General features: G+C 42.2%; 1 non-coding gene and 1 pseudogene across 1 annotated transcript; both read right to left on the bottom strand.

Annotated features, from left to right (window-relative positions):
* Window positions 1-30,982: 30,982 nt before the first annotated feature.
* On the bottom strand, window positions 30,983-31,089 carry LOC127212105 (U6 spliceosomal RNA). The gene has a single exon (XR_007833489.1). It is a non-coding gene; the product is annotated as a U6 spliceosomal RNA (small nuclear RNA).
* A 10,181-nt stretch (window positions 31,090-41,270) lies between these two features.
* Window positions 41,271-63,452, bottom strand: LOC127211914 (MICOS complex subunit Mic26-like; annotated as a pseudogene).
* Window positions 63,453-72,089: the final 8,637 nt, after the last annotated feature.

The raw sequence follows: 72,089 nt of genomic DNA, 5'->3' as shown, positions 1-72,089 counted from the left end.
TTCATAATAGCCAGAAATTGGAAACAGCTTAAATGTCTATCAACAGATGAATGGATAAGAAGAAACCTACAAGAAGAACACTATGATGGGCAGATCTGGGCCCAGGGGTCCTGCTCAAACTATGGCACCAGCCAAGGACAATACGTGCAGGAAACTTCGGACCCCTACCCAGGTCTAGCCAATGGACAGGACATTCTTCACAGTTGAGCGGAAAGTGGGGGTCTAACTTTCACACGAACTCTGGTGCTCCATATTTGACCACGTCCCATGGATGGGGAGGTCTGGGGGCACTCAGAGGAAGGACAGCAGGTTACCAAGAAGAGACTTGATACTCTATGAGCATATACAGGGGGAAGAGGTCCCCCTAAGTCACAGTCATAGGGGAGGGGAGTAAGGGAAAAATGGGAGGGAGGGAGGAATGGGAGGATATAAGTGATGGGATAACAATTGAGATGTAATATGAATAAATTAATAAACTATATAAAAAAAGAAAAATGTGGTACATTTGCGCTATAAAATATTATTTGGCTGTTAAAAATGAAATCTTGAAATTCATAAGTAAATAGATGGATCTAGAAAAAAATTGAGTAAGATAACCTAGACCCAAAGAGACATATATGGTATGTATTCTCTTATATGTAGATATACGTGGATGTTAGCTTTTAAGCCTTCAGTAAGCATGATACAACCCTTATAACTACAGAGATTAGATGTAGAATAAAGGACTAGGGAGGGAGGATCGCCAAAGAGGGAGAAATAGAATATTAGTTATGGAGACACAGAGGGGAGACTGAAATGGGAGGGTTAGATGCAGAGGGTGAGAGAAGAGAGCATAAAGGAAGAAATATATCAAGGGACAGCTAAGGGCCATTTGCGGAGTCATATGAAAACCTACTATAGTAGAAGATAAATGCAGATATGAAAGAAGTATAAATGGAGCCACCAAATAACAGGAAGACAAAGCCCCAATTTGACATCTTTCACTACCAAGTGAAACTTCCAGAGCCAGGACTGGGCTACACCTCATTGAGTTGTTGGCCAAAGCAGCCCCATGGAAACCAACCTAATTACAAATCCTGCAATTTACAGTGATGATCTGTCTGCAGGACACACTGGTGCAATAGTGATGGTCTGCCTGCAGGACACACTGGAGCAATAGTGGTGACCTGTCTGCAGGACACACTGGAGCAATAGCGGTGACCTACCTGCAGGACACACTGGAGCAATAGTGGTGACCTGTCTGCAGGACACACTGGCACAATAGTGGTGACCTGTCTGCAGGACACACTGGCACAATAGTGATGGCCTGTCTGCAGGACACACTGGTGCAACAGTGGCACAAATGTTACATTGGTAAACAACCACTGTCTGATTTAAGGCAACTCTGTGAGATGGAATCCATGCCTGACACTGTCAAGGTGCCAAGAGCCTGAGACTAGATAGGCCACAGGACTATGGGAAAGCCAACTATTGTTACTTGGCTAAAGGAACATAGCAATAAGATGACTCCTAACGATGTTCTGCTATACCCATCTTAGCTTCCTCCTGCAGTAGATGGGAAGGAATACAGAAACCTACCACTGGGCAATGTGCAGAGAGGAGGAGACTTTGGACCACTTAGTACTAAATGGAATTTCTTCATCAAAGTCTTCCCATTGGGCCTTAGAAAACTATGTGGAAGAGGAGACAGAAAGCCGAATCAGAGGGGACAGATGCTACCAACGATACGATGCAGAGACAATGTGTATATTGCATATATGAACTCACAAAGCCTGTGGCAGCATGCACAGGGCCTGCATAAGTCCAAGCCAGACAGTGTCCCAGTGCTGAGAGGGGGAAGCGGAGATGAGCTCTCTCACCCCTAAGAGAAGCTGTCTGCAATTGAAAACTGCTTGCAAAAGAAATGGAAAAATTAATTTTCTCAATGAACCCTCATGAGTGATGAACTGCTGTTAAGGGTAGGCCCCATGCCCAGCAGTGGATGGGAGATTTTGTTTTGACTCATGTTTTGTCTGGGCATTTTTAAAAACCTCACTAGTCTTTTGATTGTATATTGTGGTTTCCTATTTTGTGACTTTATGCGTGTGTGTGTGTGTGTGTGTGTGTGTGAGTTTCTTGTGCTTTTTTGTTTGTTTTTGCCTGTTTTTTGTTTGTTCTCTGTCTGAGAAGTGGGGGTGGGGGTGAGGGGCTTGAAGTTGGAGATGTGGAGATGTGGGGAGGTAGGGAAGATCTGGCAAGACACGAGGAAGGGGAAGCTGTGATCAGAACATGCTGTGTGAAAAAAATGTTCTTAAAAAGGTGGGGGAAAAGCTGAGTGCAGTGATGCATACCTGTAATTCCAGCACTTAGGGAGGAAGAGGCAGGTGAATCATTTTAAGTTTGAGGCCAGCCTGGTCTACAGATGGGAGTCCAGGATAGCCAAGGCTATACAGAGAGACCCTATTGCCTCCAAAAGTGAAACCCTAAAACAAATAAGCAGACAGGCAGACAGACAGGCAGACAGACAGACAGACAGACAGACAGACAGTAAAAGTGCACTGCTGTGATGAAAAGCATACCGAGAACCAGAAAAATTTCATGTAAGTAGTCTACTATATTTATTAAACACTGTTGCTATAATCAATGATTTGGCATATCCTGCTCAGATTGAACACCAGTCAGTACAGTGTCAATGTGCTTAGAGCGTAGGCCCACAGTAGCATGGCTGCCACCACACTGAGGGGTGCTACTGCCCTGAATGACAGATGTGCCTTTAACAGTTCAAGCAGTGAAGCAAGAGAACAGTCTCAAAAATTCACTTTGTCAATTATGAATCATGACAAAATTGATAAAATTAGACCATAAACTTTTCTTGCTTATGGATACTGGTGGAAGATTTTTTAAAATAAAATATCAGCCAACATAACCCATAAAACACAACACAATAAGTATCACAACATTTTCAATTCTGTGAGTAATAAAAATAATTAAGCATTATCTACTAGTACGATTACCAACATTAAACTACTTGTCCTGGTTTCATTGTGCTGCTGTCGTACGTAAAGCATGCTATAAGGGAAGAAAGGGCTTGTTTGCCTTTGGAGTTCTGGTTACGGTCCACCATTGTGGGGCAGTCAGGCAGGAACTTAGAGCTGTACATCCATAGTCAGGAGTAGGGCAAGATCAAACGTATGAATCCTTGCTTGTTTGCTCTCAGCACGCTTTCCCCTCTCTTCAACTGTCCATCTCTCTGTCTCTCTGTCTCTCTGTCTCTGTCTCTGTCTCTCTCTCTCTCTCTCTCTCTCTCTCTCTCTCACACACACACACACACACACACACACACACACACGCACACTGCTTAAGGAATACTAAAGTCTACAGTGTGCTGAGTCTGCAAAGCTATTACCTAATTCTTCACTATGGCACTTATTAAATATATTAAAGCCTTAGCAAAAAAAAAAAAAAAAAAGATTTAAAAGCTTTCAGAGGATAATAGAATATACAAATCTTACATCTTCTTAAGTGAAGACAAAATAATTTATTTTTTATTATCAATAACCGAAGTCAAGAATAAGACTTCAGTGTCTTTTCTTATTATTATTTAAAATGTGATACTATTCTATGAATGCCAGCCAAAAGACAGGGATGAAAAAGAAATAAAACTTTGTCAGAGGCAGCATTTGCTCATCACAGTTTTCTCTGCCTGGGTGTATAGGAAGGCTTCACGTGCCTGTGGATGGAGTAGTGGGGCCATGTCACAGTGGACAGAATCTTCCAGATATGGATGTTGTAAGTATCTTGCAGAATCTCTATATTTTCCTCTGACTTCCAAAGACAGCCTGCTCTTGACTACAAGGAGGTTAACACATAGCTCTTCTTACCTTTGGACAGAGGCCTGTATGGTCTTTATTAGGCTGCAGATGCAAGTGAGCTAAGTGTTTATGGTGACTGTCTGTAGCCTGCATGGTTACATGTACGTTCCTGATGCCCAGGTAACTGTAACTGCTAAATAGCACAAGTTGAGTGGCTTATAAATAGACTTCTTGTCATTTTAAAGCCTGGAATTTTGGGGGGATCCAACATGGCGGCGAGCAGTGTGGACCGTATTTGGAGGCTCCAGTGAACAATTCAGGGAATTGCACAGATTTCTGAGCCAGGAACACAGAGGACCCCACACCACAGCAGCGGGAGTGCGCCACGGTTCGGAGGGACCAGGGTGCGGAGGACCTGCGTGCCCCTGCACACGGGAGGAGCACAGATTTTTCTCGGATCAGAGCAGCAGTGGCAGAGGCAGCAGCAGCAGCAGCAGCAGCAGCAGCAGCAGCAGCAGCAGTACCAGCGGCACCAGCATCAGCAGCGGCGGTGGCTGAGGTTTGCAGCTCAGAGCCTTCCTGTGGAGGGGATTGGTGTGGTGGCTGGTGGGAGTTGCTGCGGAAGAGGGGACTCTGGGCAGGATTTGGGTAGCATGGTGCCTTGGGACCCAGAGTGGACTTGGTGGACAGTTCGGCCCCAGTGTCACGCGTACAGCTCAGTGCTCAGTGCCGCCGAGACGCTGGCCCAGCTCAGCAAGCAATTCTGCCCGAGGCACTAACTCAGCGCAGCCACAGCTCCCCTGCTGTGACACAGGCTGGGTGGAGTGCTCAGTTCCACCCTAGGCACCAGCTCAGCTCAGCGGCAGCTCCCCTGCTATGGTGCAGGCTGGGCGGAGCATTAGGTTCCACCAGGGGTGCTAGCTCAGCGCAGTCGCAGTTCTCCTGCTGTGACGCAGGCTGGGCGGAGTGCTCAGTTCCACCAGCTCTAAGACTCTGGTTGGACACAGTGCGCAATTAGAATCCAGAATTCCTGGCTGAGCTTGGTGAACAGTTCGGGCTCTGAGTCAATAACTGACCACAGCATGCATTTTGGGCCAAAAGCCCCTAGCTGAGCTTGGTGTGCAGTCCCAGCCCAAAAATTCTGGCTGGACCCTGTGTGCATTTTGGAACCAGAATCCCTAGCTGAGCCCGGCAGACGGTTCAGGCCCTGAGAACCTAGCTGAGTTAGGCCTGTGGCTCAGGCACAGTGTTCCTGGCTGGACTTGGCAGGGGAAACAGAAGGCTGTGGATAACTTGGCCTGACCCAACGCGCATTCAGAGACCCAGAATGATTGCAGGACCCACAGCATAGGGGAGCTGAGGATCACTGGCTGCAAAAGTCCAAAACAACAGGGCTAACCTCCTAACATCCACACCAGTGAAGCATTAGAGCTTCCAGCCTAGCGAAATTGTGAGAAAACAGGTGAATCTATCATCACACTCCATCCATCCAATTCTGGAAGCTACCCAACAAAAACAAAGATGGCAAGATGTCTAAAGGACAGCGAAAAACATATGCAAATAACCCCAAAACAACATGGCGTCTCCAGTTTCCAGCTATCCGAAAGAAAACAACCCAGAGACCTCAAATACAACAGAAATTCAAGAAAATGACCTCAAATCCTTAGTAATCAGGATGATAATGGAGGAAACAAATAAAATTCGTAATCAAAAGCAGGAAGATGCAGCCAAACAGGTGAGAGACATAAAAGAAGCACATAGAGTGGAACTGGAAAAATTTCAGGAAAATGAAAACAACCAGATGAAAGAAATCAAGAAAACGGTTCAAACTCTGAAGACCTATAAAGAGGCAATGGAAGAAACTCAGGAATATACAAACAATCAGATGAAAGAAATCAAAACAACAGTTCAAGATCTGAAAATGAAAATGGAGTCAATGATAAACACACAGACAGAAGAAAAACGAGAACGTGAGATCTCAGAGAAGAAGGCGAGCAACACAGAGGTGAGCTTTTCTAACAGAATCCAAGAGATGGAAGAACAAATCTCAGGTCTAGAAGATACAATCACAGATCTTGAAGCAACCATTAAAGAAAATGCCAAATCTGGAAAACTCCTGACACAAAACATCCAATAAATTAAGGACACCATGAAAAGAAGAATTCTGAGGATAATAGGCATTGAAGAAAGAGAAGATATCAGACTCCAAGGCCCAGAAACTATTCTCAACAAAATCATAGAAGAAAATTTCCCCAATCTAAAGAAAGAGATCCCTATAAACATACAAGAGGCCTACAGAACACCAAATAAAATTGACCAGAAAAGAAAAACTGCCCGTCACATAGTAATCAAAACACAAAACATACAGAACAAAGAAAAATATAAAAGCTGCAAGGGAAAAGGGCCAAATAACATTAATGGCAAACCTATCAGAATTACACCCGACTTCTCAGCAGAGACCATAAAAGCCAGAAGGGCCTGAACAGAGATCCTGCAAACCCTAAGAGACCAAGATGCCAGCCAGACTACTTTACCCAGCAAAAACTATCAATAACCATTGATGGAGAAAACAAAACATTCCATGACAAAAACAAATTCAACAAGTACCTATCCACAAATCCAGCTTTACAGAAGGTACTAGAAGGAAAACTCCATCCCAAAGGGACAAGCTACAACCAAAACTACTCAGGAAATAGATAACTATCCCATGGCAAAAACACAACTACACAAATGCTCAACTGGAAACAACATCAAAATTAAGACTCTTAACAGTCACTGGTCATTAATATCTCTCAACATCAATGGTCTCAATTCTCCAATAAAAAGAACAAGACTAACTGAATGGGTGCATAAACAAGATCCAACATTCTTCTGCATTCAAGAAACACATCTCACCCATAATGATAGGCATTACCTCAGGGTAAAAGGTTGGAAAAAAATATTCCAAGCAAATGGTCACAAGAAGCAAGCAGGAGTAGCCATTTTAGTATGAACAAAATAGACTTTCAACCAAAATTAATCAAAAGGGATGAGGAAGGACACTTCATACTCATCAAAGGTAAAGTCAACCAAGATGGACATCACAATTCTGAAAATCTATGCTCCCATACAAGGGCACCCACATTTGTAAAAGATCTCTAAAAAAGCTTAAACCACACATCGATCCCCACACAATAATAGTGGGAGACTTCAACACCCCACTCTCACTGAAGGATAAGTCCTTGAAACAGAAACTAAGCCGAGAAATAACATCATTAACCAATGCCATGGGTCAAATGGATCTAACAGATACCTATAGAACCTTTCACCCAAACAAGAAAGAATATATGTTCTTCTCTGCACCCCATGGAACCTTCTTCAAAATTGATCACATCGTAGGTCACAAAGCAAGCCTCAATAGAGACAAGAGGATTGAAATAATACCTTGTGTCCTATCAGATCACCATGCTCTTAGGCTGCAATTCAACAACAACAGAAATAACAAAAAGCCTACACGTACGTGGAAACTAAACAGCTCTCTGCTAAATGACACCTGGGTCAGGGAAGAAATAAAGAAAGAAATCAAGGAGTTTCTGAAATTCAATGAAAATGAAGGAACAACATACCCAAATTTGTGGGACACATTGAAAGCAGTGCTAAGAGGAAAATTCATAGCACTAAGTACCTTTAAAAAGAAACTAGAAACATCGCCCATAAGCATCTTAACAACACAACTGGAAGCCCTAGAAAAAAAAGAAGCAGAAACACCCAAGAGGAGTAGACGCCTGGAAATAATCAAACTCAGGGCTGAAATTAACAAATTAGAAACTAAGAAAACAGTCCAAGAATCAACAAAACCAAGAGCTGGTTCTTTGAGAAAATCAACAAGATAGACAGACTGTTAGCCAAACTAACTAAAAAGCAGAGAGACAGTATTGAAATCAACAAAATCAGAAATGAAAAGGGAGACATAACAACAGACACTGAAGAAAATACAAAGAATCATAAGATCCTACTTTGAAGGCATATACACCACAAAATTTGAAAATCTAAGGGAAATGGATGATTTTCTTGATCAATTTCACTTGCCAACGTTGAATGAAGAGCACATAAACAAGCTAAATAGTCCCATTTCCCCTACAGAAATAGAAGCAATCATAGATAGTCTCCCAACCAAAAAAAGCCCAGGGCCAGATGGTTTCAGTGCAGAATTCTACCAGACCTTCAAGGGCGATCTAATACTGATACTCTTCAAGCTACTCCAAAAGATAAAAATGGATGGAAAATTACCAAATTCATTCTATGAGGCCATAGTCTCATTGATATCTAAGCCTCACAAAGACTCAACAAAAAAAGAGAATTTCAGACCAGTTTTTCTTATGAACATTGATAAAAAATACTAAATAAAATACTTGCAAAATGAATAAACAACACATCAAAGATATCATTCATCATGACCAAGTAGGCTTCATTCCAGGCATGCAGGGATGGTTTAATATACGGAAATCCATCAATGTAATCCACCATATAAACAAACTGAAAATAAAAAACCACATGATCATCTCTTTGGATGCAGAGAAAGCATTTGATAAAATTCAACACCCATTCATGTTTAAAGTTTTAGAGAGATCGGGGATACAAGACACTTTCCTCAACATAATAAAGGCTATATACAGCAAGCCAATAGCCAAAATCAAAGTAAATGGTGAGATACTCAAGGAAATTCCTCTAAAATTGGGAACAAGGCAAGGCTGCCCAGTCTCTCCATATCTCTTTCAATACAGTACTCGAAGTTCTAGCCAGAGCAATAAGACAACAAAAGGAGATCAAAGGTACCCAAATGGGAAAGGAGGAAGTCAAATTATCCCTATTTGCAGATGATATGATAGTGTACATAAGTGACCCTCAAAATTCCACCAGAGAACTCCTACAGCTGATAAACACCTTCAGCAATTAGCTGGATACAAAATTAACTCAAAAAGTCTTGTAGCCTTCCTATACACAAATGACAAGCTTGCAGAGGAAGAAATTAGGAAAACCACACCCTTCACATTAGCCACAAGCAGTATAAAATATTTAGGAGTTACTCTAACTAAGCAAATGAAGGGCTTGTTTGAAAAAAATTTCAAAACTCTGAAGAAAGAGATTGAAGATGACCTGAGAAGATGGAATGATCTTCCTTGCTCATGGATCGGGAGAATTAACATAGTAAAAATGGCCATCCTACCAAAAGCAATCTACAGATTTAATGCAATCTCTATCAAAATACCTACACAAATTTTAAAGACATTGAAAGTTCAATTCTGAACTTCATATGGAAAAAACAAAAAAACCCAGAATAGCTAAAACAATCTTGTACAATAAAAGGTGCTCCGGAGGAATCTCCATACCTGATCTCAAACTGTACTATAAAGCAATAGTAATTAAAACAGCATGATACTGGCACAGCAACAGGCTGGTTGATCAGTGGAAGACCCAGATATGAATCCACACACATATGGTCACTTGATTTTTGACAAAGAAGCCAAATCCATTCAATGGAAAAAGGATAGCATCTTCAACAAATGGTGCTGGTCTAACTGGAGGTCTATGTGTAAGAAAATGAAACTGGACCCATATTTGTCACCTTGCAGAAAACTCAAATCCAAGTGGATTAAAGATCTCAACATAAAACCAGAGACACTAAGTCACTTAGAAGAAAAAGTGGGGAGGAGCCTGGAACATATTGGCACAGGAGACAACTTCCTGAACAGAACACCAACGGCTCAGGCCTTAATGTCAACAAGTAATAAATGGGACCTCATGAGGCTGAGAAGCTTCTGTAAGGCAGGAGACACTGTCAAGAGAACAAAGCGACATCCTACAAACTGGGAGAAGATCTTCACCAACCCTACATCTGACAAAGGTCTAATATCCAAAATATATAAAGAACTCAAGAAATTAAACACCACCAAACCAAATAACCCAATTGAGAAATGGGGCTTGGAACTAAACAGAGAATTCTCAACAGAGGAATATCAAATGACTGAGAAACGCTTAAAGAAATGCTCAACCTCCTTAGTCATCAGGGAAATGCAAATCAAAACAACTCTGAGATTCCATCTTACACCATCAGAATGGCTAAGATCAAAAACTCAAGCGACACCACATGCTGGCGAGGATGTGGGGAGAGAGGAACACTCCTTCATTGCTGGTGGAATGCAAACTAGTACAGCCACTTTGGAAATCTATCTGGTGCTATCTCAGAAAAATGGGAATAGGGCTTCCTCAAGACCCAACTATTCCACTCCTTGGATTATACCCAGAAGATGCTCCAGCACACAACAAGAAAATTTGCTCAACCATGTTCATAACAGCCTTATTCATAATAGCCAGAACATGGAAACAGCCTAAGTGTCCCTCTGTAGAAGAGTGGATAAAGAAACTGTGGTACATATACACTATGGAATACTACTCAGCTATCAAAAACAAGGAATTCCCGAAATTTGTGGATAAATGGATTGAGCTAGAAATGATCATAGTGAGTGAATTAACCCAGAAGCAGAAAGACTCAAATGGTATATACTCACTTATATCTGCATACTAGCCCAAGGGGCATGTCCCATGAAAGCCTTCACTTACCAGGAAACTGGGACAGAGAGGAGGACATCCTATTGGGACTCTAGATGGGAGAAGTATGGGAGAATCCAAAGTAGAAGGATCCAGAGGGTCCTAGAAACCTACAAGTAGAACATTATGATAGGCATATTTGGGCCCAGGGGTCCCACTCAAACTAAGGCACCAGCCAAGGACAATACAGGCGGTGAACTTTAAACCCCTACCCAGATCTAGCCAATGGTCAGAATATTCTCCACAGTTGAGTGGAGAGTGGGATATGATGTTCTTGTGTACTCTGGTCCTCACATTTGGCCATGTCCCCTGGAGGGGGAGACCTGTTGGCACTCAGAAGAAGGACAGCAGGTTACCAAGAAGAGACTTGATATCCTATGAGCATATACAGGGGGAAGTAATCCCCCTCAGGAACAGTCATAGGGGAGGGGAATAGGGGGGAAATGGGAGGGAGGGAAGAATGGGAGGATACAGGGATGGGATAACCATTGAGATGTAACAAGAATAAATTAAAAAAAATAAAATAAAATAAAAAATAAATAAATAAAGGCTGGAATTTCAAAATCAAAGCGCCAGGAGAGAACTTTTTGTTTCGCTCATAGATGGTGCCCTCTCTCGTGTCTTCATCTTGTGGAAGGCTTTGCTTTGCCTGGAACCTCTTTTATAGGGGACCTAATCCTAGTCATGAGTTCTTTATTGCAAGACATGAGCATACTCCTTTGTAAATAATTTATTTGATGTATGTTCTAAACAGAGCTAGACGGAGGTAACTCAAGCCGGAGCCTTCAAGGGAGGCAGCCAGCCACCTACAAGCAAGAATGAAGTGCACTCTAGGCCTAGAAGTGCCTTGTACAACATGGGAGGCTCTTGACTGCATGAGAAGTGCCTAATCTGAAAAAAGATGAAAATTTAAAATACTCTTTGAGGTTGAAGAAAGTACAAAGCAAAGAGAATATAATATATCTCATTATTTTATGCTTAAAATATGCAGGAATGGAGATGTTTCTGTACATTTGGTTAAGTAAAATGTATACATTTATTTTAAAACTCATTATTATTATGATTATGATGATGGTGATCATCATCATCATCATGATGTGTGCACATGTATGAGCGTGGGGAAATGGGTCAGGCAAGTGTGACGGGCAGTGAATTTGATCACAGTACATGACACATTTGAACAAGTACGCCTCTATGAAACCCATTGCTTTGTACAGTGAATAGACACTTAAGGCAGCAGGATAAGCACAATTCGCTGAATTGCACTAAAGACAGGCAGAAAACAGAAACCTGCTGGAGACTAGTATAAAAATAAAACTGTGGCTGGGCTTTAGTGGTGCATGCTTCAAATCCCAGCGCTTGGGAGGCAGAGGCAGGCAGATCTCTGTGAGTTCAAGGACATCCTGGTCTTCAGAGTATGTTCCAGGACAGCCAGAGCTACACAGAGAAACCCTCTCTTAAAACACACACACACACACACACACACACACAGAGAGAGAGAGAGAGAGAGAGAGAGAGAGAGAGAGAGAGAGAGAGAGAGAGAGAGAGAGAGAGAGAGAGAGAGAGAGAGAGAGAGAAACAAGGATGATCTTTACCAGGCTTGTCATAAAGTTTCGGGAACACAGAGACGGAAGAAAACGAATCTTTCAAACAGCTTGTAGCATGGCGAGGCAGCTGAGCAAATAACACTGGCAAGACAGATCCACGGCAGATGTTCTGAGTTAGACATCTCACCGAATGACGGAGGAACACACAGCGGTGTTCCTGGCCCTTTCTAGAGCAAAGGATGTAAGTGCTTTTTGAATATTCTTACAGATTTTCTTTGTAAATACAGCATCTCCGTTGCCTAAATTGAGCCGCAATTTACAGACCTCCCACTGCCACAGCTTCTAGAGCCTGGGATTGCAGAAACATCCCACCATGCTCCGCTCCTTTAGGCCTTTCCTTATTCAGCCCTACGCCCTTTCTCATTCTCGCTTTTCTCTCCAATTTTAACTTCTCATAGTAGAGACACCTATCAACACACACTTGCTTAATCTCAACACTGGCTTTCTTTTGATTTTCTTCTTTCCTCCTAAGCCAGTTTACTGGTAGCCACTCAGTCTTTTCTGACTGTACCCCCTCTCTCCCCCACCCCAACCCCCATCCCGGGGCTCCGAGTAAAGGGGCAGAGGGCATTTTTAGCTCCCACCTTAGCTTCTGGGCCATTCATTAGCTGCCAGTCAAAAGTATCTCCAGTGGCCCCGCCCTTCTGCTTTCCTCATTGCTGTTTTTTTCCCCACCGCCTCTCACCACCTCCCGCAAGACTTTCCTCTGTGACCTCACCAACTACCTCACAGTCCTCTTTTCACCCAGGACCTAGGCATCTCTTCTGTAACCAGGACACCTACCTTACAGCTCCTTGGCTTTCTCACTGCCACTGACCCTATCGTGTTTTAACTACCGACCGCACAAACATCTTTTGAACCTCGACTTTGGTCATATTTAACATTTCACACCATGTATTCTTCTAATCTGTTTGCCAACCCCTTTCTGGTTCACACGGGCCACATGTCAGTGTTAACATATTTTAAATTTCTTTTTCTACAGATTTTTATTCTTGTGTCCTTTTCTTTGTATTTCTAAGTTTTTTTTTTCTTTATAGTCACCTCTCTAGGTCTTAGGAGCTGAGTCTGCACAAAGGTGTAGTAAGATTAGAAGGAGCAACATGTGTATCTTTCTGTTAAGCCGTATTGCGCTAACTATATCAGGTGGAGTATACAGCCCGTATCAATGTGCTCTAGAGAAAGAAAAAAATAGCCTGAAATATAGGTACATAGATCTACATTAATGTATATAGAGAGTTGGAGCATGAGCCACTGGCTGCCATGACTGTGAAGGTGGAGAAATCACATGACCTACAACATGTAACCTGGAGGCCCCAAAAGCTAGTGGTATAGTTTTAATGAAAGTCCCAAGGCCCACGGACAAGGCACTCGGTGTCCAACGGCAGCAGAAGATTGATGTTCCACTTGAGAAAAGAGAAAAATGGAACCTTTTTTCTCCCCTGCTATTTAGGCCCTCAGGGGATTTAATGGCACTTGTCCACAGTGTGAAGACGTGTCTGATTTTACTCTGATTCCGATGGCAGCATTCTCTAGAAACATCCCTACCATCAATATACCCAGAACCTAGTCAAGGTGACACAGAAAATGAGCCACTGCTCAGCCTAAGCCATCTCTTATTTGTTGTATAATTATGCCATGCCTGTTAGGCATTGTTTACTTGAGTATCTGATGGGAAAAGAATCCTTATCCTTAGCTTGAATTTCTTGATTGTCAGGGAAGAATTCTGTTTTGGCCAGGTCGAGTCAAGGCTTAAGGTAGCAGGGCATACTGAGCCGATCAGTGTCAGATGACTGTCTCTTGTCATTGTGACAAAACAGGTACACCTAGCACTGGTGGATGACTGTTGTGGGGTATCCATCAGAGAAGACCACTCAGACATGATGCAAGCCACTAGGAAGCCTTTATTAGCAGGCTGGTGACTACACTGGGCATTCTGGAGTGGAGTGCAGCCCCAAGCACTTCTCAGGGCGAGCTTTTGTGTTGACCACATTTTGTGTTGACACTCTACAGTTAGGAAGAACAGTTAAGCCAGAAGCAGAACTACAGAAGCCAAAAATCAAGGTTAGCACATTTAGGGACTTCCCCAGAACTATGGACTTTGATGGACTAGGTCTTTGTTTTCATTTTAGCAGGTGGTACTGTTTATATGCTGTATTCCAAAGCCTGAATGGCACTTTCATCATGATGTAGGTTATGCTAAGGTCTGGGGGCCTGCTACATGACAGCCACCATTTCTCCATGAAGGGATGGACTGAAAAAGGAAATCTAAAAGAAAAGATCACACAGTCTATTTCTTGGTTATTCCCTACACAAATAAGAAATGCTGGACAATACATATATTTACGTGCTCAGTAATTATTTTACAAACAATAGGCTGTGCTTTATTTTGTTACATTAATCCAATAAAAATATGTTCTTTTTTCCTAACATGTTTATCATGCTTCTCTGTGGATTTTGTTCTTGTTTTCCCCAGCAATAACCCCATCCATTTATGTCTGGCTTTTGAGACTCAGGAAGAGGAGTAATTTTGTGGAATTATATCCCTATTGGGATTTCTCCCAGCCTTTCTGGGGAAATGAAACAAGAAGTCTTTATGCTTCCTTAAATATCTTCTGCTTGGAAAAGCCTGTGTGCAGGAGATAATGACACTGCCATGGAGAGAGAAGCAGCCAGCTTTATCGATGGGTGCCTGTTTTTCCTATTGTGTTTGGCTAGAAAAACATAGTCCACTTGTACTGTTGTGATGAAATACCACAGGCACAGTTTATAAGACCAGAAATCTATTTCTCATTGCTGGAATCTGGAAAGTGCAGGACCAACTGTGGGCTCAGTATCTGCTGAGGGCTGTTTGGTTTCTAAGATGAGTCCTTGTTTCTGCCTCCTCTAGAAGGGGTCATTACAGGATGGGAGGGAAAGATGGTTCAAAAGCTGTGTGAAGCCTTTCACGAAGGCCTTAATCTTAATTATAATGGAGGAGCCTTTGTAGCATAATCTTTAAAGACCCCTTTCTCAATAGTAGTGCTCCAGAGAGAAAGTATACTCATGGATTTTGGGAGGTGCACATACATTTAAACTGTATAGGATGACAATGAATTCCCTCATAGTGCTCAAACAAATGTAGGCTGTTCACCTGTCCCTTGCAGAGACACTAAAGAAATCAGGCTGCCCCAGGAAGTGCTGGAGTCTAAAAATCAGCAACACTGCTATGTATAAGCACACTCGAGAAGCAGATGGAATACAGAACCTGAGACAAAGACAAAAAACAAGACGAGAGTTGGATGGCACCAGAGGTGGGGCCATGGGTGAGAACGGGACTGAGGACACCTCAGAGCACTGATTCTGAACGAGCTCCAAACCTGAAGTCCTCTCTCTCTTTTCAAGGTTGCTAACAAAAATGAGACTCAAGGGCCAGCTTAGTTCAGTGACACTGGTGGGGGTTGATGAGTGCCTCAGCGGTAGACAATGCTTAGCATGTCTTCAAAAGACATGGAGTTTGTTTACCAGCAACCCAAAAGCAAAAACCAAGAGACAAACAAATAGAAAACAATAAACAAAAACATTCCCCTAAAAAATAGATAGTAAGTGGAATGAGAGGAATTAGGATTTAATCAGACAAAAACATTCCTTTTAAGACTCGGATCTGGAGAAGGTCAATTCCACCTTAAAATAATATCTTCAAGTATTCACTACTTAAAAAATGATGACCATTAAAGCCTAAATTACATTCTAGGTCCAAAAAAAAATTCAAAAGGACAGTTAAAGACAACTGATCATTGGCTAAGAAACGTAGGTTACACAGAGCTAATCCAGAAGAAAAAGCTCCATGGCTCTTGACAAATTTAGTGTCACCAGAATGATGTGCTGGAGTTTAGGTTGGGGGCTAATCAATCTGTGATGATAGGCCTAGGAGGCACACACTGTATCTAGTTACTTAGCTGTATATTAAAAAAGGCATTCTCACTATGAATTTTCATTTTGAAAACATAATTTTATAAGCTTAATTTTCTAACTGGGTTTAACTGGATCAGTGTTAAGCAGTCAGCTCTAGAATGTCAAAATTTCATCAGTTTATGGTGTGATTGCCATAGCTACCAAGGACCTTAGTGCTCTGACCTCTGAAAAGGAGGGGCAAAGGCTGGGGTTGCAGCTTTATTTAGCAAATCCTTTCCATTTAAAAGCCATAAGCTCCTTGCCCCTGTCAGCAAGTGACCAGAAGGGGCCTTGTCAACAGATCCCATTAGAGGGGGCACTGCTGGGAGCTAAGATGGGCAGAGCCTTGAGAGCGTGTGCTATCACCAAGTCTGATGTGCGTATATACATATGTGCAAGTACAGTGTGTGTATGATGTACGTACACACAGATGTGTCAACCAAGGGAAACTGAGCAGCCTTTCACACCACAGAGTGCAATACAGAACCTGAAACTGCTTCTTGGGAATTGTGTGGTTGCGGCTCAGAAGGGGAACGGTATCCAGGCCAACTCGCTGCAGAAAGCGCCCCCCCCTTAATATGTGAGCCACATCGCTGAGACTTGCTAGTGAAATGGATGACCATATACCTATGGTACAGTCTTAATCATGCAACCTAGCCACTGAAAGTTAAGGTTTGGGAGGGCTCAAGGCTTGAACACAAAGAGAGTGAAATTATTTACAGTAAGAGGGACACAACAGGAAGCTCTCTAATCATACCACTTGTGTGGTTGACAAACTAAATCACTACATCTGTGAAGTGGAGTAAAAGAAGAGTCTTGCTGAAGAGATCCTTTCACTCCCAAGGTTGCTTGGGACATAGGGACAGCAATATAAATCATGTATTGTGTAGCTGCAGCGAAGTGCGTCTGAATTGGACAGAGACACCGAACGTGAGAAGTAGATTGGAGGTGGGCATTTCTCTTTGTGACCTAAAGTGGTATAGTAACTGATAATTTCATTTCAGTATTTGCTGGTTATAATTCGGTATGTTACTTACATATATGATGGTAAGCTTTTCCCTCATTGTAGTTATGAACTATCCTAGACGGGAGTGAGTTTGTAACCCCATTTAAAGCCACCATGATGATCTCTTTCATGGGCAGCCTCAGCTATGCCAATAGTGAACTGAACCTGAGAAATGCTGTAAAGAATGTTAGGGACTGTGTTCATTCCAACCAGCAGCTAGAGCCTGGAATTTCAGCTCCGTAGCCAGCGTGAGGCGGGCAGCCCCTGGATGCTGAAGCCTCACCCTCCATGTGTGCTGGTCTCTGTACCTGATCTACTCTTGGTTATCTCGCTGACATCTACAGATGCCCTGCTTTCTGGGCACTTACTTGGTTTCACCAAACAGTTTCCCAGCTCTGTTTCCTGTCTGTAAGTTTATGTCACTAGGCATAACTCCCACAGAGGTTGTGGGTACTGAGATAAACCAGCCATTGATGGTCACTCACTGTATCAGTCTGAAATGGTTCAAGATAGCAGAACTTCCGAATGTATTTGGGGGCCTGTCTTGATTTTATAAAGAAAATGGGGGCACATGCAAGTATGGAGAGAGCTGAAGAACAGCAGTCTGGGTAGCTGTGATCAGGGAATTGAGAAACAGTTTCAGTGAGGAAACACGGGGCCAAGGAAAGACTAGTGTACTTGGGGATAAGTTTTCAAACCAATGTAGCTGCTAGGTGAGAGCTTGTATATGCGTATGGGGTAACATAGCATAGGGAACAGCAATGGCTTTCCAAAGTCTCATTATGTATGACTGGTTCATACTGGAAAGCCCTTACCCAGAGCCAACAGGGAAAGAGATTCTAGGGAATTATCAAGTTGCTGTCAAATAAGCAGCAATCTAGTGAAAGTGCTTTCTTTGGAATTTTGACATTTACTCCATTTCTTCTGACATTATTTAACTTTTTATTTTTTTAAAAAATGTGGCCCCATGGCCTTGGGCAGCCAGAAGAGAGAGACACTCAAGTGCCCACCCTGGACCCTGCAGCAGTCACTACTATGATGAGTGTCCATGTGATAGAGAGATGGGAAAGAGGGATATGAAAGGAGAGATGGGAGAGAAAGTGAAGCCGAGAATTCATGTACCGCAGAGAGAGTTGGAATTGGAGATACAACGGCAGTGAGAAGCAGGTGGATATGAGGAGTCTTCACAAGCATGTGGGCCAATGGTGATGTCTGGGCCTGGGCTGCCTGCCACCAAGGGCCATGTCTGGGGTCTGTGCTGATGACTGTGGCCTGTGTTGCCACTGAATTTCATCTGGACGTCAGTGGTCTAAGCTACTGCCTGAGACCACGTTGATGTCTGGGGGCTATACTGACCCCCCATGGGGGCTGGAGGGGAGAAACTGATCTGAGTGGCCTGTGTTTTCCTGGCCCAGGATGGTGCTGAAGGCCATGTTGATATATCTATATCTACTATCTGTCTGTCTATCTATCTATCTATCTATCTATCTATCTATCTATCTATCTATCTACCTATCTGAGCATGGTGCTGAGCTGGCCCTGCCCCTTGCCTAGGCAGCATGAGAAAGCTCCTCTGGTGGCACTAGTGTGCTGGCCCCACCCCTCACTGGAGCACTCAGGGAGAGCCGCACACCTCTCCTGGGCAGCACAATATAGCTGGTCCAGGATCAGCGGGCAAGAGAGAGGCCTTGCCTCTTGCCTTGGCAAAGCAGGCGAGCTGGCCCTGGTGATATGGGTGCAGAAGATCTGGTGGGCTGACCAGCTCAGCTTCCACCCAGGCCCAGATCCAGTTCTCTGAGTTGGCCCCACCCAACATCGATGGACTGCTAGAGTGCATGAAGAGGCCAGTCCTACAGATTCAAAGTTGCAGAATCTCCCTGACACAGGTCAACAACAGATATCTGAGGAGTCCTGGTGAGGATCCAGTCCTGATAGCGTAGCAGAAGCCAGAGGCCTGGAACCAGACCAGTGACTCACTGCAACGAACATTTGCAAGCTGTTTGGGCAGGAGAGTGTATTGTGTGACACACAACAGCTTCCATGGAGAGATTTTTTTCTTTTGGGGGGAAGCTGCAAGGGTGGAGGGCAGATATGAAGGAGTGGGGATATGAGTGGGATGGAACTCATGATGGGAAGGTCACAAAGAATCAATAAAAAGTAAAAAAACAAAATGAAACAAACAAACAAAAAAAAACTCCCCCCCAACCAAACCCAATAACATTATGCTTTTCCTTAGCACAATGCAGCCAACTTTTAACAACAAAATATTTAAATACCCATTTCCCAAGGAAGAGACTAAGATCCACATGATATCTTAAGGGTGTCTAGATAATTTCAATCCCTCTTTAGTTATGTTACACTTATGCCTTTGAAATCCTTTGATATAAATAATGAATATGTAAGTGACATATGATTACAATGTATTAAATGATGTGAGATTGAAGATAAGAAAAAAAAAAAAACCCAAAATAGTCCATTAATGTATGGAGATATAAACCAAAATAAGAAAGAAAATGAACACAATTATTATTTTGACACCTGATGATTTGGCTATAGCATTTTTACCTTTTTTTTTTATGCATTTCTTGATTTTCCTGTCCTCAGAAAGTGGTTCAGTTGCCTGAGCTCTTTGCCTAGCAAAGATCCTTCCTGGAGGAGCCTGGCCACCAGCAGTCCTGTCTGTGTTAGGGTTTTAGAATTTTCCATCATTTGTGCTTTATGAAGACACTAAAGGGAATTCAATTGAATATTTGAAGTTCTAGTCCCAAGTCCTTAATTCTCATTTTCCATAGAAAACTAATTTCTCCTTAATTCTCATTTTCCGTAGAAAACTAATTTCTCTTTATAATCATGATGAATCTCTTTATCTCACAGGTGGCTGAGCTGCCCATAGTAGTCAGGTGGAATAGAGTACTTTGCTTCATAATAATGATAGTTATATTCACTGATATGAGGAGGTTTGGTAGAACGTAAGTATAATTCTAATACTTGGGAGGCTGGGGCATCAAAATTTTGAGGGAAACCTCAAATACAGCAAGATCTGTTTCAAGCAAGAATGATGTATAGTTGCCAGATGGTGGTGGCACAGGCCTTTAATCCCAGTCCTTGGGAAGCAGAGGCTGACAGATCTCTGAGTTCGAGGTCAACTTTGTCTTTAGAATGAGTTCTAGGACAACCAAGGATGCACAAAGAAACTCTGTCTCACAACAAACATCTAAACATAAAAAATATATATATATGAAAGACAGATAGTCAACCAGGAACCTTGCCAGTCATTTAGCTAGCAAACAAACAAAAAACAGGAAACCAAAAATAGAAGAATGAGAATTAAATTTTTAAAAGGTATTTTTTTGAGAATTTTATACACAAGTACTGTGTTTACATCCTTTCCATTCCCCATCGCTCCTCTTCCCCCCAGTTCCTCTCAGGTCTCCCACTTCTTCTCAAATGCATGACTTCCTATTCTTAATTAAACCACAGAAGTACAACCTGCTAAGTCCACTTAGCACTGTATTGGTATTGCTCCTATGTATATGTGCTCATGGCTGATCATTTGGGATTGGATTGTCTATGTTGGCCTCTTCCCTGGAGGATGTTGCTTCTCCCAGTATAAATTTTTAAAATGGATTCTTAGGTATACAATGAGATAAGCTATTTCACAACATGGTTCTAAAATTCTGGCATCTGTATGTGGGTGAAATAATGTCTCAATAACAATAGACTAATTGATGATTCAGAAAATATGTGTCATCCTGATGTTGGTGTTTTCTGTAAGCCTTTGTTGTCAAAAGGCCATGCAGGGTGATAGCAGGGCAGCTCCTTAAGGATGATGGGAAATATGGCGAACCAAGTAAACTCTGAGGGCGTGAGCCTACCCTGACATTGAAGATAATATCTGTGTGGAATAATCACACTGTGCACGAAGTGCTCTGTGACTTGACACATGATGGTTATAGAACCACTCAACTAAGAAAGAAAATTTATATGCATATTCATAAATGTTTGGTCCAGTAAGAACAAATAATGACCCCAGGAGAGCTGGCTGATCTTCCCAGGAAATACTGCCACACTGGGAAAATAAGTATTCATTTTCGCTTTTGTCAGTTTTCTGCACACGTTATCAGCATCCACACACATATCAGAGGAAAACTTTGCCACCCCCCTGAACCTCACCTACACTTTCCCATGAATCCAAGTCTATAGTCCTTGACATAGCCATACCCATATCAAGCAATACACACTTTCCCAGGACTTCACTCACTCAGGGCTTTCTGGCTCCATACAGAAAAATCTTCCAACTGAAAAAAATGTCCAGGCCCAGACAGATTCACTGAAAGGATTCTACAATACTTTTGAAGATTAGCATAAAATCCTCCCAAATTATTCTATAAAAGAGAAAAGAACTGAATGCTTCCAAACCTATTTTTGTGAATCTAGTGCTGCCCTGATACCAAAATCAGGTAAAGAAATAACAAAATGGAAAATGATAAACCTATTACTTTGATACTCATAGACATGAAAATTCTCAATAAAATATATTTAAGACACCAAAAAGATTATTTTCCATGGTTGTGCTGGCTTCATTTCTGATATTTAGGGTGATTTGACACAGATAAATTAATAAATGAAATAATCACATGAATGGATTCCAGGACAGAAATCACATTATTGTTTCAAGACAGAAATCACATTATTATTTCAATAGATGTAGAAAAGACTTTTGATAAATTCAAAATCTCTTAACAATAAAATTCCCCCCAAAGACTAGACATGTAATGAACATGTCCTAACATAACAAAGGCTATTTACCATAAACCTATAGAAACCATCATGACAAACAGAGAAAAATTCAAAGAGTCTCCACAAAGAGCAAGAGCCACCACAATAAGACCCATCCATTCTCTCTACTTCTAGTTAATATAGCTCTTGAGGTCTTAGAGGAGAAGACAAGAGGAAAACAAAGGGACTACCAATAGGAGAGGAAGAAGGTAGAAGTATCCGTATTTGCAGATGATGGATTCTTTTAGTGGAAAGATGCAAAATTAATGCACAAAATTCAGAAACAGTCTTAGATTACAGTGACTAGCATCCCAAGAAAGAAATCAGGGGGTAAGTATGTTCACAGTAGTCTCAAAAAGTACCTTGGAACAAACTCAACAAAGTAAACGAGAGACTTACATAGTAAAGGTTTAAAATGCCAAAGTAAGATAGATACCAGAATACGACAGGACTGGCCTTGCCTGTGGAATAGATGACGTAATACTGTGAACATCACCATCTACTAAAGCCATCTACAGATTCAGTGCAATCTCAACCAAAAGTCCAAGGTCATTCGTCACAAAGGGAAAAAACAATCTCCAAACTCATATGGAAGCACAAAAGATGTCAGGTCGCTAAAGCCACATGGAACAAAATGAGCGATGCTGGGGGACTGTTATGTCTGATTTCAAGTTACACTACAGAGACACAGTAATAAAAACAGCACGACAAACATAGTAGAGGGCTGAGACAGAAGCCTAAACAACCATTTCCATCTTTTTTTTTTTTTTTTACAAAAATGTCAAAAATATATACTGGGGAAAAAAAAAAGGCATGCAGCAAAGAGTGCTACAGACACTGATGCCTACGTGCAGAAGCATGAAACTAGAGCTTTATTCTTCTCCGTGATGGAAGCACGACTTCAAGTGGATTGAAGACCCCAACACAAGACCTGAAGATATTAAACTGTTAGAGGGAAATCACAGGAATCACGTCATGATAAGGTCTCAGGTCAGGACTTTCTGAACGGGACTTTTGCTTGCTCCAAAGTAGTGCCAATCACTGACAAACGGGGCGTCCTGTAACTAAAAGGCTGTGTATAGTGAGGGAAGAAACTAGTTAAGCGAAGAGACAGATAACACAATGTTGAAAACCTTTGCCAAATATGCATCTGACAAAGGATTAATATCTGGAATATATAAGAAACTAAGTACCAAGAAAACAAACCACCCAGTGAAAATTCAGGCTAAGGGCCGAATGGCGAGCTTTCAATACAAGGCATAGAAATGGCCAGTAAGCATTTTTAATGTATTCATGCATTTGGAGAGATGGCTCAGTGGTTATGAGCACTTAACATTCTTTCAGAGAACCAGAGTTTGATTCCCAGCACCCATACTGGGTGGCTCACAACTGCCTGTAACTATAGCTCGAAGGCATATTCAGTCCTTTTCTGATCTCCTTGCATGTGCATGCAAGCACATACACACACTGACATATATAGTAAATAAATGTGTTCAACAGCCTAAGCCACCAGGAAATTAAATACAAATTAAAGTTAATTTTATATCCCATCTCCCCTCAAGTGAAACAACTACAATTAAGAAAACAAAGGAGAATGAATACCGTTGAGGTTACAGTGTTGAGTTAGATTGACTAGCTCCTCAGAACAGCACTGTGCTGCTTTGATAATGCCTGCTATGGTTTCATCACATATTTACTCCGTTCTTTGATGTCTCTTACTCCTACTAAGCTGTAAGTCTCAGGACAGACTGGCTATTTCGTTTACCACTTCATCCTTTTGTTTATCATTACATCCCAGGACGTGACATACAATAGGCGCTCAGTAAATATTTGATGCAGGTGTCACTTGATAGCATCATGCCATCTCCTGCAAAGCAGGGTACACAGGACAGCACGGCATGCACCAGCAGGAGAAGCCAGTTCCAGTACCGCTTCAGTGGCTGTCTTCCTAACTGACTTTAGGCAGGCCACCTGAACGCTTGTCTCGCTGGGCAATGAAACAGTTGAACCCTGGAGAATGGCAGTCAGGTTCTTAGTGTAATTTCTCGGTGTGGTCAAAGGTTGTGCACTTGATTTTAATTTTGGTGCCTGCCATTTTTACCTAAGTACTAGCAGTAAACCTCCATAGGTCGAGGGCAGGAATTCCTCTCTGTATTCAAGGTTAGGAAAGTCTTCACTATTTTATCCGTATGTCTTAGAAACTGCATTTGTGCCTCTGGTGTTCCTCCAAGCTATTGTGGAGGTAAAGGCCTCAGTTTGAGAATTCTGTACGTCTAGTTATATTTTTAATCCCAGGTCTGTGCTTGCTTCTTGTCTGATCTTGATGAAACAACCTCTGACAGTTTCAAATTCCTCTCCTATAAAACAAGAGTGAAAATAATTTCCTTACAGGATCACTTGAGGAATAAAATCAGATTGTCTCTGTGAATTTGAAAATCTATTGAAAATATCTGATCTAGGTTTAAAATGAAAAAACTGAAACTATAGGAAAATTGTGTCTATGTGTGCATGCATATGTGTGTGTGTGTGTGTGTGTGTGTGTGTGAGAGAGAGAGAGAGAGAGAGAGAGAGAGAGAGAGAGAGAGAGAGAGAGGCACAGAGACAGAGAGACAGAGAGAGGAAAATAGTGTAAAAATGTGTGTGTGAGCATGCATGTGTGTGTGTGTGTGTGAGTGTGAGAGAGAGAGAGAGAGGCGCAGAGACAGAGAGACAGAGAGAGGAAAATAGTGTAAAATGTGTGTGTGAGCATGCATGTGTGTGTGTGTGTGTGAGAGAGAGAGAGAGAGAGAGGTGCAGAGACAGAGAGAGGAAAATAGTGTAAAAATGTGAGTGTGTGTGAGCATGCATGTGTGTGTGTGTGTGAGAGAGAGAGAGAGAGAGAGAGAGAGAGAGAGAGAGAGGCGCAGAGACAGAGAGACAGAGAGAGGAAAATAGTGTAAAACTGTGAGTGTGTGAGCATGCATGTGTGTGTGTGTGTGTGTGTGTGAGAGAGAGAGAGAGAGAGGCGCAGAGACAGAGAGACAGAGAGAGAAAAATAATGTAAAATTGTGTGTGTGAGCATGCGTGTGTGTGTGTGTGTGTGTGTGTGCGTGTGTGTTTCTGAAGCTCACGCTGTTACAGTCCCTGCTTCTCCGTTCTGTCTGGACCCTTGCTCTAGCTCTCCGTTCTGTCTGGACCCTTGCTCTAGCTCTCCGTTCTGTCTGGACCCTTGCTCTAGCTCTCCGTTCTGTCTGGACCCTTGCTCTAGCTCTCCGTTGTTCTGTCTGGACCCTTGCTCTAGCTCTCCGTTCTGTCTGGACCCTTGCTCTAGCTCTCCGTTCTGTCTGGACCCTTGCTCTAGCTCTCCGTTCTGTCTGGACCCTTGCTCTAGCTCTCCGTTGTTCTGTCTGGACCCTTGCTCTAGCTCTCCGTTCTGTCTGGACCCTTGCTCTAGCTCTCCGTTCTGTCTGGACCCTTGCTCTAGCTCTCCGTTCTGTCTGGACCCTTGCTCTAGCTCTCCGTTCTGTCTGGACCCTTGCTCTAGCTCTCCGTTCTGTCTGGACCCTTGCTCTAGCTCTCCGTTGTTCTGTCTGGACCCTTGCTCTAGCTCTCCGTCTGTCTGGACCCTTGCTCTAGCTCTCCTCCGTTCTGTCTGGACCCTTGCTCTAGCTCTCCGTTCTGTCTGGACCCTTGCTCTAGCTCTCCGTTCTGTCTGGACCCTTGCTCTAGCTCTCCGTTCTGTCTGGACCCTTGCTCTAGCTCTCCGTTCTGTCTGGACCCTTGCTCTAGCTCTCCGTTCTGTCTGGACCCTTGCTCTAGCTCTCCGTTCTGTCTGGACCCTTGCTCTAGCTCTCCGTTCTGTCTGGACCCTTGCTCTAGCTCTCCGTTCTGTCTGGACCCTTGCTCTAGCTCTCCGTTGTTCTGTCTGGACCCTTGCTCTAGCTCTCCGTTCTGTCTGGACCCTTGCTCTAGCTCTCCGTTCTGTCTGGACCCTTGCTCTAGCTCTCCGTTCTGTCTGGACCCTTGCTCTAGCTCTCCGTTCTGTCTGGACCCTTGCTCTAGCTCTCCGTTCTGTCTGGACCCTTGCTCTAGCTCTCCGTTGTTCTGTCTGGACCCTTGCTCTAGCTCTCCGTTCTGTCTGGACCCTTGCTCTAGCTCTCCTCCGTTCTGTCTGGACCCTTGCTCTAGCTCTCCGTTCTGTCTGGACCCTTGCTCTAGCTCTCCGTTCTGTCTGGACCCTTGCTCTAGCTCTCCGTTCTGTCTGGACCCTTGCTCTAGCTCTCCGTTCTGTCTGGACCCTTGCTCTAGCTCTCCGTTCTGTCTGGACCCTTGCTCTAGCTCTCCGTTCTGTCTGGACCCTTGCTCTAGCTCTCCGTTCTGTCTGGACCCTTGCTCTAGCTCTCCGTTCTGTCTGGACCCTTGCTCTAGCTCTCCGTTCTGTCTGGACCCTTGCTCTAGCTCTCCGTTCTGTCTGGACCCTTGCTCTAGCTTGCCTAGGTTTCTCCTGAGAAGGGGAAGGGATGACAAGTTGTAGAACAGCACCACCCATGAAAGGAAGCCATGCACCATGGAGGCTCATGGGGACATAAGCACTTCTCCATGTGTAGTGGGGGTGTGAACAATGTGGGCATCTTTGCTGTTATGTCTTTAAAATATTTTTAAGTTCACAATAAGGGGCAGAGACTGGTGTTCCATCTTGGAAAGCACCGAGTACAATGCACAACATTTTATAGTATCAGGCACGTAAAAGGGTGTTTTCAGTTAACTGAACAGCTCGGGTATTAAAAACAGAAGTGAAAAAGAAAAAACCTTTGAACCCTGTTTTTCATCCCCCTCCCAATCCAGGAACTTGAAAAATCATTTAAGGAAAGGTTTTAGAGGTTTCTATGACTTATAAAATATGCACATTTTAAGGTATTTTTTGAGGTGTGCCTGAAAGTCTAACAATGCCTTGCAACATCACTATCTTGTCTTTTTTTTCTCAGAGCTGAGGACCGAACCCAGGGCCTTGTGCTTGCTAGGCAAGTGCTCTACCCCTGAGCTAAATCCCCAACCTTGCAACATTACTATCAATTGTCCATTTTTGTGCTTTCTTTCTTATGTGTAAATGTGACAATTGTACATCTTTTGGGATCTATTATGGTCATTCAAAACATGCACTAGATGTGTGGCAATCAAATTGGAATAGTTAAGCATTAACACCTCCTTAGCTACTAATAAGCTTTACATGTTGTAAATTTCATACCAGTCTATGCATATTGAAACATATCAGAGATTATTTTACCTAATAATTACCCTATTGCACTGCAGAAGAGCCGGAAGCAATTCCTCCCCTCACCCATTGGTTCGCCTATGAAGTCTCTTTCCATCCCTAGCCCCACCCTTCCCAGTATTTGGTAAGCAACATCCCACCCTATTCTTTTACAAGACTGTCTGATTTCCACACATGAGTGAGAGCATATGGTATTTGTCTTTGTGTGCCTGGCTTATTTCACATAACATAATGACTTCCATTTCCACCCATGTGGCTGCAAATGACAAATTTTCATTCTTTCCGTGGTTGAGCAATATTCCATTGTGTAAGTATACCCATTTTCTCTGTGTCCATGTATTCATGGAAAGGCATCTGGTCTGGTCACGTGTTTTAGCTAGGAATTCTGCTGTCATAAATGTGGGGGTGATAGCAGCCTCTTGATCCAGCGATTTCATTTCCTTTAGATACATAACTTGGTAGTAGAACTGCAGGCTTCTATGGTAGTCTGTAGTTTGTGTTGAATTTCAGTAACATTTTCAATTATAGCTATACTAACTTATATTCCTATCAGCAGCATTTGAAATGCACCCTTTCCCTGCATACTTATGTGAGTGATGCTGTTTGCTGTTTTGGTAATGACCATTCTAACCAAGCTGAGACCATAGTTCACTGTGGCCTTGATTGTATTGTCTCAGTCTACACACCCTGAAACTTACCCATCTTCAAACACATCCTCACATCCTGCTGAGGGACTGGGCAAAAAATTGAGTATGTATAAGTAAATGACTATATTGATTGAGTTTTTTAAAGCAATTAAGAAGTAAGAAAACATTTTAGCATGGAGGAGGAGTGTGTTAGCTAATTGTATGTCAACTTGATACAGTCTACAGTCATCTGAGGGGAGGGAAGCTCACCTGAGGAAACGTTTCTGTAAGATTGGGCTATTTAGGCGACCCTGTAGGGCATTTTCTAATTATTGATAGGAGACTAACCAGCCCATTTGTGGGTCCCCTTGCCCCAGGTTGGTGGTCTTGGGTTCTATAAGAAATCAGGCTGAGCAACCCATGAGGAGCAAGCCAGTAAGCAGCACCCTCCAAGTGTCTGCTTCAGTTCCTGCCTCTGGTTTCCTGTCCTGCGTGAGTTCCTGCTCTGACTTCCTTTGATGATGAACTGTGATGTGGAAGTGTAAGGTGAAATAAACTCTTCCAAAACTGTTTTTGGTCGTGGTGTTCCATCACATCAACAGAAACCCTAACTAGCATAGATAGTGAAAAGGAAGAAGTGATCCACTGACTGTAGGTGCCTTGAGTCAAAACATGGTTGACATTAACATTTAAGGCAGAGAGAGTAAATGGAAAAGTTGAAAGCAGGCGATTATAGCTGGGATGCAATTAATAAGGTCTAAAGGCAGTTTGGGGAGTTTGGCTTGTTTTGCTTTCCTTTGGCTTGATTTTGGGAGGTCTCACAATGTGTCTAGAGCTGGTCCATGTCAATTTTGAACACAGCAGTTCTCCTGCCTTGGCTTTTGGGGTGTTGGGATTTCAGGTGTGCACTACAGGCTTGTGTGTTCTGTTTTTGCAACCAGTTTCTCTAACAAGTGAAGTCTAAAGAAGCGTCTTCACATCTCAGATGTGTTTTAGCTTAATTGACATTGTGTCCCCTTTCTCTGGATTTTCACACAGCATTAGACATGTAACTAACTTAGCTCAAATTATATTCTAAAGACATTATTTTACAAAAGTAGAACACGGGCCCTAAAGGACCTTAGCAGATGTGCCTTCAGCCTACCCCGTTTGTAAGAGGACAAAGGCAGAGAGTGAAAGTGAGTTTACCTGAGGACACAGTAGTACTGCAGGCCTGAGGTGGGATCCATATTCCTACCATGCCTTTAGTTTAAAGACCATGGCTGCCTTGCTTTAAGACCTTTCAAAGTACTTTTGCTGGGAAATATTTGAGACACAGAAGCTTGCAGAGTTTACTATGTTAATACGTGTTGTGTTTAAGTATGTATCTAGGTAGGAGAATGAAATATGATGGAGTTGAAATGCTTCCTCCGAGAATTCTCCCCGAAGTCTCACCACTCTCCTCTTCCTCAGGGGTAACCATCATGACAAACTTGGCATTTTTCAAGAACTCCTGTGGGATTCTGTCTAAAGGGAAATACATTCTGTAATGATTGCATTTGTGCTTTTTGTCCTTATTAACATGTGTGGACCTTTAATGAAAAAATGCTGCCCATTTACGGACCCCATTGGCCAGGGGAGAAAGGGTCATAAATGGGACCGTTAAAAGAAACCCTCACAGTGAAATTAAACTTTATTGAAACAAGATAATGATTTCAACAGTAAGAACCAAACCCTGTTTTCCTAAGAGTATAAATGGAGGTGCTTCTAGAAAGGACCAGCTTTGTGGGCCACATAGCTCATATGGCTCCATGCTTGGCTATATTCTGTGCTGTGTGTACGGTGAAATCCTGGGGGTTTTCTGAGCAAGGACCTGAGTCTTTATTCTGCCTGCCTCTTACCTGCTGTTGCTGCTGGTTCTGGGCCCAAGGAGGCAGCCTTAGTCGACAGTGGGTGTCAAACACGCTTTGTCCTCAGGGGGGCGCTCGTCTGCTTTTAATACTAATCCAAAGACTGAGTGTGGGCATCTTGTTTTTATTTCCCCAAGGAAGAGTTAAATAAATAGGGGTTTCTTTGTTTCTTTGTTTGTTTTAGGGTAGATATTTAAATAAGGAAACAGACATGAAAATACTGACAGGAGCTCTGCTAAGGACAGTGTCAGAATTTCTTTTACAGGTAAAACACGTAAACATAGACATGGGTCATCCTTATGTTACAGGTAAACTTGGAAGTTTAAATATATGGGAAAATGACGAGTAAGAGGGTGAAGTAAAATTTGAACCCAGGGGTCTTTGTCTTCAGAGACAACAAATAGAAATTTGTCTGGGAAAAAAATCCTAAAAAAGAGATGCAAAAACAATTGTGCAAACAGGAATTTTAACCGTCTGTCCTTGTGATAAGTCGTGTTTTGCAAGGACACAAGAAGACTTTTCAGGGTTTGTCGTTCCTTCTAAATTCACCTTTACTGAACAGGAGCAAGACCCTATATTTTTTTTTTGTTGTTTGTTTGTTTGTTTTTATTAATTTATTCTTGTTACATCTCAATGTTTATCCCATCCCTTGTATCCTCCCATTCCTCCCCCCCCCATTTTCCCATTATTCCCCTCCCCTATGACTGTTCCTGAGGGGGATTACCTCCCCCTGTATATTCTCCTAGGGTATCAAGTCTCTTCTTGGCTACCTGCTGTCCTTCCTCTGAGTGCCACCAGGTCTCCCCCTCCAGCGGACATGGTCAAATGTGAGGCACCAGAGTACACAAGAAAGTCATATCACACTCTCCACTCAACCTGTGGAGAATATTCTGACCATTGCTAGATCTGGGAAGGGGTTTAAAGTTTACCTCCTGTATTGTCCTTGGCTGGTGCCTTAGTTTGAGCGGGACCCCTGGGCCCAAAATCTGCCTATCATATTGTTCTACTTGTAGATTCTAGGACCCTCTGTATCCTTTTATTTTGCTATTCTCCCATGCTTCTCTCATCTAGAGTCCCAATAGGATGCCCTCCCCTCTGTCCCAGTTTCCTGGTAAGTGAAGGCTTTCGTGGGGCATGCCCCTTGGGCTAGTAGGCAGATATAAGTGAGTATATACCATTTGATTCTTTCTGCTTCTGGGTTAACTCACTCATTATGATCATTTCTAGCTCAATCCATTTATCCACAAATTTCGGGAATTCCTTGTTTTTAATAGCTGAGTAGTATTCCATAGTGTATATGTACCACAGTTTCTTTATCCACTCTTCTACTGATGGACACTTAGGCTGTTTCCATGTTCTGGCTATTATGAATAAGGCTGCTATGAACATGGTTGAGCAAATTTTCTTGTTGTGTGCTGGAGCATCTTCTGGGTATATTCCAAGGAGTGGAATAGCTGGGTCTTGAGGAAGCCCTATTCCCATTTTTCTGAGATAGCACCAGATAGATTTCCAAAGAAAAATATGGAACGCTTCACGAATTTGCGTGTCATCCTTGCGCAGGGGCCATGCTAATCTTCTCTGTATCGTTCCAATTTTAGGATATGTGCTGCCGAAGCGAGCACAAGAACCCTATATTTTTATCCAGTTCTAATAAATATGGATCTCAAGTTTTTCTGAAGCAGATAGATTTACAGTGTGCGGTCCCTTTAAGTTTTCTGGTGCATCTCATGTGGGGAGCTTTGACTTTGGGGCGTTGGAAGCACAGTCCCTGAAAAGGAGAGATACATTTAAACTGGCATATTTCAAATTGCCGGCAACCAACTTTGCTGACAGCACTTCGAGGGGTCCATGAATATCCAACCATTGGGAGAATAGTTAAATCTTTATCATTGAGTTAAAAATGAAATCTTACACCCATTTAAAAACATAGACACTTTCTAGAACAGAGGGACCAAAGCCCTCTCCTACCGTGCTCTGCTCTTTTGGGCTCTTTAAGCATATTAAGCATCAGTTAAAACATATTATCAATTAATTTTAACTTACAAACTAATTTATATTTAACTCTGAAGGTTAATGTTTCCATTTAGTCCTGATCTGTGAGATTTGTGACTAAAACTTATACGTAATTTAGGAAACTGATTCAAACATGTTTTCTTCCGGAAGGGATCTACGTGTTCTATCTATGCCTGTCAAACTACCAATGTGGGGCTCCACTTGTATGTCTAAGCTCACTGGCTACGGGGGTGAATTTTTTGTCCCGTGTCAAGTGACCCTGGGCTTGCATTTGAGAATTCTCTGAGGTCTCTTCTCTTCTGATCTTTCTACTCACGGTCTATTTTGAGATGGCAAGTTCCTCTATTTCTTCCTCTGTAGGGATCTCACATCCCCTAAGCGTGTGTCTCTGGGATCCTCCTCATTCCTAGAATGGCCTCTGATCTTCTGGGTGAAGGATGGATCAAAGACCACCCACATTCGAGTCAAGAACTATGTTCTCTTCTCTCTTGCTGGCTTCCCATGTGCTCTTTTTGCTCCTAGGTTATTCTGTCCTAACTCAGTTGCCTCTCAAACACTTTCATTAAGACATTTTTGATGTTAAATTTTAGGCGATATACTCTATGCCACTCAACACGTCTGTCAGAGAAGGGCATCTAGGAAGTAGTGCTCCTGAAGGAAAACTATGACATGGGGGCATCAATTCACTCCTTATTCAAGTGCTTTTGAGTGCTAAGGAGAAAGTTTACTCAAAGAAAGGGATCATGGGATACTGTTCAGTTAGATGAACAGCTAAAGGTAGGCTGCCTGGAGAAGTTTCCCTGCAGGCATCAGCTTCCACACTCATTGCTTACCAGTGTAATTTCATTTTATTTACTTGTTCCTCTGTCTCTCAAAAGTGGTTTTGTTAGGACAGCTAGGGATCCACAGAGAAACCCTGTCTCGAAAAACCAAGTTTGGTTGTTTGGTTTTTCAAGACAGGGTTTCTCTGTGTAACATTGGGTGTCCTGGACTAGCTTTATAGACCAGGCTGGCCACGAACTCACAGCGATCCACCTGCCTCTGCCTCCCGAGTGCTGGGATTAAAGGTGTGCTCCTTTTGAGACAGGATCTAACTGTATAGTCCAGGCTGGCATAGAACTCACAATCCCCCTGCTTCAGCCTCTCAAGTGCTGGGATTACAGGCATCTCCACTACCTCAGCATCAAAGCTATCTTGTTTGGCTAATGGATTATGCTGATATCTGGTTTTCTTGTCAATCAATGAAAATCATACTTCTAAGAAGTAACAGTGGTACTTATGGGAGATGATAAATCACGGTTAGAGAGAGAAATAATGCCTGATGATGAGTGCTACTCGTAGTAACTGGAATGGAGCAGAATTTACAATAAAATTACTAATGTCCCTTAATATATTAAAGCTTTAATCTATGCAACAGGCATAAATTTGGTATAATAAATATAAGAAATAAACCCTTACTAAAATAGGTTGTTTATCTATGTGTTGTGCCTGGTGCTACATTGTTATGCCTAATAAAAGAATGTCTCAAGTTTGAACTTGAGGTTCTGGTTCTTTCCCTCCCAGCATCCATCTTTCCCTTCCTCTCTTCCTCCTCGTCCTCCTCCTTCTTTTCTCTCTGTCTCTCTGTCTCTCTCTGTGATGAGTGTGTGTGTGTGTGTGTGTGTGTGTGTGTGTGTGTGTGTGTGTGTGTAGGCCAGAGTTTGCTTTCATCAGTTTCCACCTTATGTTTTGGGACAGGATATGTCACTGAACCCAACACTCACCAGCCACTTTGTGCTAGGGTTATGGAGATGCCCGACCACACCCAGCTTTTATATGGACACTGGGATCCTCATGATTGTCTAGTGGGTACTTTACTGACTAAATCATCTTCTCAGTCTAAGATCCCAATTCTTTTAGAAAAAACTTTTTTTAACATTATATGTATGTCACTATTAACAATGGTTTCATTTTAGCTTGATATAAAGCTTATATATTCTTATATATAGAGAGAGGCAGATAAGTCATTGATATAATTAATCTGCATTTTTCATTAAAAATGTAAATATTAGGTTGTGAGAATAAGGCATGTTTATTGTGGTGCTCATATTCATTTACTGCTAAAAATCATGGACTCATTCATATGTAGATGGCGTCTTTAATTATTTGCTATTGAATGTACATGTGTATAAACATAAATAGGGTCTTTCTACATGCACGCACACACACACATATATATATACATAACACACATATATACATATGCACATGTATATATACACACACATAAAATATATATATGCATTTGTATATACTATATACATGTCTATACACTATATTTGCATATACATAAATATGTATATACATATATGAATATATGTATATATACATATACACACGCATATATCCAGCATACATAAAATGACAAATATATATGCATATATCATTTATATGCATTTTCAGTTATACTTGCTATAAAAATTTGTCCTGGCGTAAATGTGTCTTTTCTCTACATCTTCAAGTCTTTCCTTCATGCTGATGTTTTTAAAGTTTGGCTTAATGACTCTTTCCCTATATTCTAGTTGCTAAACGTGATCTTTCCTAAGCTTTGTCTTATTTGGTAGAGATTTATTTTTGATTAAAAATATTCTAATTATTCTTTGAGAATGCCATCTGTGTTTAACGTGTGTTTTGATGAAATCTACCTGCAGTCCCTCTCCTCCAATTTGTCCCATATCCTCCCATGAAACCGCATTTTCTTCCTAACTTCATGTACCTCCTTTTTAAAATCATGAGTTCAGTTGGTGCCGCGAGTATGTGTTGTGGGAAGAAGACCAGTTACTGTATCTTGGGACTCGCAGCGTCCCGTCATTGGCGGCGTCAGCCACCAACAGCTCCTCAGCTGGGGGGAGGCTTGTGAGCTCCTCCCCATCCCTGTTGGTATTTTTACCACCTTGATCTAGTGTCAGTCTTGTGTGCAGCCGCAGGCACCGAGTTGATGTGTGCAATGGGACTCTCATGCTCTGAAAGCACTGTTTTTCATTGGTACTCAGCAACCTCTGCCTCTTAAAATCTTCCAGCTGCATCTTTCCCAAAGATCCCGAGCCTTGAAGGGAGGAGGTGTGACAGAGAAGGCCGTGATCTCTCCACAATTTCCTATCCTCTGCAGTTTAGCCAGTTGTGGGGCTCTGTATTTAGCGCCATCTGCTGGCAGTGACTTTTTTATGTTCACAAAAGACGAGAATTGCATTTCACTTTTCCCCAGGCACTTCGTGGTGTCCTTATACTTTCGCCATGTCTTCTGTCTGTCGCCTTTGAACTGTACTGAAAACACAGGCTCTGTCTCTATTCTTTCTACTTGATTCCACTGGTCTACATCTCTACTATGGTTTGGAGAATTATCCTCAAAGGTCTTTGTGCTGACGTCGTGGCTCCGGTGGTACTATATTTGGAGAGAGTGCAATCTTTAGGTGGGTCCCAACGGTCCTGATGTTGCTGGGTGTGGCAGCAAAGGAAGAGCATGCAACCCTGCTTTCTGGTAGTGATGTTGGCTATTTTTCTCTTTTACACACCCCCAGCAGAGACCCCAAACCATCAGACTGGAGTCTCAAAAACTGTGAGAGTTAATTATTTCTTTATTATCTCTTGTAGGTTAATTATTTTGGGTATTCTAAGTAGAGTGGTACAAAGCTAACTAATGCAATCTTCTCAAAAACTTCTCTTCTGTCATCAGTATGTCTTAAAATAATATATTAATACCCTTCGTAGAGTACTTAAAAAAAAAAAGTTGTCCGGTGTGTTCATGATCCCTCTCTCCTCGACACGAAGTTGTATCAAGCACTATGTATTCAGTGGTGCAAGGAACAGAAATTTATGTTCACACAGCTCCAGAGGCCCTAAGTCCAGGATGAAGGGCTTGCCAGGCTTGTCCTCAGGTTCATGAGAAAAATATCTGCTTCAGAGACTCTTGGCTTAAAAGTGGCCGTCTTCTCCCCAGAGGAGAAGATAAGATGTTATCTTCTCTTTATCCTTATCTGTTTTCGAGTTTTCCTTTCTTAGGAAGGCACTTCCGGCAGTAAAGTAGCGGCACAGAGAATGGGGCATCGCGATCACTGTGTGAAAGAGTTGAGTCGTCAGGAAGACTAGAGATCCTTCCCCCAGATACAGCAAACAGCAAGCACAGAAGAGAGCTCCTGGGCAAGGTGGTTCTAAGGAGGCGTAAGGATCAGAGCACAGGCGGCCAGAGCTCCCTGCTCAGCAGCTCAGGGCTACTCTTGAGAGTACAGTTTCCCTTCCGCGGTAAACTGCCCCTGGGTCTGTCACCATCCATGTGTTTCCTGGTCCAACTCACTGTTCCAAAATACAAGGACCCGGAGATTTCAGCAGAGGCGCTTCAGACCCTCATCCGCACTTACTACAAATCCTAGTTGTGTTAGGCTACGGCCCGCACTGATGACCTCATTTCAGCTGCGTCGCCTCTCTGCTGACGCTCTCTCTAAAAGCACTAGCATTCTGAAGTTAGAATTTCTTGCAGAATCTTAAGGAGAATATAATATACATATCACAGTCTGTGCTGGATAGTTTTATATCAGCTTGACACGAGCTGAAGTTGTCTGAGAGGAAGGAACTGCAGGTGAGAAAAACGTCTCTATAACGCCTACAGAGCATTTTCTTAATTAGTGATTGGTGGAGGAGAGCCCAGCCCACTGTGGGCAGTACTATCTTTGGATTCACGGTCTTGGGCTCTACAAGAAAAGCAGGCTAAGCAAGCCATAATGAACGAGCCAGTTAGGAGCATCCCTCCATAGTCTCCGTGTCAGCTCCTACTTCCTGCCTTGTTTGAGTTCCTGTTCTGGCTTCCTTCAGTGATGAGCAGTGACTTGGAACTATAAGGGAAACAAATCCTTTCCCCTCACAAGTTGCTTTGGTCATGATGTTTTATCGCGGTGATGATAACCCTAACTAGGACACATCCCATCAAGTTATATGGAAACCTTGGGTGGGACTTTACTATTCATCTTCCTTGAGTTGGGAGTTGGGTGAGATCTGTCATCCTCTCTTAATATCTGTGAGCATTTCCTTAGGTAGTTAAAGCCTTTCAATGAAAAATCTGTATTTTTCCATAAAAATCTTGCATATATTTCCATATATTTATTTTAGGCATTTTTTTCCATTTTAAGTGCCTCTATACAAAGAATACTTTCAGAATGCATGCAAATAATATATATTTCCTGTTTATTCATGGTTGTGTGTGTGTGCGCGTGTGCACAAGTGCACACGCGGTTCCAGAACACTCTATGCCTGCAGCTATGTATTTCCCCCACTGCGTTGTAAGCACATCCCCCTGTGGAGCTATAAAAGTCTCAGTGTAATTTTAGGTGTCTGAGATAACACCTCAGTTGCTTACCCATCTCCTTCTGAAGTTTACATTTAAAATGCCGCTGCTGCTTTCTAAACCCAGTGCACACATTATTGGGTCAGTTTGTGGGGTGGAATTTTCTATTCACATGCAATCATAAATACTGGAATAAACAACTTTCTCTAAAAAAATTATCTCTGGCTACAATCTCTATCAGAGCAAGAGGCAGATGCTGATGGCTCAGGGAGCTCATGCAACCTTTAGCTCTCTGAGTCAGGGTTGCAGCATCTACAGTGAGGCTCCACAGTTCCTCACGTGAGACCTGTGAAGCTGCTCCCACCATGCTCCCAGCAGGAATCTGTGAGCGCTGAGGTACTGATTTCACAGAAAATGCTGATTTCAGTGAGCAGTGAGCATGCAGTGTATTCGAGGATTCCAGGCACTGTCTTAAGTCTTTTACACATTTTACCTTCTTTCAGTTCCCACCAGCAGTCCTACCAAAGAGCCACTACCATCTGCGTTTTGCATCTGGAGACATAAAGGTCCAGAAAGATGCATCTCCCAGGGAGTGAAGCTGCTTGTCTTTAACATATGATGTCACTTCCTTTATGCATACTTAAGTGTCTTTTTATATTGGAAGGAAGTGGAATCTGGGGGGAGACCGTGCTGATTTACCCACTGAACAGGTGTTCTTTAAACCATTGGAAAGATATTTTGAAACAAAGATGACTGCTGTATGGTATTTCTTGTCCCTTCCTGATTCTCTGGCCATCAACCAGGCTCATCTGCTTATTTGACATTGAGCTCTTACCTTGAAAGGTCACGAGTCCTAAAGGAGAGGCCTGCCAATGCTGGCAGGAATGACAGCTGACGGGAGAGCAGTGTCTCTCACTATATCCAGTTACTCTCCCAGATTACTGTCACACATCTGAATTTAAGATGCCTTTCCAGGCTGCATGCCCGCTCAGTTCCATATTTGCTTCTTCCTGGCAAGGGATGGCTTTTGTCCTCTCCCGCAATCCCAGCACTATTAGAGATACCCTAATTATCTTTCACTTTTCCATGTCTCAGGCTCCAGGCAGTTGCCAGCTAGACTGAAAAAGGATCTTAGATATTAAGACAGTGATGTTCTCCAAGCAGTTCTAAAGCCAACCACTCTCTTTCTTGCCACCAAATTGATGACAGTGACTTACAGACAGTCATTCTAAAAACAGAAAACTATTCTGCTGCACAGAATTTTATCCTGATAATTACTTTTACGTACCAAAACACAATCTTACTGCAGTACACACAGTAATGGATGTCCTTATGGCATTTTCATGCACATTCTATTTTTGTTGCTGCCCATTTTATCTAGTGTGATTCCCACCACTCTCTTCTCTCACTCGCTCCCCACCCTCTGCCCTTCCCCTCAAGTATTTCTGGAAACTTAAATCTTTTCTTAATTGTATTCTTGATGGAATTATGTTTATAGTTATTTTATTAGCAGCAGAGAGTTATTTCTTAGTTCCTTATCCATATATCTTAGTTCCTTATCCATATATCTAAAGTTAAAAATAAATGTAAAAACTTGAAATATGAAAACAGTTTTCTGAATTATTAATAAACATATGAAAACAGTTTCCTGAATTATTAATAAACACAGTTGGCTAGTAAACCTTTCCAAGATTCATATAGAACCCATCTAGTCTGAAAAACTCATAAATATGTCATAAATTTTGATAAATGTTAAATATAAACACTAACATTTTATTGGCATCGAATCTCTTAATATAATGGCTACATTCTTTCCAAATGTTAATATAAGTTGGGCATGGGGGCACATACCTTTAACCCCAGGACTCAGGGAGGCAGAGACAGAGACAGGCGGATTGCTGTGAGTTCAAAGCCGGCCTGGTATACAAGATGAGTCTGGGACAGCAAAGGTTACACAGAGAAATCCTGTCTGAAAAAAACCAAACCAAAACCAAAACCAAAAACCAAAAAGAGGTAATACAAAAATCCATAGATCAATATTAAATTCTATTTGAACAATTCAGGTATCTATATCAATTCTATTCCATTAAATTTTTAATTATATTTTATTTGGTGTGTATACGTGCTTTGGCAGTGCATCATATGAATTCAATGCTGGGGAAGGCCAGGAAAGGACATCAGCTCTTAGAACCATAGTTATAGATGTGTGTGAATTTCCATATATGTTCTGGGAATCAAACTCAGATCCTCTGCAGGAGTCGCCAGTGCTCTTAACCACTGAGCCATCTCTGCAGCCCCCACCTTCTATTTTTAAATCTGTAAGTTGTAGGTTTGTCTTAGTTACTTTTATATTGCTTGACAAAACACTATGACCAAACCATTTAATTTGAGGCACATCGTTCCAGAGGGTTAGAATCCATGACCATCATGTCAGGGATGGTGACAGTAGGCTGGCAGGCATGGTGCTGAGCACTAGCCGAGAGCTTATATCATGGGACAGCAATCACTATGAGGCAAAGAGAGAGCTAACTGGGGAGAGCAGAGGCTTTTGAAGCCTCAAAGCCTGCCCCCAGTGACACTCCTCCTTCAAGGCCACACCTCCTAATCCTTCCTAAACAGTTCCATGACTTGGGACCAAGCATTCAAGCATACGAGCCTTTGGGGGTCATTCCCTTTCAAACAACCTCAGGTTCTAAGAAGCCATTCATTTGCATAACTAGATGGAAGTGGAAGGCATTGTGTTGTACCTATAGCCAAGTCTTCTTGGGTCTGTGAGGTGTATGCCTAGACAGAATATGTGTGGTCCATTATCAACTGTTTAGTGTTGTGATGGTGAACGTTGATTGCTAATGTGAAAAGAATCAGCTGGAGGAGCAGCCTCTGGGCAGCTCTATAAGACACCTTCTAGGTATGGTTGCTTGAGGCAGGAAGACCCAATGTAAATGTGGCTGGTACTATTCATTGGCCGGGATCCCGTACTCCATAGAAAGGGGAAAGTAAGCACCAACCTTCATCTTTGCTTCCTGACAAACATGGCATAGAGACTCCTTCCCACTTGTGCCATGTACTTATGGGAGGCAGTCCTTTCTCCATACTTACTGTGATACAGTGACTTTTATGGCACCCCATGGCCATGTACAGCATAGACAATCTCCCATGGCAATCTAGAATAAATGTGATGTTCACCACCTTTTTTTGTTTTAATAGACAAAAGACAATTGCAGGAATTTCTTTGAGCACACGTGACCTCTCAGTACACTGACTTTAGGAATGAATGGGACCCTAAATCTGGAACTTGTTTATTCCTCCATCATAATATATTTATGATTCTTTGGGGCTTTTACTTCATACACCTCTATCACATTTGCACCCCAATCCTTCCCTGTCCTCCCCCTATCCTTGTGACTTTACCCCCTAGCAAAAAAAAAAAAAAAAAAAAAAAGTCTAATTTGTGTTCTCTATATACTCACTGGAATGTGGTCAAATTCTCAGTGCCCTGTCCTTTAAATAGAACTGTATGCTTCCCCGTTTGCATCCCTCCTGGAAGCCATTTCTTGTGGAGAGCCACTCTTCAGCATCCTATCATAGTTTTTTTAAAAAGTTCTTTTGTGGCTTCCTACTTATGCTGTTACTATGGGGGGGCGCCGCTGGGGTGGAGGTAGGGGTTGTCATAGAGGCCTCCCATTTTCATCTTCTCAACTGTGAGTCTTCAACCTTCGATATCACTGCTTGTCATGGATCGTGGGCTTTCCCAGGGTTTCTAGCATCATCGGAGACCGTGAACAGGGCTCCCGGTTGCAGTAAGGCCATCAACTCAAACAAGATTCTCTGATGCAGTTGGGATCATGAACATTAATATAGATTCAGGCCACAACACAGACCATAGACCCAGTCGGTCTCGGCCTGGTCTTTGGTGGCAACACAGGTCTCAGACATGAGCAGAGTCCTGGCCCCTGTAAGACCACAGACCCAGACATAGCCGTCAGCAGCATCATGGGTCCAGGCCATCATGGCCCCAGGTGGCAGTACAGGTCACATATCAACATGGCATGGATGCATTGCCTGCAAACATTAACATGGTTTCAGGCTACAGCATAGACCACGGACATCCACATGGCCTTTGGTGGTAGCACGGGCCATAGACATCAACAAAAACTCAGACACAGTAAGACCACAGACTCAGACATGGCCCTTGACAGCAGCCTGGGCCTGGACATCACTACAGTCTCAGGTGTCAGAGCAAGCCACTCATATCAGTTTGGTCCCTGTGGGCAGTACAAACCATGGACATCAAGATGGCTTCAGGCTACAGCATAGGCCATGAACATCTGCATGTCATTAGATGATAAACACGGTCTTCAGATATCAACCCAGACCCCTGCTGTTATCAGAGCCAATGGCTCACACATAGCCTTCAGTGGCATCATGGACACGGTGATCCTTTGAAGAGGTTCAATCTAGAAAGCGAACTATTTCTCATCTCATGCCTCGGACATTGTCCAGAGCTAGGGTGATCTCACGGCCAGGCAGCTTGTTCTGGAGCTGAGTCTGCATCTGCTTAAGCTCCCAGATGCTGCTCAGCATCCCATCAACCCACTGGACAATGGCATAGACATGATCTACTGTTGACCTTAGCCCTCTCTCATGCCCACCATCGCTGCCGTGTCACCAGTTCAATCTCTCTCCACAGTACATGCACTATTCCATTCCTCCATCACTCTCATCTCTCCGTTGCCTGTTCCCTCCTTGCAATGGCACCTGAGCCCTGGAGGGGAAGGGTGGGGCTTGCTTCTGCTGCAAGCATGGCCTGGAGACATTTCTGCCCCGCCAACATCTGTGAGGGGAGCACTGCAGTCTGGGGTGAGAGAGGGCCAGGTAGAGGGAGGGTGACATTTCTCACAAATAAATTCTTTTCTCCTTAGAATACTTTTGTTATGTACACACTGGGATGCACATACTCTCAAGACTGTTGCTACATGCAAAATGAGGAATCACTGAAAACCTTAATAAAGGCAGTGGCTTGTTCACATAAGAATTTGGGGAAGATATTTAGCTGAAGAAGAGAAAGCTCTATAGACAGGACATAAAGAGGAGGAATTGGCACCAGAGGCTGAAGAAATACATCAGAATCTGTACAAAGCACAGAAGGAAAAGAGGTGGAGGAAGAGCTTCTGAAGTGTTGTGGTGACTCTGAGCCACGGATTACCACTGAGTTCTTATGACCTCATCGGTGTCTTAGAATCACTCAGATACTGGGCCCTGTATGAAAAGAACCACAGGCAATGATGGATGAAAGATACCGTCATCATTGCTTAGTAACGGAGAACACATTCTGAGAATCGTGTCCTTAAGTGACTTTGCCATGACAACTTTATAGCATTTGCTTACATGAACTAAGATGGCCAGGTGATAAAATATCTTTGAGTCACTGGCACTGACCTCAGTGTGGTAGACAGTGTAAAACTACATATGCCATATGTGAGAGTTTTGGGGGAAATTTTGTTCATTTGTTTGTTTTGTTTTCGATCTATAGTAATCTCCACTCAAAAGAAAACTCAAGAAATGATGAATCATTTGTTAATATTGTGTACGCTGTGCAAAGAGGCAAAATAAATAAGCATCTCCTATAAACAAATTATTTTGGTAAACTGGGTTTTGTCAAATATTGAGAATGCATTCTATGTAAACAGCATATCCTTTCAGAGTTATGCCTGTCTGATTTCCGGAACCTCAGATGAAATCAACCTCTGGCCATCCCCCATTTGTACTAACTTGTTTACAGTTGTTTTTTCTGCTCTATGCCTGGGTGTTGATGTCAGCTCCTCTTTTGAAGTTGTCAGTTGGTGTTAATTACAGACATTGGGTACTTAGCTTCACCACTGTTTACTGCTGGTAGCTCTTATGGATTTTAAGTTAGAGTTTTTTGAAGATGGAACTCAAGTCTCTGAGTGTGCAATACAGGACTTCTCAGAGCGCATCAGTCAACATTTTCTTGTAGATTGTATTATCTCTTGGTTTCTCCAGTCTTTATGATCAGGTAGCTAAGATATCCTTTTTCTCCAAGTTCTTTATTCAATAATATTTTCCTTATTTCAACAAACAAGGAATTATCTGGTGAACATGAGGAAAATGCAGGGAAATAGTACAGCCTTTTGTATTATTTTAAGGTCTTTTTTTTTTTTTTTTAATACCATTGAAAATAAGGTGTCTGCATTATTACTTTCCACATAAACTTTACCCTGGGGCTACAAAATGAACATAGCTTAATAAGCTCAAAGATGAAGAGAACGTCAGAGAGAAAGGCCCTCTCTAAGTGATGCTATGCAAAGTACAGTTTATACGTTACCCAATCCTGTCACACCAGCAGTCACATGCAAGGCTGAGAAGACAAAACACACAGCACAAAGTCTTTGCCCCTAACAATCCTGTTTTGGTGATTTTCCTGATCCTCAGTAACATGCAAATCCCTAGTATTTTCAGGTAAAGGGGCCATGGAGACTCACTTAAACATTTCCCTGCCCCTGTGGAGGTATATGGGTCCCACCAAAATCAGATCAAAGGAATGAATGACTTGCCTCCTTTCTCAGTAAGTGACTTAAGCTATGCAATTATTTTCAGTAGCAAAAAGAATGCTTGTCAGGAAGAGTAACCCTCAAAGCCTCTGGCTGCAGTTGGGTGAAGCTGAGGCCTCTTTCTGCCCTGTGTAGTGATCTTCTTACTCAGGAGAAACATTACTTGTATAGATACAGAATCTAATAATGGCCTGCAGCAGGGTCTGGCCCTGTGCCTAGAGGAAGGTTACAAAAGGTGTTAGCCACTTGGCCTTGGGAACTCCTGCTCTAGGTGTGGTCCGCCAGATGCTCAGCTGAAAGAGTTGTGAGCATGGCCGGCCAGCCTCCTGGGCTGTGAGGCGGAAGTCGTCATCATCTTCTACATGTTGACTCAGTGGAGGCTTTGATTGGCACATTTATTTCTCTTTTTCTGTCTTGGGTACATCACAGGCCTGTAAATCTGGTGAAGCCACGTGGCTAGGTTTGTTGGGTGGTTGGGAAATAGAATACTGCATGTTTCTGCACAGCAGCATTTAGCGTAGGTGTGGCTTCTACAGGCTCCATCCTATCTGTTTGGAACACAGCCCTCTAGGGGAAGGAGCCTGGACCCCCAGGTGGGATATATCTTAGTCCAGTAAGGCTGCTATCATAAACTAATTACTGGGTGGCTCATGGCAGACAGACATTTGTGTTTCATAGTTCTGGGGCTTAAAGTTCAAGATTAAAGCAACATCAGAGGCAGGTGCTGGTGAACATCGTCTTTGGCCGCAGACTTTCAACTTCGTGTGTTTTCATGTCTTTTTGTAACATCACTCATGAGGGCCTTGCCTTCACCACCTGATTACCAGCAATCCTACTTCTTACTACCTACATTGGAGAGTAGGTTCTCAATGTAGAAATTCAGGGTAAACATTCAGTCCATAGTAGAAAGGGGACAGCCTTGGATAGCTATCTTACCTAAAGGAGATTTAATGAATTAAACAAACAAACAAACTTTTATTTGTAAGACCACTAAGATTTTAGGGGAAATTCATTGCCAAAATATAACAATTCCCATCCTAATACTGGGTGCTTCTATTTGTCTATTTCATTTTGTATGTAGCCTGTGGCCACATTAAGTCTCTTTTCTGTGGAATCATCTGGAAAGGAGGAGTCACACGCTGGGAGAATTTCAATTTCTCTACTGAACAAACATCGCTGTAGTCACCTCTCCCTGGTAATCTGATGGCACTTTTGGGAAGGCACTGTGAAATTTTTGCTCAGTCTTGGAAATGCATAATATTGTGATTAATTTGAAAAGAGAGTCTCCATTCAGCCTTTGAGTTACCTGCTCTAAGATTTTAACCAAAAACTTGGGCTCCTATTTCGTTACTGCGTCTAGTTTCTTATGCTTCATGCTGAGGGTAGCATAGGGAAGGAGGTGTGGATCCTGCTTTGCTAGGGTTCACTCATCCTGCTTATTTAGTCTATCCTCTCTACCACTGATTTGCCCGAAGGCATGCACAGGGATGAAATAAAGGGTACAGCAGTGCTTATTTGTCTGTGTAGCTATATGTCTCTTAGGCCTAGCCAGTGATGAAATTGGCATAGATGGATGAGCCTAATGGATCATCAGAACTAACACTCTCTTGGCATGCCTTTGTAGGCTATTGAAAGGTACTAATTTTACTGTCTTCCATTTCTGTTGACCATGGAGGTGCATGTTTTCATTGTGGTAAGATTTGTTATCATATTTTTTTTTTAGCTTCAGATATTTCTTATTCCCCCAGGGGTTTCTATCCTGTAGGACTCAGGAAACTCCACACTGATGCCTTCTCAAGTGGCCCACAGATGTCCTATAGAAAAGATCTACTATACAGGAAATTTAATCTAGCAATATGGCCTCTCTGGCAAGGGATCACATCCAAAGACCTTCTAGGTTGATGTGATCTGGCTGGAATGCAGACACTGTTAATCTCAAACAATGAAAGTAAAATTAGTTTACAGAAGGAGGCCGTGATGTTCCAATGTGATGTCTAATTGAGGGGCAGACAAAGTGACGAATCGGAGAAAGATTTGACAGAATGAGTTAGAGACAGGCTACACCCAACTCTCAGGAAACAGCACAGGAAAGAGAAGCTGCTTCATAGCAGCGAGGGAGAGAAGAGAGGTGGAGTAGTGATAGGAGTGTATTTGGCAGTTTTACCTGGACAGTTTTACAGAGGCAGTTTGCAGAAAGAAGGAGCCAGACAATTAGAACACATCACCAGAGTTAGTTTGAGGCCAAGCAAAGCAATTCAGTCAGAAGCCAAGGGAAGCAGTCTGCTTGGAGAGGAGTTAGGGCCAGAACAGCTGAGTTGAATCAGTCAGCAGGAATTAAAAAAAAAAAAAACTAGAAAAGGTGAGTTTATTTGGCAGTAAGTCTTGGAGGCTAAAAAATTCTAGGCCTAGGCTAAAAGCTTCCATGCCTAAGCTTAGGGGCAGCTAGAACAGAGAAAGAAACACTAGGCTCATCCCAACCCATGATTTCATGCAGCTTGGGTATGGCTCTCATCTCATTCCCTCATCTGAGAAAATAAAAACATTTACATATACCCCTCCCCCCTGCCGCAATGTTTATAGTCTTCTGCCATTTGTCTCTCTAGAATAGAGGTCTACCACAAGTCATGTACTCTGTTGTTTCTGGGCCTCTAATTTGCTAACTTTTTTCTGTCACTGTTCTGAGACCTCAACTTTCTTTTCACTTTAGCTTTCATAGAGGATTATATTCGTGACCACACCCAACTTCAGAGCATATGTAAAGAGATGCTGTTAAAGGTCATCTCAATACATCTGAAGTGAGAAGGTTCTAGCTCTACTTTGCTCCAGTATTGAGAGGAGTGTAGAGAACTATAGCAAGTCAATGTGCCTCTCAAATATCTTTCTTGCTCTACTTTTTTTCTACTTGATCTTGTTTTCAGTCATTAATCTGGTTGAGGGTTTATGATATCTGTACTAGTTTCTCAGTGTCAGTTTTTGTTTATTTTTATTTTTTATTTCTTTTTTAGTGTTTTATACTTTTATCAGTATCAATAGCAAGCTGCTCCCTCCTCTCCTCCAAGGCTCTCCCTCACATCCTCTCTCCCACTATTCCCCCTCCCCTTCTCCTCAGAGTGTACATCCTCTCCCACTGTGGCCAGACAAGGCAGCCCAGCTAGGGGAAAGGAATCCAAATGCAGACAACAGGCACAGAGATAGTCCCTGCTCCAGCTGTTAGGGGACCCACATGAAGACCAAGCTGCACATCTGCTACATATGTGCAGGGGCCTAGGTCCAGTCCATGCATGCTTTTTTGGTTGGTGGCTCAGTCTCTGTGATCCCCCATTGGCCCAAGTTAGTCAACTCTGTAGGTCTTCGTATGGTGTCCTTGACTCCTCTGGATCCTTTAATCATTCCCCACCCCCAGTTTTCCACAAGACCCCTGTCCAGTGGTGGGCTGTGGGTCTCTGCATCTGTTTCCATCAGCTGCTGGATGAAACTTCTCAGAATACAGTTATGCCAGGTTACTATCTGCAATCATAGCAGAGTTTCTTTAATAGTGTCAGGGGTTGTCGGGCATGGTGGTGCACGCCTTTAATCCCAGCACTTGGGAGGCAGAGGCAGGCAGATCACTGTGAGTTCAAGGCCAGCCTGGTCTACAAAGTGAGTCCAGGATGGCCTAGGCTACACAGAGAAACCCTGTCTCAAAAACCAAAAAAAAAAAAAAAAAAGAAAAAAAAAAAGAAAAAATAGTGTCAGGGGTTATCTCTCCATGGAATAGGTCTCAAGTTGGGTTAGTCATTGGTTGGCCATTCCCTCAATCTCTGCTCCATTTTTTTCTTTTTTATATATTTTATTAATTTATTTATATTACATCTCAATTGTTATCCCATCCCTTGTATCCTCCCATTCCTCCCTCTTTCTCGCTTTCCCCCTACTCCCCTTCCCTATGACTGTGACTGAGGGGGACCTCCTCCCCCTGTATGGCTCCTAGGGTATCAAGTCTTTTCTTGGTAGCCTGCTATCTTTCCTCTGAGTGCCACCAGGCCTCGCCATCCAGGGGACGTGGTCAAATATGGGACACCAGAGTTCGTGTGAAAGTCAGTCCTCACTCTCTACTCAACTGTGGAGAATGTCTTGTCCATTGGCTAGATCTGGGTAGGGGTTCGAAGTTTATGCGCGTATTGTCCTTGGCTGGTGCCATAGTTTGAGCAAGACCTCTGGGTCCAGATCTGCCTGTCATAATGTTCTTCTTGTAGATTTCTAGGACCCTCTGGATCCTTCTATTTCCCCATTCTCCCATGTTTTTCTCACCTACAGTCCCAAGAGGATGTCCTCCCTTCTGTCCCAGTTTCCTGGTAAGTGAAGACTTTCATGGGACATGCCTCTGGTCTATCTTCATCCATGTACGTCTTGTAGGGAGGACAAATTTTGGGCCGAAGAAGGTTTTATGGGTGGGTTGGTGTCCTGATCCCTCCACTGGACATCTCACCTGACTACAGAAGATAGGCACTTTAGTCTCTACATCCCCAGATGTTAGGAGTCTCAGCTAGGGTCATCCCTAAAGACTCTGGAAGCCTCCCCTATCTCAGGTCTCTGGCTCATCACAGAGATGCCCTCCATCAATTTCTGTTCTCCCTCCCAGCCCTCTGTCCTTCCTCACAACTGATTTTCCCCCACCACCATGCTGTTTCCCTCCACATCCCCTCTCTCATCCAGTTCCCTTCATCCTTCCACCTTCTATGCCTATTTTATTTCCCCTTCTGAATGAGATTCAAACACTATCCTTTGACCTCTTTGTTATTTAGCTTCTTTGGGTCTGTGGGTTGTAGCATGGTTATCCAGTACTTTAGGGCTAATACCCACTTTCAAGTGAGTACATACCATGCATTTCTTTCTGAGTCTTGGTTACCTCACTCAGGATGGCATTTTCTACTTCAATTCATTTGTCTGCAAATTTCATGATGTTTTTGTTTTTAATAGTTGAGTGGTATTCTATTGTGTAAATATACCACATTTTCTTTACCCATTCTTCAGTTGAGGAACATCTAGGTTGTTTCCTGTTTCTGGATATTTATTACAAATAAAGCCACTATGAACATAGTTGAACAAGTGTCCTTGTGGTATAGTGGAGAATATTTTGGATATATGACCAAGAATGGTATAGTTGGACCTTGAGATAGCACTATTCCCAATTTTCTAAGAAACTGCCAAATTGATTTCCAAAGTGGTTGTACAAGTTTGCACTCCCACCAGCAATGGAGGAGTGTTCTTGTTCCACGTCCTCACCAGAATATGCTGTCACTTAGTATTTTAAAAAGAAATTAAATTGCTATAGCAGGAGCCTCTGAAGAGAGCCATTTGTCTCAGGTTCATTTTGGCATCCTGGTACATGTAATATGGGTGTTTTAGTTGATAGAAGATGAGGCACCAATCCCCATTCTTATATCCCATGTATGGCATACATTTTAAATATCTACTAAATTCTTTGCTTGTGAGTTTAAGTAATTAAATATTTATCCAGGCCTGGGATACAAGCATCTTGGTTATAGTCTTTTGCTTTCCTTTTCCACTTACTGGACTGATGATGATGGTACCCTTGGAAGCTACCTGCAGAGCATGGAAGGACTTTACGTCCTGATTCAGTACTGAGCAGACACCTTTTACCTGACTAGCTTTATTTGGTTAGCATACTAGTTTTTCTCACTGCTCTGAAAAAATATCCAACAATAAGTAATTTAAGGAAGGAGGAGTTTATTCTGCTTTACGCAAGTGGGTAGATTCCATCATATCAGGCAAGGCACGGGAGCAGAAGGGGCATGGCTGGCCATATTGCATCCGTAGTCAGAAGGCAAAGTGAACAGGAAGAGGAGCTGAGCTACAGACCCTGAGTGCCCTACCTGCTCCATCCTGAGGCCTCTGGAGCAGGTTTGTGAGGGGAACGTGGGGAAGCTTGAAGCTGAGAGCTAAAGAAACCCAGTGTTTCCACATTGCTCCCACAAACCAGGTCCACAGGAAAGAAGAGTTTTTCTCTGTGTTAGAGCCTGATCCATTCCATCCTAAAGTGGAGGCCATAGCACCAGGATCAGGAGCTGGTCACTGGTTGCATTTGCAACGGGAAGTAGAAAATGAACAGAAAATGAAGGCAAGGTATCACACCCCCAAGCCTACTCCCATGACCCATTTTTTTCCAGTGAAGGTTTGCTTCTTGACACTTCTAAAACTTCCTCAAGCACTGAGCTGCGGGCCAGCTTGAACACCTGAGCCCGTGGGGGATGTTTTATATTAATACCACAGCTGGTTTGTCTGTTGCAGACACTGGTTGTCGTAGCAAATATAAACATATCTGAAAATAGAAAGGGCTCTACTGAGAGATGCCATGAGGGGATACTTTTAATAACAATGCATGAGGAATGATCAAATACCTACCCAGGGGCTGACTTGTACATATTTTTTTTTTTTTTTTAGTTTTTCTCTACTCTCTTCTAACAGTAGCAAAGTTACAGTTATGAAGTAACAACAAAAATAATTTTGTGGTTGGGGAAGTCACCACAATATGAAGAACTGTGTTAAAGGGTCACAGCGTTAGGAAGGTTGAGAACCATTGGTCTACTGAGGATTTTTTAAATTTCACTTTCTCAACTATGTTTTCTAATCGATTATACTCAGATATTCATCTCACAGCTGAGAGCTGGTTTTCCTTTAACAGACCTCAAATCTCTCTTCCAATTTTTCTTTTTGGAAAATGCCATGAGTATTTTGGACAACCAAATTTGTTAGCGCGTGTTTAAAATAACAGTAAAGGCTGCATGATTCTGTTTCACTGTAGATCCCATAGCTGTACATTTGGAGAACAAAACCCTTAGAATTAAATGCCCTGACAAGCCACTGATAGTTAACACTGCTCTGGAAGTGCTGCTGCAGTTCAGTGGATGTTTCGTCACATTTTCTGAGTTCTATCCAAGCAGAAAATAAATCAAACCCTTAGTAGTGTTTGGAAAACCATCAAATAACTATTAAATAGTCTAAAAGTTGGGACACATATATACCTTTATCTAAGATCCTTGGTGCTCGTACATGAAGTAAGGAAGTGGGCTTCACATGGTGGGTCTTGTCATCTCCGTGTAGTGTGTTCTCATGCTCTGTGGCTGCCTTTCCGTGGCCTCCAATTAAGTGATGTACTTCGCCCTACTTACATTCCTATTTTATTTATATTCATCCCATGCCTTCCTTTTCTCATTGCTCCATAAAAAAGAAAAACAAAGAAGCAGCTGCTCTTAGGGGAGATTTTAGAGCCATTTTTCTCGTTTCTATGGCTCATTTCATTAACTGGCTGTTTACATACCACCTAGTGTGGCCCGACTTGAATCCTTGATTAGAGCAATTATTTACTATTTCAAGTCTTAAATTAATGTTTCTGTAATCAACAATTTGATGGGGTGGGGTATTGATTTTTATTCTCCACAGAATTAGAATTGAGTCACTAGCTTTATAATTCTCCTTTGTTATATTAGTCCCTGGCTCCCAATATACCTTTGAATCACCATCCTGCTTATTTGTTTTTTTTTCCTTAAAATATTCTGTTACCAATCTATATAGTTGTCAGAGGACATTTCTCTGTTCTGTTTTACTTCCTTAATATAAGAGTTCAGAAATCTACTCATGGGAAGAGAGAAAATTCCTCTAGTATAATTAGATGGCTGGAGTGTTAGGTCAGTGGGCTGAAAGGTTGAGTATTAACATGCCTAATTTGGACATCCCAGTACTCTTACCAAGATTGCTACTTGGTCCCTGCCTAAACTGAGCCCAGACCATGTCATATAAGGCATTAGTGAGGGAACACTGTCACCCCCATTGGAGGTTGGTCTGATGTATTTTGATGCTAATTACTGCTTCTTGTTTCTGTGATCCACCTGTACTTTGCCTAAAAGCCTAACTTGTTTGACCAATAAAAGGCCATCACACCTGGGCAGGGCAAGGGACAGGCGTGGCTAAGGTTCCAGGGCTTGGGGAGACAGAGAGAATCTTGGAAGGAGAGACCCAAGGAGAAGAGAACAAGGAGACTGTGCCACAGGTGATGTGGAGGAGAAGCTGGCGTGGATGGAGGATTTGGCCCAGATGAAGAACATTATCAAGTACTTGGGATTATGGATGGGAGGTAGCTTGATAGAAATTATTAGAAGCAGATGGCATGGGATTGGGACAGATATCTCGTACCTGCCCCGACTATGGGAGGTAGTTTAAAGAATTAATATCTTCCCTGCCCCAGGTTATCTAAGGTTATTTTAAAATATAACAGGTGCTGTGTCTTGATTTATTGCTAGTGGGTTAGAAAATAATAATGAGTATAGACCTGATAATAAATATTATTAGGCCATACTGGTAAATTAACTGTAACAATCCCCACATTCTCACATTTGCATAGACGGAGTTTAATGGTTTGGGCCATTAGTGTTCAGGAGCTTCATCAATGAAATGACGAGCAATAATGAGAGAATCCCAGACCCAGAGAAAGAATGCCATAGAGGCCCTGGATCCAGATGAGTCCATAATGTTCTCATAAATGATTGACAGTACCTGCAGGGAGCTCAAGGGGGCTTTCCTTGGTGACATGAGCCCAGAAGGAAGTGCTAAATGACAGCCACACTTAACAACATCATTTTCCCAGTGTCTACTCAGGAAGTAGGCTTGAAAGCATGCAAAGGGTACAGCACTTAATGTAGATGATGAAAGTAGTGATAAAATTTCTTCTCTGCAGAGAAAATTGAATACAAGTAAGAAATAGCATTTTCCTGCAGATAAGAAAACTAAAGTACAAGAGGCTTAAGTCACTTGTCCAATGTTAATTATTCACTTCAATATTTAATATTAGAGTTTAAGATGGGGGGCATGTTTGTTATGAAGTCATGAATGATTTATATAATATCTTTAATTCCCACAATACCATCACAAGGCAGTCATATCTACTGTATAGTTTGGAAACTCAGCTCAGCTTTAGTGATGCACCCATGGCCACTCAGTATGATGCTTGGCTGGTCATGGTGCCAACTTGACTGGACTAACAGATGCCTGGGACTCACTAAAAACCCTCTAGTGTGTCTGTGCAGGAGGTCCCAGAGAAGATCGGCATATGGAGCGTCTGACATAGGTATGGCTGTTATCATCCAACAGGCTGGAAGCCTGAAGAGAAGGAGGTTGAAGGAGGAAGGCCATACAAAGAAGGAAGACCCTTCTATTTCCCTTGCAAGTATGCGCATCACTGTGGCCATTGTCCTTGGACAACTAATTTCAGCTTCGTACCAGCTTCTTTGGTCTCTCAATATGGTTCCAATTCCAACGGCTCTCAAGTAAACCCTAGGCCTTCAGTGAATGTCCAGACTTCTGAGGCATCTGGTTTCTTGGATTGAACAGATACAGAGTCACTCAATGTCCCCTTCGCGAACAGTCATCGTTGGACTACCTGATCTCTATCATGTAAATCAATTTTATAATATAATATGAATATAATGACATATTACATTTTATTATGTGTTAGATATATTTTAAGTTATATTTATTGATTTAGATATATACATATATACACACACACATATATATGAATAAGTGTATACATTCATGTAGGTGTTATGTGCATTTATGCACACAGACACATGCACACACACACAGACTCATTCTCTCTCTCTCTCTCTCTCTCTCTCTCTCTCTCTCTCTCTCTCTCTCTCTCTCTCACACACACACACACACACACACACACACACACACAAATACAAAAGAAAAGACGAAGTATTGGAGCAACTTTTTTCCAGGTTCTTAAACCTTGAAAATTGCCAGCGATGTGCATAGGGAGGAACGGTCAGCTAGCCTGAAGGCCCTTGTCTGTCCTCTGATTTATGTCAGTATTTGACTTGTACTGGGCAAATGCCTAATGTCCACCACAACTATTCTCACTTGTTCATATACCAAGGGTCTTTGTTAGCCACCCTTAACTTTGCAGTCTTATGATCTGGTAGGATTTCTCACCCTCCTGATACTTTCAAGATGGAGGCCCTGGTGTGGCTAATGCTGTAGCTGGGGATCTCTCAGGCATGTTGGAGGGTAGGGGGCGATGGGAAACACCCACAGCAGTGAGCTCTATAGAGGTGAATGGCTTGTATTTGTACTTTCAGCATTTATGTGTTAATCAGCCTGCTGGGAGCATGTACATCAGTGTTGGGCTATACAACACTGAGTGGCAGATAGATGGCTCTACAGCTGATGAGATCTGCTCTAACCATTGAATGGGATTTCGCTCATCACACATGAACCGAGCCTCCTGCAGCCAGCACTTTCCAGCTTGTCATTGTCTCAGCATGCCCTATCCCCTCCTGAGCTGTGTCTCATTGCTGCCTAGCCCTTGGGGAGCCAGCAGGTTAAAGGTAGGCTGCCAGACTGGTTGTTCCTTATCCATAAGCCCCAGCAAGGGAGGCTGAGTTTTAAAGGAGCCCTCTCTAGACAGTCACCAGACACTACCCTCAGAATCACAGTGACAAAGTGAGGGTCCTCAGAACCTGTTGGCTCATCTGCTGGAGGGGCACTGTCTCAAGAAAACCTTTGAGTAGATTTGAAGCTTGTCCTGAGGGTAAGATTATCACTCAGAGCCACAGCTTATGTGTTGGAAGAGGCTTCTGGTGGGCCCTGCACAGAGCTACAGAGCTGAGGGCTGGGAGCTGGGGTCAGTTGTTGCCTGTCTCAGCACTTTCCAAATCTTGTCACTTCCCTCATGGGTCTCTAAAGCTCTTCTTCCTTTTCTGTTTGAAACATTCTAACCTTTTCTATACTACTTTTTCTTAACCCAGGTACCAAAGATGGAGTTTCTAGTCTTCCATAGTACCTTGAAAACCAATCTCCTTTTATATTTGTAGTATTTTGCAATAACAAGTTAACTTTTTCCTACTGATCATGGGTGTAATATATACAACAATTGATTCTAACTCAGGAAATTTTCAGTTATATTTGTGATTCAGCCTTTTAAATGATAGAATTGAAAATCATTAGGAAAAAATCTTGGTTACATTTAAAAAAATCACTATAAAGCTTTGAACCAGGCCTGGAACCAGGATGGCTATGAACCCATGGAGATCGCACCAGCCTGTTCTGGGACCTAAAGGTATATGTGTGTCACCACATGAAGCATTTGGTTACTTTCAAAACATTTTCATACTTATTGTAGAATTTTTTTTTTATAAATAAGATGTACAAGAAAAAGGAAGTAAAATTACACAACCTATTCAAACTAAATAATGATAAAATAAGAATGTTTATATGTATTTATTTAACAAGTAAAAGAAATTCTATTAGAGCTAGGTTTAGTAGCTATGTCCATAACTTCTGCTCTGGCGTCTGAGGAAGGATAAGGCTGAAGGCAGCCGAGGATATCTAGCTAGATCCTATCTCAAACAGAGCCACAAACAAACAAACCAACAAACAACAATGCTGTTTAGTCTACAGAATGGGAGAAGATCCTTGCCCAGCCTATGTCTGACAAAAAATTAATATATAGAACATACAAATAATTAAAACAAAACAAATCAAGCAACAACAATAAAATTAAACAACAAGAAAACAAACAACTCAGTGGGCTAGACTTGTGTAATTGAGGTAGGTGACCCTCTGCTCTAAGGGAATTGATGTCCCAGCACATGCCCTAGTCTAGTCTCTCTCAAGTTTCTTTCATTGCCTTGTTTTTCCACTATGATTAGATCATTAAACTATTGATGAGACTGGCTGAACAATGTTTTTAAAATATGATTTTATAGTTATTATTCTATCACAATGAATATCATTCTCTTTAGGCTAAGAATGAATTAAAAGTAAAATTGTGACTACGGCTTACTTTTTCTCTTCAAGAGTAATTTAAAAATGTTTTTAATGTTTACAGTAACATTGAGTTACTGAGGATCAGTATCTATTGACATGTAAATATCTATAAAGAATTCACTGTGTTTTGAATGTTTATGAACTTGTTTTGCTTCTTTGGTGATTAAATTTCTTTTATTAAATCTTATACTTAAAGCTGGGTTAGAGAATTGAGTAGAGCTTTTAAAATAAGAAAGAAGTAGATAATAAATATTTTAAAAACTGTTCAAAATCCTTAGTCATCAGGGAAATACAGTTAAAATGGCCCTGGGATTCTACTTCACCCCAGTGAGAACGACTATGGTGAAGAGAGCCCATGACAACTAACGATGGAGAAGATGTGGGGGAAATGGACACTCAAGGAGTGTAAACTTGTGCAGCATTGGTGTGGGAGTTTATCAAAGCTAAGAACCAAATTACCACAAGATTAAACAATACCACAATCCAGAGACTCCGTATGCTATTATAGGTATACTTTCACATTGGTGTTCAATGCTGCTCTACTCCCAAGATCCAGGAAGTGAAACCAACCTAGATGTCCAATAGCTGATGAGCTGATAATGGAGCTATGGTACCTAGAGAAAATAAACTTTTACTCAGTAAAAAAAAAAAAAGGATAGAAAAGGAAATGAACAGACCTGGGAAGAATGATACTGAGGTAACCCAGACCCAGAAAGACAAACACAAAGACAAACACTGCATGGTCTCCTTATATGTGAGTACTATCTTTGAATTATTGTCATAGTATGCTTAGCTTTAGTACCTATAATGACTAGGAAAATAGAAAAGGGTAGTTTAAAAAGGATAGGGGGAAAAGGCCAAGTAAGAGAAGGAGAATGGCAGCACACATGCAGTATGAAAGTGGGGGTGAGGAAAAGTCCTGGGAGTGGATGGGCTTAAATGGAATGAGTGAAAGGAGGTGGGAAGGAATGGGAAGAGTAAACAAATAAAGGATGTATAAAGAAACCTTATGGGGATCTTTTTGCAAGCGTATAAAGGCATACAAGTAGTAGTAGTAATAATAATAATAATAATAATAATAATAATAATAATAATAATAATGATTTGACCAGAGGTATCATATATGGGTGGCTAGTAGTCCTCTCAAAAGCCATAGGCTACTAAATAAAAGTCCCAGTGCCAGATGGGAATACCTTTTATAGTTAGAGAGAGCCAGAGGACCCTAAATAATACACAAGGAAATGATTAGACCCTATTTCTAAAAACTATTCACTTGGATTGCTAGAGACAGAAGAAGCAACTAGAAATGATCTGGGAAAATCTTCCCTGTGACATAGCTTTTATGAGTCTCAGATGCCATGTGGGCTGCTGGGGAAATTGAGGTATCAGTGATCTTACCCAGTTGTGAACCACATAAGCTACATTTTGAACCTGCCAGGCATTATGTGCCCACTGGTACAAAAGTGCCACCACTGATATGAGGGTAGTCAACCTCTTTGTTACCAGATTCTACTCACTTTGGGGACTGTAAATATGATCAAGAGCGATGGGCTCTAGGGAGGAACTTACTGTTGTCTTGGTAAATGGACATGTTGTCAAATTGCCTTTTAAATGCTGATGGCTAGTCCCACATGTACATTTATATGTAGATACATTCGGCTAGGTTCTGCATAAAGGGAGAGCACTGGATTTTTTTTTTCTAATGTTGTGTGGGTCCCCTTACATTCTAAGTCCATCATTTCCCTGTAAATGTTTATTGCAATTTTCTTCAGAGTGGAATAGTAGTGTGTGTGTGTGTGTGTGTGTGTGTGTGTGTGTGTGTGTGTGTGTGTGTGTGTGCACGCCAAACTTTCATTTTAGATAAACACGTGGGTACAATATAACATGTTGAAAAGAGAGAAAGAAAGGGTTAGGGGGTGAGGAAAGGGGGAATGCAGGTAACGGGTATAAGTTATGACACGGGACATGAAGCTAATTGTTTTCCTAGTTCTGTTTCTGTCATGGACTTTTTATTTCTTGGTGGTAATTAAGTGCATAAAATCGATTTTTTTTTAGTGAAAATATTCATACATACTGAAAGTATATCAAAATACTGATAGTGGAAGTCTAAAGCTCTACAGCATCAAAATGGCTGTTCGGGGAGTGTAGAAGCTCTCTGTGATATACAAACCTCGAGTCTGGTTAATTTTGTGGTGGTTTTAATAAGAATGGCCCCCATAGATTCATATTTGAATGCTTATAGAGCAGTAGTAGGAGGCGTGGCCTTGTTGGAGGAAGTGTGTTACTGGGGTGCGTTGTCAGGTTTCGGGTGCTCAAGCCATGCCCAGCTCTTTTTTCCTGCTGCCTACCCTTTCCAATGTAGAATTCGCAATGTTTTCCTTTATAAGAGGTGCTGTGGTCATGGTATCCCTTCACACCAATAAAACCCTAGCTAAGACAGTTTTGGTATGTGTATTTTTTGCAAGTTTTTTTGAGTAATAAATTTTATAAAACATTCAAAACACACTTACTATTACTCCTACTTATTAGTGTCATTCAGGGGTTTCATCAGAGCAGCTTCTTCATGTAGTAGACGGCAGTTAACCCAGAGATTCATAATTGAACAGAGTGCCAAAAATAAGTGGTTGGTGAGTGTTCGGCTCCATACAGCCACTTCTGGTGGTCAGGGCATGTCAAGGAGGAGGAGGTGGAAAGAACGTTAAGAGCCGGCAGCATACTGCAGAAAGAGCTCGGCTGGACATTGCATGGCAGCCGCAGTGATAGACTCCCTATGCCAGGGGGTGCCTTCATAAAACCTACACAAAGGGGGCTTGTCAACATTTCATCACAGATGAGAGAGAGGCTCCTGAGGCCCTTCTCACTTCTAAGGGACTGTAAGCAGTTATGGTTACTGGAGGAGGTGCTCCATTTTCTTCAGTGATGTAGCCGTAAGTCGTCCTTAACTCTAGTGAGTAAACCTTCACTCATGCTCATGCAAATGACCTTAATTAAAGTCAGTGGGTTACATGCCCAAAGAAAAAAGATAAATTAGGAGGACTTAGTGGGAAGAATGGTTTAGTGAGAGAGCAGAGGATAATGAAGGATGCAAATGACAGGACCTCATTATATGCCTGAATAAAACCATCATCAAATAAAGAACATATAAAAATTCTTTCAGAAAAGAGTTTCAACATAGGTGTAAACTTCCTGGTTTATTTGCAAGGAAGAAGATCACACTTAATGGGGTATTTTTTTGAAAGCAACAGCTTATGCTGTCACCAAAATAAAACGAGCACACATAAAGTAAGACGTCAATAGGCAAATATCAGACAAAGAGGAGCTGCATTTCCTTGCAGAAAAGTAAGAGGGTGGGCAGCATCGTGATGAAGGCCTGTGCTGTGGAGGAATCTGGCCAATGAGAAACTGCAGAGAGATAAAATCTTGGTAGCTTCTAGATCTCGGCGTGACATTAATGGGCAGTGTGCTAGAAGTTACTTTTCATCCTCTTTCTAACTAGTTTTCATAAACCCAATCTTCCATCAACATTTCTGTGAATCTCTGCTGTACATAGGAAGACTCTTTGCAATGGCTTGGGTAAAAGGTGTGTCAAGTGCACTTGAAAGTCGAGATCATACTAGACCTAATATGGAGACAAGCCTTAAAGGATCTTTCAGCTCACAAGATTTTCCATATCATTCATAGAAAACTTTAAATTGCTGTGGAGAAGGTTTCCCTGTAGAAGGAGTACTCATTTTTTAAAAATAATCTCTTAGTTTGTGAACATATATACCAATGTACACATTTTATGATATGAACACACTGTGAGAGGTGAATGCCTTTGTGATTCTTAAAAACTGTGTTGACATCATAAAGTATGCTCACACAAATCTAGATATCATGGTTGTAGGAGCGTCACAGACTGTTCTCACATGAACTGAGCTGTAATCCATCAGCCATGTGGTGTGGCTTGATACAGCGAAGGGAAGAGATAAACAGGACATATGAGAAACTGCTGCCCAGGTAACACAGGTTCCTATTTTCATGCTAAACAATATCCATTGCTTCTCTGTCCTTTGACTGACGTCAATGTGGTGAACATATTTTTATAAATAAAAGTAATTGCTAGTACAACAATAAAATTATAACATAATGGATATTGGCATTATCAAGTACTATGTATTGCACCTTGATGTGTGTGCTACACTTTTACAAAGGGCAGCGCAGTAGGTTTGTTCACAGCATCGTCATCGTAAGTACATGAGTAGGGTGTTGTGCAATGCTGTTGTCATGGCTACAGTGTCCATAGGGAATGTGTACTTTCCAGCTCCAATATAGATGTAAGGGACTAGAGTCATATACAAGCCTTTCCTGACTAAAATGCCACTGTCTGATCAAAGATACTCTATTGTCTATCACTGAGTCAGAGAGTGTTAATAATTCTGAATTGTGGTCTTGTTTGACAAATTTTAATAGCACAATTCTATTGGGTTTTTGTTGGTGGTGGTGATGGTTCTTATCTTTTTATTTTATTTTATTGGTTTTTCATGACAGGGTTTCTCTGTGTAGTCTTAGCTGTCCTGGATTCACTTTTGTAGACTAGTCTTGCCTTGAACTCACAGCGATCCACCTGCCTCTGCCTCCCGAGTGCTGGAATTAAAGGCGTGCGCCACCACGCCAGTCACAATTCTATTAGTTTAGGAGACACTCTTCTTTACTCTTCCCTCAACATTAGAAATCTTGACAAACTCACATCCTAAGCCAGGAGACTCCTTGTTTCTTTATTTTCAATGCTTAAATTATTAATTTAAAAGATTTGTACCAACTGGATAAACATGCTCTCAGTTGCTTTTAACACATTTTTCTTACTGGCTAATAAGGTATTGTCTTGTATTCAATATATATTAATAATATTTGCTTTATATATTTATGCATATATATATGAAGTTCATATTTTAATTTGTTATTTTACTTTATTTGATTATGAAATTGGCATGTTTAAGAGTTTGTACTTTTATATGTCTAAGTCTATAAAACTTTGCATTTGGTGTCAATAGATTTTTCTGTAGGTATTCATATCATCTTTGATATTTTAAGATCTTGTCTATATTTTAGAAATTCTTTGGGGAGTCAGCTAGTTCCTTATAATATTAAAAGGTCGAATCTTTTCTTGTGTCTATCAAAACGTTACTGGTGTCGAGAACGGTTACTTGTACCTTTAATTTAAGAACTCAGAAAGCAGAATTAGGTAGATCCAAGCAAGTTTGAGGCCAGCCTGGCTTGTATGGTGAGTTTCATGAGAGTCAGGACTAGTGAATACTCTGTCCCAAATTGTTTTCAATGAAAAATTTGGGGAATGGCATTACCTATATTCTTTCAAGTTAAAGTGAAAGAATAATTTTTCAGGTTCTTGGTTCTTCATGTAACTCCATTAAGCAGAAGATCACTGTAGTTCCTGAGATGTTTTCAGGAGGAAAGAAAAATAACAGTTGCATGTAGCTTAAATAATAATGTACCCGTTATTTAGGCAGGCATGCAAAGGAAGGAGCTTGCCTGGTTTGGCAGCCACTGAGATTCTGCCCTACCAAGGGGGCTCGGGTATCTTCACTCTTTCTGCATCCTCCATCCTGGCTGAAGCAGCATCAAGTCTCACAAAGACACACAGAAAAGCCAACGGAATGAAAACTCTCCTTCAAGTCAGAAGTGGAGAAGGAAGCTTCTGCCCACTCTATTGGCCAGAAGTGCATGACACACCGCGAATAACTAATCAGTGGTGAAGGCAGCAGGATGACCCTCATTTTACATAAATCACGCTAAATGCTATTCGCCTCCTGAGAAAAGGGAACGTTTGATATCTGTTATGATGAAAGTGTATATGAGGTAATTAATTTATAGGATAAAAAAGATTCCTTGAGGCCACAATTTGAGTTTCCAGTCTGGGTGAAACTGTTGCTTTTAGGTCCCCGGTGTGGGTAAGGCTACCACATAGAACTGACGGGAAACGCTGATGAAGCAAACTATGTACGTCATAACCAGGAAGCACAAGAAGGAAAAAGGAAGTTCTGGGTACCACAGTCACTTTCAACTCACGGCTCCGATTGACCCAAGGACCCCGCGCAAGTCCCTACTTTCTAGAGCTTCCACCACCTCCCAGTAGTGACGATCGGGGAGCTCAAGTGAAATGTGTGGCACCAACCGGCAGCAGCGATGACTCTGCTTCTAGAACTTCCTCTTCTCTCCCACAAGAACCATCTTCTTCACTATTTCCCAAGCAGCTCAAGAGACCTGTGTCATACAGTCAGGCCGCTTACACTCTTTGTTTAGAAAGAATGCAGATACGTTTGCAATTAATAGAAAGCAGCGGTCTTAAAGAAACGTAAAAGACTGCTTCGCTGCGCTGTCGCCTTCTGCCTCCTATGCCTACATTAGCTCTCATGCCTGCTCTGTACTCTCGAGCAGAGGAGGGCCCTCTGCTACTTTTGAGGCTCTGAGTCCTGAGAGGTTTGTATGTCCTGGGCTCAGTCCCAAGGCTGCACACTGTTGGGAGTGGCTGTGAATCGGGGAGGCCTCCGGGGGAGATGTTTCAGGTGAGCAGAAATAAGCTTTTGAAGGATTTGTGGGGTCCTTTCTGGACACGAGAAGAGCAGCTCCACATTCAGACTGCCATTACCATCCTGTACACTTAGTAGAGAGCTAAAACACCCACAGGTCAGCTATGCCGTGTTAACCCCAGAAAGGATGATGGGGAGAAAATGACTGAAAGGGAGAGGCGGTGCTGAAGGTTTGATTCCATGGTAAAGGAAGAGCTACAACAAAGGCAACAGCTTTGAGAATTCTACACTGAACTTCAAACACGAACTTACGCTTTCTAGCCTTGTAGTAACATGCTCTTAGCCTTTGATATTACTATGAATGTTAACAATAATGCCAGTTGTTCAATTCATTCTGGAGAAGAAGATCGAATTATCTCTGTAAAAGTCTTTATTTTGGTTTTGGGGGACATGGTTTCTCTCTGTAGCCCTGGCTGTCATGGAACAAGCTCTGTAGACCAGGCTGGCCTCGAACTTATAACGTCTACCCACCTCTGCCTCCTTGAGTGCTGGCATTACAGGAGTGTGCCACCACCACTCAGAACTGAAAGTGATTTAGCTTTATTTCTGACTTTAGTCTTGGCCACTTGTGCTTATCTCTTCTAGAAACCACTTACAGTGTCATTTGTTCTGTGTGTATAGGGTGGCTCTGAGGAGGGTGTGATTGAAAATACCCAGGTTACCAGAGGAAATGGTATCAAATCTCAGCCCTGAAACATAGGCAGTTATAGTCATGGGCAATTTTGGAGCAAGAACAACCAATGCCAAAGGCAGATCATGAGAAGCTGGGCCCAGCCGACAAAGCAGTTTCATGGAGAGGAAGACAGTAAGGTTGGAGCTGGGAAGGCTCTCGATGGAAAGCAACTAAGTAACAGGATATTAAACTACCTCAGAGACAAGAACATACCCTTGAGTGCTTATTGGCTTGTCTTGAGTGGCTGGCTCACTGAGATCTTGAAATCACTCAGTTACAGGAGATAGGGTTTGCTTTGTTAAAAACAAAAGGCTGCTATGTCTCCATGAATAGTTTTTTCAATTAATTAATTTATTTCTATTCACTTTATATCCTGATTGTAAGACCCTCCTTCCTCTCCTCCTGGTCTCACACTAGGTCCTTCTTTCTCTACCCCCCAAGCTCCTATTCCTCAGAAAATGGGGCAACCCAAGCACCCTCCCCTGCTGACCTGGGCTATGGTTTGTTGTGAGTAATGGATAGAGGCACCTAATCCCATAAAAAAAAAAAAAAAAAAAAAAAGGAGTGTACACCAGCTTCTTTATTTTTGGACCTCTAGCAAAAAGGAGTCAATCAAAATCATCAAAACAAATAACACCGAGTCTTGCGGAAAACCCAGGAGGAGCACTGTGAAGATATTCACAGCTGTCTAGTTCCCACTGGACAAAGCGTCCACCTTGGCTTGAGTTTGGGAATACATTTCTGGACACCAACTTGTTTATGGCTCACAGTGATGTCGGATTTGTGAGATGTTTTCTTCAAGTGGAGTCCTTGGCTCCTCCACATATTTAGATCGACCCTCAGAACTGAGTAGAGTGAAAGCTCATCAACTTTCACATAGTTTTTGTGAGGAGAGTCCTTTTTGGGTGCTGCAATAGACCCTGAAAGTGAGCAGGCTCAGGCTGGCCGGCCTCACACATCTCTGAATTACTTTGAACGTGTTGCTGGCAGCCATGGCTCCAGCAGTCCAGTTTTGTTATTTTAAATGTTCTTGATTCAGCCAATGAGGTAGACAGTGGACCATTAAAAAAAAAAAAAAAAAAAAACCAGAGAAACTGAGGCTCAAAGGGATAACTAATGTAATCCTTGAAGTTCCACATTTAGTAAACACTGAAGCCAAGGTGTAGAATAGGTTCTTTTTAACCTCAACTCACTGTTCTGTCTACATGCCACAAACAGAACGGCCCCCGGCTGCCGTAGACTCAGACTTGTGTGGTCAGCGGCCTTCAAACAAGCTGGGTCCTCCAGGTCTTTTGCCTGTGCTCTGGAACTGCCTCCATCCACCTCACTTCTCCTAGGCTTCTTTGCTGAACTCTCCCGTTATTCCTAAGAGCAGTGAGCTGAATAGACCCAGTGTGATTTCACATTAGCGGCCTCCACCTTTTCTTTGGCATATCCTGAGATCTCGCTGAACCCACTAATCAGAACTTTGTCAATTCTCATGTGGGCTGGAATTGACGTCCCGGTGTTCCTTAGTCCTCTACTAATGTCTGCGTATGACACTCTTCTGCTATGTTCCCGTCATATTCTCTGCGCTAACACTCTTGAGAAATAACAGCAGCTTTCTGTAATTTATCCCCAAGGCTGGTTGCAGCAGAGGTTTTCTGCCTGTGTCTTTTTCTTTTCTTTTTTCCTTTAACTCCATCATTTTCTTTTTTTTTATTAATTTATTCATATTACATCTCGATTGTTAGCCCTTCCCCTGTTTCCTCCCATTCCTCCCTCCCTCCCACATCCCCCCTTCTCCCCTCCCCTATGTCTGTGATTGAGGGAGACCTCCTCCCCCTATATATGCTCTTAGAATATCGAATCTCTTCTTGGTAATTTGCCATCCTTCCTCTGAGTGCTGCCAGGCCTCCCCCTCCAGGGGATGTGGTCAGAAAAGGGACACCAGAGTTCGTGTGAGAGTCAGATCTCACTCTCCACTCAACGGTGGAGAATATCCTGTTCGTCGGCTAGGTCTTGGTAGGGGTTCGAAGTTTACTGCCTATATTCTCCTTGGCTGGTGCCTTAGTTTGAGGAGGATCCCAGGACCCAGATCTACCTGTCATAAAGTTCTTCTTGTAGATTTCCAGGACACTGTGGATCCTACTATTTCCCCATTCTTCCATGCTTCTCTCGCCTAGAGTCTCAATAGGATGTCCTCTCCTCTGACCCACTTTCTTGGTAAGTAAAGTTTTTCATGGGACATATCCCTTGGTCTAGTACCATGTTCATAGCTGCTTTATACATAATAGCCAGAGCATGGAAACAGCCTAAGTGTCCCTCAGTAGAAGAATGGACTAAGAAACTGTGGTACATTTACACTATGGAATACTACTCAGCTATTAAAAACAAGGAATTCCCAAAATTTGTGGACAAATGGATTGATCTAGAAATTATCATAATGAGTGAGTTCACCCAGAAGCAAAAAGAGACAAACTGTATATACTCACTTATATCTGCCTGTGTCTTAACTGTATCTCTCTTCTGGTGTTTTGGTGAGTTTGGCTCTTAGCAATTGTTCATCAAAGAACCGAGCAGCACAGCTGCTGTTGGTTGTAGCACATCTGGGCTTGCAGCTGTGTCAGATGGTACAACCTCTAATACCTCATGAAAAAGCTAACAGAGGACTATTGCCTATCTTGATATACTGGGAAAGCTGCCATGAAGACATTGCGGGTTAACTACCTACCTCTCTCTCCTTACCTTTGACTCTTCTGCTCAGACCTGCCCTCGCAGGCAAATCTACTCAATATTTTCTTTGTGTAATCATTTTGATCCTGTTTTAATGATTTGTTCTAGAAAACTCTTGCTCAATAACAACGTAGTCTCTGTGTGTATCCCTGCCCCTTCTGCTTCTCTCTGTCCCCCTTTCTTCTCCCACCCCTGTCTATCATTCTGTCATGTGACTGACCATCACAAACATCTTTATCTGACAAAGTGAAAAAGAAGGAGCAATCATCTTCTGGTCCCCAGCCCCTCCCACCCTTTTTTCCAAGACAGGGTTTCTCTGTGTAGCCTTGCCTGTGCTGACTCTGTAGACAAGGCTGGTCTCAAACTCACAAAAGTCTGCTTGCCTCTGGCTTCCTAAGTGCTGGGATTACACCAGTGTGCACCACTGAGCCCAGCTGGCTTTACCCTTTTCTAAACAACCTTTTCCTTTTGATCAAACAATGTGTTACATTGATTAACCAACATCAACACTTTCTTTTCTCTTTTCCTTTTCTTTCCTTTTTGTCTATTTATTTTTATTTTTATCTTTTTGGCATGTGCCACCATACCTGGAACAACATTTCTTTAAAGTCTGTGACAGTTTTGAGTAAGAATGGCCCCATAGACACACATATTTGAATGCTTAGTCATCAGGGAGTTGAACTGTTTGAAAACAATTAGAAGGATTAGGAGGTGTGGCCTTGTTGAAGAAACTCTTCCCCTAGGGGTGTGGGGGGTGGGCTTTGAGATTTCAGAAGCCCATGCCACATCCAGAGTCTCAGTCTCTGCCTGCAGATCAGGATGCAGCTCTCAGCTTCCACTCCCTCTCCAGCATCTTGTCTGTCTGCATGCTGCTATGATGACAGTGGACTAAACCGCTGATGGTTAGCAAGCCCCTGATTAAATGCCTTCTTTCATAAGAGTTGCCTTGGTCGCAGTGTTTATTCACAGCAATAGAACAGCAACTAAGACAAGGCCATAAATTCCTTCTCTAATTACAAAACAACCCTGTATGTTAGTAAAATATCACAAATGGCATCAACTTCATTTATAACCTAACTTGTATTTCAGAGATTAAGACCTACAGACAACTGAAGAGGCAAGCAGCCAGTGATAAACACTTGCTTGTTATCCAAAGAAGCAGACTGGTATGAAAAGTTCCGTGTTGTAGTTTTAAGTCTGACACTAGACTTTTAGGATGTTGGAATCGCATTTGCATTTTGGTATAATCTAATTTTTTTTTTTCTTTTTTGAGACAGTTTCTCTGTGTAGCTTGCTTGTCTTGGACTAGCTTTGTAGACCAGATTGGCCTCGAACTCACAGAGCTCCACCTGCCTCTTCTTCCCTGAGTGCTGGGACTGTGGATTTGTGCCACCGTATCTAGCTGTAACTGTAAACTTCTAGAAACTTGGACCATATCAGTTATTAGGACATGGCTTGATTACATATTACAACCTCATTTTAACATTTTGTTTAGAAATAGATGCTAACTTATTAAAACTTCTTTCATCTCATCGAAATCTGCCAGATAGTTTATGTAGACAAACTTCCAAATAAACAAACCAAGAACAAAGCACCCTGTCAGCAAGATCACTGATTGATGATCTCAATGACTTGTGTTTATTTCCCTTTACTGTATCATCTATGCATCATAAACTTTCATTTGTTTGTACTAGTTCTTGCCTCACCTGATCTAGGAGAAATTGAGGGAGGCCTAATTACCAGGTTCAGAAAAAATATGGGGGAGTGCTGCGTAGCACAGCATGATGACGTCACAGAGAATGAGTGACAGGCTCTAAAATGAAAATGGGTCAAAAGTGGCCTGATTCCCCAAACTCCTTTAATCAGTTCTGTCTCCAACTTAAAAGCCTGTGGGTTTTATGTTTACTAAGAAAATGCACTTTTGATTTTATTTACATAAAGTAAGAATGCTGGCAGAATATCATGGAGAAACTCTTTACCTATTCCTCTCACCCTGTTTATAAAGTTTAATTGGCAAATAAAAAGTGAGTGTACTAGGGCTGTGGAGATAGCTCAGTCTAGAAAGTGCTTGCTCTTTAAGGATGAGGACCCATCACTAGCTTGCACATAAAAGCATAAAAGGTGTGTGCCTGGAATACCAGCACTGGGCATGAGGAGGCAGAAGCATCACAGCTGCTTACGGCCTAGTGAGTCTCGATCAATCAGAGCTCTCCAGGTTCAATAAGAAGGCCAACAGAGGGAGACATCTGACACCTTCTGGTCACCATAGGAATCCACAGAAGTGCACGTGCACATACACACACACGCACACATACACACATGTGCACACACATACACACAACACATTTTAAAGGTATTTACTAAGTGTATGAGTGATAATATCATGTCCATATACATTGAAAAATTATCAGTTTAGTTAATAAACTCACTACCTTTTCTATGTGTGAAAGGGCACATAAAATTTATTTTCATCATATTTCATGTATAGAATATTCTATTATTCACTGTAATCACGGTGTCTACGCGAGGTAGCCAGCTCTTCCTCATCATAGGACTAGAATTTTATACCCTCTGACCACCATCCTTTCCTGATGGAAAAGACTCTTGGTCATAGCATCTTCCTTAAAAGAGAGAGAGAGAGAGAGAGAGAGAGAGAGAGAGAGAGAGAGAGAGAGAGAGAGAGAGAGAGAGAGAGGGACACAATTGTATGGAGGAAAAATTTGGTTCACCTAGGGAAACTGGGTCTGGGGGCTGTTAATGGGAAACAGAAGATTTCCATATATATATGGATCTAGATACCAGAGGAGACTCTCAAACCTGGTGATTCAAGCCGATGTCTGCCTTTGAAGGTTTGATCCCCCTGATTTACTTACTTATCCATCCAGATGTACTCAGTCCTGTGCATCATGTGTGAACTATGACGGCAAAGAGGAAGTGCTCTCATGCTGATTGCCATCTAGCTGGCTTTCATCTGTCACAGATATGCACATTGCCTATGCTATGATATGCAAACAGAGCGTTATCACATACTGGTGGTGCACTGACAGTCTGAGCCCTGGGTTACTCGGCGTGGGTGGGAAGTTTCATCTCTTTTGATGACTGAGGACTTTAGAGAAACATTCTCTGAGCTGTTGCTGCTTCTCCCTTGTGTGGGAAAAGATAAACTCAACTGTTGCCCAGGGAACCTACTGACACAGAAACATCCACTCGCAACTAAGTTTCTTAGTGTGTGCCCTAGTTTTGAAGTTGGGAGTCTTACTCATGTATTCCACTACCTGGGATGTCCGTAAACAGTAAACATGACATCAGAGGGAAGGCAATGCCTAGCTCAGAACAGATGATGACAATGTTTCCCTGCGCCCCCGAGTCTGCAAGAGGCTTGACAACAGTTCAGCAGAGCTGCTGCAGCTCCGGGCAGCTTGGTGATTTCCTGTGGAAGCCTGTGATGCTGTATCTGAAAGTAATTTGGCTGATGTTAGTAGCGTTCTTTTTAAACTTAGACCCCCTGAGCATTTGTGGGAGTCGTCTGAGCATTCTGGGGCACTGTGCAGAATGGTGCTCAGGTCATGTGTCCTAACTGTGCTGACAATGCAACGAGTCGCGTTCATTGAAATGTGCTATCCAAAAAAATAAAATAAAATAAAATAAAAGAAATGTGCTATTCAGTTGACAACAGATGGCCAGGGGAGTCCTGGTCCCTGTGGCTATATGTCAACAGAAGCACAGAAAATAGGGTACAAGACAAGCCCCCCCCCCCCCAGGCATGAGCCCAGAAGGAAAGTTTCACAATTGAGAGAGTGCTGCATGGGTCCTCCTAAGAAACGGAGATTTGAGCTTGAGAAAATTGGAGAACTTGAAGGCAGAGGCACAGCAAAGAACCAACCCCTGGTTTTGCTTCTAAGGGTTGTATAAAGAAATCCTGGGAGCCTCGTGAGGGATCTAATACCCGAAAACAAAGAATTCTTCATATGACGAAACAGCATTCTTAGAAAACATGTTTTTCTCCGCTCTGAGACATTGCAGAGGAATTTGGGATGCTGTTTTATGCCATCTGCAGAAGAGAACTGTGTGACCAGAGAGGTGAACCTGCTTTAAGGAGAAAGGATTAAGATGGTCACAGCTGAGCATGTAGGCCACTGCTAGAAGCTACAGGAGCAAATTTGAAGAATACACTTATTTATTATGGGAAATATATAGTCCCATCACTTAAAAAACAAAAATAACACTTTTCTCAATGTGCACATTTTGATCGGTAAGCAGGACTTTGTATTTCAAGAGACTACTGAATGCTTAACACATAGAAAGTACCAGTCTTAGTGATGGATAGGGTCCATTTAAAGTCTGGGTGTGGTATAGAGAACAGTCTTTTGCTAGTCCCTGCTAGGTCTGTCTTTCCTTGTGCTGTGCTCCTGCCAAACCATTTATTGCCTTAGAGTATCCTATATGCAAAGAAGTGACTAGGAGTTCTGAGGTCAATGCGAAGAGCACTCAGGTAATGGTTAACGTTTTCACCACGGAGTTGTGAGTGAGTTCAACGGAAGATAATCAGATCTGCTTTGTCTTTAGTACTGGAAAAGCAGTAACACTCCACTGCCTACCGGGCCACTAGGTGTTATAAGACTCCATTGTCTACTGGGGTGTAAGGGTTCATGTTTTGACTTTGTTATAAAGTTTCCCATAGGGCCTGTGCACAGTTACTTTGTCCCTGCCTTCCTTGCGTACATAAGCACTGCACACCTGCGTAAAGGCAGATCCTGCCTTAGGCACAGCGTTTATACTTGGAGAAGCCGGATTTCCTCTCAAGGCCTCAGATTTCTTATCATTGAAAAAGGGATGCTAATTAGGCCATCCTCAAAAACCCTTTCTAGCCATAAAAATAGCAGGTTATAGACAATGTCACCAATACCCCCAAAGACTACAATTCTAATTCTAAGGAGAAATTTTTTTTTAAGCAGAGCTATGAGACTATAGCACAGGAATACATGCATTGGCAACTAAAAGAAGAGAATAAATATTATTAACTGAAGATAAACAAAATGACAAACTTGGATCACTTCAAAGATCGTGGCCAAATATGTGTCAGGAATTTAAAAAGGGATAAGGAAAAAAATTTTTAAAAAGTGGTGGGGGGTGGTGGTGGAAAGGGATAAGGATGAAAAGAAATGAGCAAGGTGTCATGGAAATCCTATATCATAAGAAGGTCTTCGAGTTCTCTTTGAATGAGGAGCGAGTGCAGACAGACCAGGAAAAAAGGAATTCAGAGATTAGGCCCTGATGTATGTGAGACAGAGAGAGGGAGAGGGAGAGAGAGAGGGAGAGGCAGGGGAGAGAGATAGAGAGGGAACAGGGACTTCCTAGGGATCAGCAAGTGTTCTGTGTGCGGGGAGTTCCAGGTGTGGGCAAAGCAGGGCGGAGCTTGAAGCCAGAGCAGTAGAGAGGAAGTCAGACTTTGAAGTGTAGTGTCTTGAAGTGTAGGGTCTAAGGAATGATAGAGCATCTAGGCACATTGCCTTCATTTCCCCCATTTTCCTAAAAAGCAAACTAAAACATGTATGGGGCCTATGCAAAGCCACGCTTATTCCCTGTCTTCCTTCCATCAATGTGAACTATGAACCTGCGTTAGGGCAGGACTTGTGTTAGGTACAACATTCAGAGCTGTACTTGGACATGCAGGGCATCTCCAATGGGCAAGACTCTGATCCAGACGCTGATGGATGCAATTGTTGTTTAGTTGCCCATGAAGATAGTCTTACATAGGCTCTCTGATTAGCCAGGTAGCCCAGGTAAGATCACATGGTGCTATTTACAGGAATCTCAGGTAAGCTCTAGACAGGCTGCCTCACTCTCTTTTCCTGGGAATGTCTATTTTCTAATTGTGCCTTCCTTTAGCTAGACTGTGAAACAGATTAGTAAATGAAGCTTAGTTAAACAAATCTACCTATCTCTGTACCATCTGTCTGTCTGTCTGTCTATCTATCTATTTATCCTTTATTTTTTATCTCCTTCCTTCTTTCCTCCCTCCTGGTGTGTGCAGATGGATACACAGGCCACAACACAATATGGAAGTCAGAGAACAGCTTAGAGGAGTCATTTCTCTCGTTTCATCCTATGCATCATCCATGGAGCAGACCTTACCTCTACCCACTGAGACATCTCACCAACCAGCCCGCCAAGCAAAGTTCATATGAAAAATAAACTAAAATCTTTCCTCATTGCTCGCACCCCCAGTCATCCCAATTGATCCACGAGGAAGTGAGTAGTCTCTCTTTGCAGGCTATTTCTCAATAAACCTCCTGACCTTCCATTTCTACTGACTTGAGATTCGTCAGTTAGGTGCCTGCTGCCAGGACTCCAGGTAAACTTCCAGAGGCATAAGCTCTTGAAATAAAACATTCTTTGATGGATTCTTTATCCTTCCAGCCCAACTTTCAGGTCTAAAAAATTTTGCTTAGGTTCTTAAACTGTCTCAAAATTCCACAGTGTTTAAAACTGCTTTTTAGAAGCTGAGAAAGCTGAAGACAGTGCAGAAGCTCTGACTGCATTCCTTCGTTGTTCAGTAGCATAGCTGGGACAAAGAGACATGAAAAGGTTCGTCCAAGACCACATACTCACTATTAGATACTAGACTGTACCAGTTAGGATGCTTCCAGTTAGAAGAAACCCTTTTTCTAAAGCACATTCCACAATAACAGAACACAATGTCTCATACAGCAGGAATTCCATCTCTGGGGCAGTCAATAAGCCATGCAGAGGCAAGAGTGACTCTTGTTCTATTCAACTGCCAGTTGTCAGCTTTGGCCTTAAGCTTCATCTTTCATGCTGTCTGTGTGCCTCACCACGGTGGATATGGCAAAAAAGAATTCTTTCCTCCAAGTATGGAATAGAAGTTATGCATTAAGGTTCAGACATATTGCCC

Source organism: Acomys russatus, chromosome 29 (assembly GCF_903995435.1).
Source record: "Acomys russatus chromosome 29, mAcoRus1.1, whole genome shotgun sequence".
Classification (NCBI taxonomy): domain Eukaryota; kingdom Metazoa; phylum Chordata; class Mammalia; order Rodentia; family Muridae; genus Acomys; species Acomys russatus.
Note: the sequence above shows the minus strand (reverse complement) of the source record. Positions and strands in the feature narration are given on the sequence as shown.